We start from the raw sequence: 72,089 nt of genomic DNA, 5'->3' as shown, positions 1-72,089 counted from the left end.
ATGAAACTTCTATGGGGAAATCGCATGGGGAATTCTCTTCTGGGTCCCTCGTTGTTCTGAATGCGATGCTCTATACAGCACCATCCTATCAGCGGGGTAGTTTGTTCTGACCTGAGATCAGATTCTAAAAATGTCTATTACATCCTGACAGTTTCATTATTAACCCATTCTGACCTGAGATCAGATTCTAAAAGTGTCTTCGATTTTTCAAAAATAGCAGACCTACAAGCTCGTATCGCGCCACTCGGTGGCGCGATATGAGCTTGTAGATCTGCTATTTTTCAATAGCTAAAGCATAACATGATGCCAACACCAAAATGGGTGCCCGGTCAGAATGGGTTAACCCATTTTGACCTGAGATCAGATTCTAAAAATGTCTTCTAAATCCTGACAGTTTTCTGAAAAAGCTATGTTTCTATGTCAGTCGCAGTATAGCCTCGGTACCAGGCTTTCATTTTTGTTGGCGCAAAAATTGAAAGCCTGGAGGAACGCATTGGCCGCTCTGGTCTAAAAGTGGGAGTCAACCCTTCCGGGTGGGCGACGCTCCAAATGATGTGACGTAGCGCTGCACTAGGGGGGAGAGGAGGGGCCGGGGGTGACGGACAGATCGATGAGATCCAATCAGGGCGTGCGCAAATCTCAGCCGCGACCCGCCCCTCTAGACCAGAAACCTAACACGTTAGCTCAGGCTAGTCGCAGTATGTATAAAGATAGGCCCAAACGTTGCCGTTTCCCTATTAAAGGTTGGTCACTGCATTTGAAGACAGTTTGCAGGTGTTTGTTCCTTTTTCATTGTCGGGCACCGTGCCCTCTCCTACGCACCTGTCGCCTGTACGTGTGCAAAAGCCTTGCTTTTTAACAAATACATGTACACTTAAAAATATATAAATATTCCTCCTTATATAATAATAATAATAGCTGATGATCATGTTTTAGGGCACATCACTTTATCCGTGTGTTCTGCGTGTCAGGGCTGAAGGAGGTCATCGGCAGTTCACTAAGACAACTTTGCAAGGCAAATCAAATCACCCCGTCGTCCGTCGAGAGAGGAGATTGTTGCGCAAAGAGAGACGGAAGGAGCGGAGCATGGATGAAGAATGGATCATTATTATCCATCTGGTGTGTGTGTGTGTGCCCCCCTGAGAATTATGGTGGGGGAGATCACATAGCAGTGTTTTGTCTTGAGACCAAGGTCAGTTCTCCCTTTTTTTTTTATATAATTTTTATCCCACGATTTTGTAACCCATTTTTCACCCCTGTGTCAATTGTCTAATGTGATCCTGGGCTCTACACACCCTCCGCCAACCTGGGGAGAGCAACGAACTTGAACTCGTGCTTCCTTCATGCCTGAGTGTCCAAGTCGCCCCTTTACACCTGACAGGGGGGAGTTTCCCTGGTTGGACGTAGCGTGTGGAAGGAACACGTTATTCCAACCAGTTCCTTTCCCCTCCATCAGGCGCCCCGGCTGGCCAGGGGGAGGCAGTTTAGAGACCAGGATTACTGCATGTTTTTTGTGAGGGTACCTACCCTAGGGGACACGGGGAGAACATGCAAACTCCACACAGAAAGGCCCTTTCGCCAACCCCGCCTTCGGGTATGGGCACTGATGACGCGGAGGAGGAAACACGCCGCCAGCACCCACAGCGTCCCGAGCGGGAATCGAACCCAGGACCTTCTAGCTGTGAGGCGACAGCACTACCAACTGTGCCACCGTGCCCTTTTGGTGTTAGCATTATGTTACGCTTTAGCTAGTGAAAAATAGCAGATCTACAAGCTCATAGCGCAGGCTTGTAGGTCTGCTATTTTTGAAAAATCGACATTTTTAGAATCTGATCTCAGGTCAAAATGGGTTAAGGAAAAAAGCGATTGTGATTTGACAATAAGATGGTGTAGCTTTTCCATCTGTGTGCATTCCTGCATGGAGGCCTGTGTTTGTTGTGATGCTGCATCAGTCCCAGCCCCTTCATGCGCTGTCAGACAGATGTGTGTTTGTGTTTGTGTGACATGCCTTCTGTAAGTACATGTGTGTGTGTGCGTGCATGCGTGACTGTTAGTTTGTTTGTTTTGAGTCCTTTGAAACCCGCCCAGGCCTACAGTCTCACAGATGGACACTTTACTGTTCCACTTCTTCCTTCCTCTCAACTTCACTCAACCTTCTCTGATCTGATCTCAGATCAGTTGCTTCAGACAGTAATGAGCAGCTGGAAGGGGCCTCAACCTTCTCTGATCTGATCTCAGACGTTGCTTCAGACAGTACTGAGCAGCTCCAAGGGGCCGGGATCATTTATTCCAAGTCTTCTGTAGTACGTTTGGAACTGAAACATTCAGATGACCGTCAACACCCCACGAGGATAATACAGCCCAGTTACCAGTGCTCTTTTCTTTTGTAAAAGTACCAATACTGCAATGTAGAAATACAAGTAAATGGACGGAATTACATTTAAAGTTTTCAAATAATTGTAGTGGAGTAAAAGCACAATATTTGGATCCGAGATGTAGTGGAGTAGACATAACAGTATTGGAAAATTGGAATTACTCAAGTAAAGTACAAATACCTTAAGTAAATGTATTTAGTTACTTTACACCGCTGCTCAGACATTGCTTCAGACACAGACAGTAATGAGCAGCTTGTAGGGAGGATCATCTTTCCAACTCAATTTACAATGTGGGCATTTAGCAGACACTCTTAGAACACATCGTCTCCCAACGTCATCCGTAACAAACATCGTTTCACTAACATTTGAAGAATCACCCGATTGTGAACGTAGCTCCATTTCACAAAAGTCCGCCTTAAAACAGTGCAATCGCTTGAGTCGCTTCGTCATAATGTCAAAAGATATTCCACAGTCGCGATCAACAACAAGAAGGCGAGAAGAGACTTGATTACCCAATAGGATTGCATTGGGACTTGATTACCCAATAGGATTGCATTGGGACTTGATTACCCAATAGGATTGCATTGGGACTTGATTACCCAATAGGATTGCATTGGGACTTGATTACCCAATAGGATTGCATTGGGACTTGATTACCCAATAGGATTGCATTGGGACTTGATTACCCAATAGGATTGCATTGGGACTTGATTACCCAATAGGATTGCATTGGGACTTGATTACCCAATAGGATTGCATTGGGACTTGATTACCCAGCAGCCCTGAGAATACGCAAGTGTCAGTTTTTTCCGGTCACGTGATCCAAACGCGTGACGTATCACGTGGAAAACCTTGTATGTCTTTAAAGTTATCAAAATTGGCCGACAAAACAAATAAAACACAACTCGGGAAAAGTCGGGTTCGGCAGGGAAAGAGTTCTTTATCAATAAACTCGGGGAAGTCGTGTTTGGGAGTCTATGTGTTTTAATCCAGAGCGATTTACAGCAAGCAACTCTTGCTTCTTTGGAAGTGATATTCTGATGATTATCAACCCTCCCAAGAGGACGTCACAGCGGATAGTACAGCCCAGTATACATGCTGGGTTTGGCATGGCAGTGGTTCTTTTTAGCCGAGGATCCAAAACAGAAACTTGATGCCTCCCTGGCCTGGGACCCAAACTAGTGAAAATAGCAGATCTACAAGCTTGTATATCTCACTACTACTTTAAACATTTGTTTTCAAATTTATGGAATTTATTAGATTTTTCACTTCATGAAATTACTGAGAAGAAAAAAATCGTTACATTTTAATTTCAATTCATGAAAATCTTTGCTTTTTAGGAATGTTTTTTTGTTTATGTTTTGAAATAAAAAATAATCCAAAAACAAAATGTAGTAAACCAAAAATAAAGGGACCCATAAAAATGTGTCCGCGACCCACAAATGGGTCCCGACCCACTATTTGGGGAAACAGTGTGGTAAGGTACTAGCCTGGCGTGCTCAGACTTATAGCGAGGATTCAGCGATTCTTCCTCTCCGCAAAGCGTCAGTGAATCCTCACCAGGCTGGTAGGGAACAGGATGATAGGACGTTAGGGCCTCCATAAACGAACACCCTGCTGCGCAGTAGCCCGTGTTAGATGTGTGATGATAGGTAGCAGCAGGAGAGACAGAGGTGTGTTGAATATGTCGTGCAAGCTGCAATGAGCCCTTTGAACCACCTCTTGTTACGCAACACCATCACACCTGTACACCCCCCCCCCCACACACACACACACCCAACCCCCACTGTCTTTTAACCTGTTCCTAGTGACATCTGAGTGTTGTCACATAAACCACTCTATTCTTGGCTCAGTCTAGTTTGGCGAGTTGAGGGTGAGGGATGGTTCTGACAGCTAGGGCATGACTAGCCCCAGTACCCCTCTCTGCCAGTCCTACATCCCTCATGACTAGCCCCTGTACCCATCTCTGCCAGTCCTACATAGCCTGGTTAATAAACCAGACTAATATTGCACGGACCGCGGGATATTAGTCTGGGGAGGCTCAGCTTGGATTTCATTTCCAGGGGAGCGGGTTGAAACATTTTCTCTTTGACGCAATTGGTCAGAGCTACTGTCAGTCAAAGGCCTCAAGCATTGAAAGTCACTGTACCAAAGCCCGCCCATATTGCATACCGTGTCCCGATTGGCCGCCCCATTTCTCTGGTGTAGGAAATGGGCGTACAATTGAGCCTCTCCAGACCGTAATCCGCCGGCAGGCAATTTTTTTTTTTCCAACGGCTGATTCGGTCTGGTTTATTAACCAGGCTAAGTCCTACATCCCTCACTTGTTCAGTGAACTATAGCTCAAAGTCAAAGGCTAAGCTATTCTCTTTTCTCTAATTGAAATTGTTTATTAGCATCTCTGCAAACTCTAGCTAATACCCAGGATTAATTGATTGTCAGGTGTTTCAAATTGTCCGATTAGTTTGATAGTAGCACGCTGTACCTGTACCACAACGCCAGAGAGGATACCATACCATACCACCTATATTTATATAGCACATTTAAAAACAACAACGTTGTACCAAAGTGCTTTACAGTAAAAAACACAACTTCATTGAAAAACCACAAACAACATGCACAGTGTCACATTAAACATCAAAACATTTCATACTGTGCTTGGAAATGCCAAGGAATAAATGTAAGTCTTGAGGCGTGATTTAAACACCTGGAGGGTGGGGGCTTGTCTTATGTGCAGAGGCAGCTCATTCCAGAGCTTGGGAGCTGCCACTGCAAAAAGGATGTCAGCTGAGAGAGAGATTGTTGACTGCCTGTAACTGTACAAAGTTATAAAAGACTTTTCTTTAAACGCTTAGCAAGCGGCAGGCCCGTGCAGCGAGACTGGGCTACACATAGCCTATATTTACTGTAGGCTTAATAAATGAATATGTGCGTGTGTGTGTGTGTGTGTGCATAGTGCATGGTCAATAAATCAGAAGCTTCTATCTATGACAAAACGGTCCCATCAATCTGTCGACAGTAAACTGTGGCCCTCGGCACTACAGTACTACAGTGCAGGAGATTATGGGGATAAATAATGAGGCTTGGAAGAGAACTAGAGAGATGTGCCTGGCTGTTTGTCTTATTCCCATGCTCAAGTCACAGATCTCGTCTACAATCTCTTGATTTCTTGTCGAGGTTGGAATGTAGACATTCCGAATGATTTCCTGAGTGTCTATGTCGATTATCCTCAAGATGATTTTCAACAGCCCTCCTTATTCTTAACCCATATATACCAACTGTGCCACCGTCCCCTTTTGGTGTTAGCATTATGTTATGCTTTAGCTATTGAAAAATAGCAGATCTACCTGTTTGTATTATTGTTAATCTCAACCCCCATTGAAGTTGTTTATTAACCATAACCATGGGATCCCTTTCTTTGTGTCTTAGTATCTTATCTACCCATTGGTTTTATACCTGTATATACTGTATGTTGTGTGTATTGCTTTGTACTCAAATTATTGTTTTTCTTTTTTTATACATGTGTTTGTATGTTGTTTGTATGTCTGGCCTCGTGGGGAAAGATGGGGGGAGGACTGGGAAGGGAGTTGTGGGAGAAAATGTAAAGAAAACGAAGAGTGAAAACTGCACATGATCTAACTCTTTGAATAAAATTTACTTAAAAAAAAAAGAAAAATAGCAGATCTACAACCTTGTAGCGCGCCACTCGGTGGCGCGCTACAAGGTTGTAGGTCTGCTATTTTTGAAAAATCGAAGAACGACTGACATAGAAACATAGCTTTTTCAGAAAACTGTCAGGATGTAGGAGACATTTTTAGAATCTGATCTCAGGTCAAAATGGGTTAACATAGGCCCAACGTGCATCGCAATGTAACATACTTACTAGCGTGTCTTTAGTCCAAACACTAACTACCCATAATGTGGCTCAGATTTCCACAGAGCATCTCTTTAATCTTTGATGTGGATTTCAGGTCGGTCAGTGTCTGCATCCTGAATAGATAAAGAAATCACAAACTTTGGTACTCCTGCCTCGTAAATCCTTGCGAGGCTCTTGATGAATGACTGCACATGCAGCGACCCTGAGGGTTTGGGAGGAGACCTGTGGCCGAGGCCGCTTCACGGCTATATGATATATGAAGTGTGGGAACGTCTGGGAAGTGGACGCACCTGTAGTGGCGACAGCCATCACAGGCCGTGTTGGAAAGTAAGGCCAAGCTAAATTGGGCTGAGTCGGTAGGGAATTTATATTATTATATATATATTTATTTATTTATTCCGAGGAAGGATGGGTCGCAAGGAATTTATTTTATTTTATTTAAAAAATATATATTTTATTTTATATATATATATATATAGCTTATTTTTTAATAACTTCAATATTTGCCCGAGTATACAGTAGCTAGCTAGTGCTACAGGTTAAAAGACAAAAAACATAGCTAACGTTAGCTAGCTAGCTCACACACACACACACTACTAGACTACTCAAAAATAGCTAAAGTAGAACATAATGCTTAGTTAAAACACCTAAAGAGGTTCCCTTCCAGAATGGGTTAATAATATGTTTACTGGGGGCAAGAAAATAAATAGAGTAATAAGTAACTTGTTACTTTTGGCAGAGAGTAATAAGTAAATAATATTACTTTTGTTAAGTAACTGGTAATAGCCTAGGTAATGAATATATTACCGTTTATTATTCCCTATTAATAATTATCTTCCTTTGGGTTTCAGAGTAACTTTTCCAACACTGATATAGTACTGAATAAGTAAATAATATTACTTTTGTTAATAATAATAATACAACTTTATTTGTATAGCACCTTTCATGACATGAAATGCAGCTCAAAGTGCGTTAAGTAACTGGTAATAGGTAATGAATATAATATTACCGTTTATTATTCCCTATTAATAATTCTCTTCCTTTGGGTTTCAGAGTAACTTTTCCAACACTGATCACAGACAGTCCTGACTATATGTGATTTAGTGCATGGGCGCCGGTCGACTCTTACAGCTATCCCGACCTCATAAACAATGTGGACATCTTCAAGCAAACCTTGCGAGGAAATTGTTAGTTTACGAGGCAGTATACCAATTTCTGCCTATTCCAACAGCCACAGCTGTGCTCAACTGCAGTCCACTCTGCTTCCCACCGCCTGACCACCTGAACCTTTAGGTCCCATGTGGTCAAAAAGCTTTACGTCGTTTTTGCACTCTGGGTTGCAATATTGTGAGAAAATGTTACATGTGTCGTTTCTCCAATTCAGCTGCATACACAGACAAATAAATCCTCCCTGTTTTATGTACAAGCCATTCAGAATTCCGCCATTGATTCAAACCAATCATATTTGAGCTGCCCAGTAATGTGATTAAGAAGAATCAGGTTGTGGCCATAGAGCCTTGCAGTCCCGCCCCGAACTTCCCATACATTTCAATAAGTCTTTATTTCAAGACCTGTAAGCCTTGGACAAAGCCAACTGGGATAGTGACAAATCATGACAATAAACCCCAAAAGAATGGTCCGAACAAATCATTAGAAAGAAGAAAAACAACAAAAAAAGTGTTGTATACTGCCCTTTTTTTTCTTCTTTCTAATTATTTGTTCGGCCCCAAAAAAATGGTGTTTATTGTCACGATTTGTCATGATCCGAGTTGGCTTCGTCCGAGGCTTTAAAGGTCTTTAAATAAATACTGAAACGTCTATTATGGGAAAAATGAATTGGAAATTCTCTTCCGGGCCGCTCGTCGCTGGCGGGACTGCGGCGCTCCATACAGGCGGGAAGTTACAACTTAACCCATTCTGACCTGAGATCAGATTCATACGAGGTTTCCACTGGACACACACTGGTCTGATTAACCCATTCTGACCTGAGATCAGATTCTAAAAATGTCAGTCGTTCTTCGATTTTTCAAAAATAGCAGACCTACAAGCTCGTAGCGCGCCACTCGGTGGCGCGCTATGAGCTTGTAGATCTGCTATTTTTCAATAGCTAAAGCATAACATGATGCTGACACCAAAATGGGTGCCCGTTCAGAATGGGTTAATGAAGTTGAAGGTCAAATTAAAACCCTATTCATAATTCTCTTCTTTTGGGTTTGAATCTTCATGTGTTCTGAGGAACACACGATTGGGAAAACATTGAGTATGGCTGAACACGACAGCTTACTAATCACAGTGAGAGGTGGAACAAGTCCAAATCGGCCCCGAAAGGCACGATAATGTAGTTATTATGGTGCTTCAAAGTAACCCCCTAAAGCTTGACGTTACATTGTTGCTGTACAACAAAACAAACACACGAGCCGCAACTGTGGGGCTTTGAACAAGCAATAGACTTCAGCACCACGGACAGCAATCATGACATTTTTGAAACCCACTTCAATAGCTATAGACTTCAATGGCTAGTAGTACCCCCTGCATGGTCAGATGGGTCACATATGCCAAGTCTGTAGCCATTTAGTTGGCCATGGCCAAAGTTATGGCCGGGACAAAGAGTAATTTTGACTCGATTAAGGTACAGCCTTGATAATGTTCTGGAGATCAGCTTTCCTGCCTTAACCCATTCTGAACGGGCACCCATTTTGGTGTCAGCATCATGTTATGCTTTAGCTATTTAAAAATAGCAGATCTACAAGCTCATATCGCGCCACCGAGTGGCGCGATACGAGCTTGTAGGTCTGCTATTTTTGAAAAATCGAAGAGCGACTGACATTTTTAGAATCTGATCTCAGGTCAGAATGGGTTCATCAGACCAGTGTGTGTCCGGCGGAAACCTTGTATGAATCTGATCTCAAGTCAGAATGGGTTAAGAGGATAATCGTTTGCTTGGCAACTGGTGGCTGACTTTATGGAATACTATAAATACCCACCAGAAGCCTTTGTTTGTTGAACTATTTCTGACAAGTCGAAATGCCTGTTGTAAAAAAAGTCTATACCTAGGAAATAAACCTGGGCAAAAGCTGTTCCCTAGCAATGCAGTTCCACTGAACATGCCTTACTGGTTATTTGGTTGTATTCCTATAAATTATGTAATATAATATGTGTGCGCGTGCGTTTGTGTGTGTCACTGTTTGTGTTTGTTCATGCCTGCATGACATGTGTGTGGATTCACTTTAATTAGTGTATTCAACACAGATGAAGATGCATCATGTTTTTGCACCTTCTGCTGTGTTCCTCTGAGTACATTTGTGTAATCTGGATTACAGTAACGGGCGTATAGTAATGGGGATTACAGGCTTGATTACAATCTCCCCTTCCCCTCATCAATTTTAGGGCTACAAATGAGTTACAACACCAAACAAACAATAAAATAATCAAGTCCTAATGGTACATGGCATGGCACATTATCAGTAGGCTGTGCTGTTGCCCATTGTGCGCAGCCGCAGTGAACACACAGGCTCGCGCGGCTCAGCTCCAACAACACGAGCATAACATTGTGGCACCACATCTGATATTAAAACATCTGCACAGAATAGACACGTGGTTTTCAACCAGTGGTCCGGGGACTGGGGACTGGGGACTGGGGACTGGGGACCACCAGTGGTTCTTCAGGGGTTTCCATGCAGCTGGTCCTCAGTTAAAGTTAAAATTGATGGAGAGTTGAGAGCATAAAATTAACCCATTTAGGCCTGACGTCGAAATAATAAAAAAAAAGTCTTCTGAAAGAATATATGTTCAAAGATTAGTGCCGCATTTTCACGATTTTTCAAAAATAGCAGACCTACAAGCTCGTAGCGCGCCACTCGGTGGCGCGCTATGAGCTTGTAGATCTGCTATTTTTCACTAGTTAAAACACCAAAAGGGGTTCCCGTACAGAATGGGTTAAACCAAATTAACCCTTAAGGATCCATTTGGTTTCATTTCACGTTCTCAAGAGTTAAATTATTGTTAAACATCTGCATTACTTCATTTATAAGAAGTCTACACAATTGAAGAATGTAGAATAATAGTTATTTTGATCAACGTGTGCCTGTTATCTCTCCTATGGATGGCACCACATCAATATAATACAGCATTGAATTGTGGACAAAATCTTATCCAACGATAACAAAATAGTCTTTAGTATTGGGTCTAAATCCCATCAAATGGTGGTCTCTGTGGCTTAAAACAAGCAGAATGAATACTGGCCCTTTGACATGAAAAGGATTGAAATCCACTGCAGTGGTGAATCCCTGCTCAGACAGAAAAGCTGATCACGTGTGTATTATTCTCATTCCTCACGTTGTTTTTCTCCTGTCAGAGTCCCGTAATGACTGACCCAGGACCAGCACACTCCTCCCGTCCCGTCCCAGCAGACTCTGTTCTACTTCTGATTACGTGTCAGGGTGTGCTCCAAAACTATGAAACTATGCCGATAACATCCGCCTTCCACAGATGTGTGTGCGAGTGCATGTGTGCGCTTGTGCGTGTTTGTGTCTGTGTGTGTGTGTGTCCACTGCACTGGATCTGTGCTGAATTAGTGTTGTTATGGTATTACTGACTGAGACATACACACACACGTGCGCGCGCACGCACGCACGCACACGTGGCATAGCACAAATAAGACTATAATTATACATTGTTTGTTTAACCATTACAAAACGCAAAACACAGGATGTTTGTCAAATTATTTTTGAAGTTACCCATTAGTACTAAACACTGCAATGCAAATGTGTTTGTTCAAACATCAGCAAATTACACACGCACACACTTGTTTGGCCGTCTATTCCGCCCTTGTAAATACACAGCTACTAACTTCCCATAGCCTGAAGGGATGCAACACTCTGATATGCATATTGATCCTTCAAACTTTCTTGACCAGTGGTCTGGTCAACCAAAGTGCTGTACAAGGCCAGATAAGGCCTTGCATTAGATTGCCAAAGCTTTGGTTTGATTTGTTTTTATCCTGGTCTTTTTTTTGTGGCAAGAGGACAATAACAGCTGACTTAAAGCAGAAGGGATACAGTCCCATGGAAAGAGAGGTTAACCCATTTTGACCTGAGGACGGTTCTTCTAAATCCTGACAATGTTCTGTCTTAAAAACCCATGTTTCTACAGTATGTCAGTGGTTCTCATACATTTTCATGTCAAGGACCCCCAAAAATGTATGTATTTGGCCGCCGTCCCCCATCGTTCGCTGTGATTGAATATATATTCAAAGATTTGCGCCACATTTTCACGATTTGTCAAAAATAGCAGACCTACGAGCTTGTAAATCTGCTATTTTCCAATAGCTAAAGCATAACATAATGCTTAAAACACCAAAAGGGGTTCCCGCCCAGAATGGATTAAATATGTCTTTACACCCGCCGGCCAACTGCTCTGCACACGTTACGTCGTGATGATCCCTCATCCTGGACCTCCATCTGGTCCCGCTGCTTCTCTAAAGGTCGCTGGACAGGTGGTGGGGGGGGGGGGCTCGTTCTGGGGGAGGGTCTACACTATTTACATCAGCTACGGACCACCATTAATTTGATGAGATTTAGCCTCTCGGGGCCAGAAGTTAGAGAATATGTAGTTGTCGATTTTGTCCACAATTCCATGCATTATTGATGTGGTACACCATAGGAGACAACAGGCACACACGGTCACAATTCTTACATTCTCCAATTGTGTAGGCTTCTTGCAAATTAAGAAATACAAACAATAATACATGCTACTCTTGACTTGAGACTGAGAGCGTAAAATGAAACCAAATGGACCACATTATACCACATCATTATCATGGATTCCAGCAGCTCAGCCCCTACATGTGTATGCCCTGTTGTAGGGTGGTCGGTTGTACAGCAGGAATTCCCAAACTAATTTCTCTCTGTGCCTGTGTGTGTGTGTGTGTGTGTGTGTGTGTGTGTGTGTGTGTGTGTGTGTGTGTGTGTGTGTGTGTGTGTGTGTGTGTGTGTGTGTGTGTGTGTGTGTGTGTGTGTGTACGTACGTGCGTGCAGACAGTGATCTTATGAAGCATGCAAGTTGCAGCGTTTTGTTTTTGTATTTTGGAGCGCTGCGCTGCGTTCAGGAGCCTCGCCGTCTGAAACGAGCACCCTGAACTCCTGAACCACACAACCTGGATTAACAGCTGACCTGAGAGCAGCGATCTGCAGGGAAACTATAATTAGGATTGATTAAAGAACAGTCCTGAGGTCTGTTTGTGCATGCTAAGTGTTCCGCGTGGAGGCTTGGAGACTGAGGCAGACGCTAAATGGATTATGGAATGTGTACTTTAATCATACAAAAACGGCATGTAGGAAAAACGTCTTACTGTACACGGATATTTGCTAGCAATTAGATAAGCGTGTGTTTGTGTGTGTGTGTGTCTATGTGTCTCTGTGTGTGTGCGTGCGTGCATGCTGGTGTCTTGCAACAGAATGAACTGTGAGGGGGGGGGGGGGGGGGGAAGCGTGTGAGGATTCCTTAAGAACCCAACCAGTTGTTACTGCAATCATCCTACGGTATAATTAGCTGAGACTGAGGCAGCGTGGAGCCTATAAATACCTGAGACTAAACAGGCATAAACAAAGGGACCGCCAGGGCCAAAAACCTCTCGCACATTATTGGACACATACAATCCTTTCCCCCAAAAACTCTTACAACAACAACAACATCAGCAACAACATACCAAGGGTGCTGGGCAGCACCAGGGGGCCAAACTTTAGCCTTATCCTCCAGGTATTGCCAATGCAATAGAGGGTATGCGCGTGACATCATCATCAAACCCGGAAGTTATGCAGGAACGCCTACTGAGTGGCAAAGAAACTACTTTCTGGCCTTGACAGCCGATACATCCAAAGAGAAAAGTCTTATCTGATTGTATTAAACAATGTTAAACAACGTTAGACTCACTTTACCACTCGATTTGCCATTGACTTTATGCATGCCTATACCCTCTATTGGTGGTGTAAAAAATAATCGATTCAGCAATGCATCGCGATTTGGAATATTCAGCAATGCAATGCAATCGTAATTTCATTCACCCGAAGTCGAGATCCTCTGTGCTTTAGTTATAGGCAGTGAATAAAGCTTGGAAATATTTAATGAGACAAATGCATTCATTTTTCCTGTTTTCATGGAGGCAGACTTTTTCCAATTCCGGTTCATTTCCGGTTTTATCGATCGCCACGCAAACCCAGAGCTATTCATATATGGAGGTGAAGAGAAAAGTAAAAACCCTTAAATGACTAAATATTTCATCAATGGCAGTGAATGTGTTTAACCCATTTTGGGCGGGAACCCCTTTTGGTGTTAGCATCATGTTATGCTTTAGCTATTGAAAAATAGCAGATCTACAAGCTCATAGCGTGCCACCGAGTGGCGCGCTACGAGCTTGTAGGTCTGCTATTTTTGAGAAATCGAAGAACCACTGACATAGAAACATAGCTTTTTCAGAAAACTGTCAGGATGTAGAAGACATTTTTAGAATCTGATCTCAGGTCAAAATGGGTTCAAAATGTATATACGGTAGTTTGAGTTTACTGTCCCCATCACTGCTGTCGTCTCTGTTTCTTCATATTATCCCTCTTTTTCCAGCCCAGTCTGACTTCCCGTCTCCGTGTCCTCCTCCTCCCTAAATCCCCTGATTTTGTTTGGTACGTGCGGCGTGTTAAACACCGATGTAGTAAAACCACCCCTATAGTTCTGAGGCCCTCGGGGGGAAGAGAAGGCTACTGGGAAACAGCAGGCCTGGAAGGAAAGGAAAGGAAGGAAAGGGGAAACTAGGTCACGAACGTGGAGGAGAGGAACCGCTTTTCCCACAGCCGAGCCGAGCGAGGCCCGGCGGGAAATGCCGCGCCGTGTTTCAGAAGTAATGCTTGTTTATTTGAAATTGTAGTTGGAGCGGTAATGTATCTCTCCTGGCGACAAACACACGAGAAAGATAAGGCATTGTGGAAGCCGAGGGATATAAAGTAAATAATAGCATATAGGTTCTTTTTTAGTGGAACCCAGGGTGGAATGAGGCCGGGTAATAATAATAATATTATTATTATCATCACATATTATGGGAGTTGGATTTCAGTACACTCCAGCGGTAGACAGAGGGTGCTGTCCATTAAGTCTGTTGCTTTTCCGGGACATTAATGTATACACACTGTGTACACACACAGTCACAAGCTACTGTCAGTCTGTCTGTCTGTCTGTCCCTTTTTCTGTTTCTTTTTCTCACTTTTGTCTAGAGATACTCCAATATACCATTTAGTTTAGTAGTTTCTGACAGAGTAGGAGTACATACAATTTACAATTTAGGCATTTAGCAGACGATCTTAGTCATACTGTACTTAATTTTGATAATTTTTAATTTTTGTACTTCGTTTTGGTCGCAGCACAATGATCGATTGAATGTTTGGGTATCGGGTCAGAGTATCGGGACTTTTACCGATATATACCGAGTATGAGTGATGCAACTCTACTTTTGTCCTCACACACACACACACACTCAGCATTGCTATCATGTCCTCCTGCTCCCTGGCTCCAGTCATCACTGTCTCCTCTCGCACTCATTAGGCTGTGGGAAGAGTAGGGCCTGTCATCCTCTCTCTCTCTCTCTCCACACACACACGCACACACACGCACGTGGACAGAGCACGAGCTGTCAAGCTACCATCCAGTCATCCCTAAAGCCAATGATCTGGAGATGCGTCTCAGGCCTCAGTGATGGACGACCACTCCCCTGAGACACAGAGAGAGAGAGAGAGAGAGAGAGAGAGAGAGAGAGAGAGAGAGAGAGAGAGATATGAGGGGGAGGGGGAGAGAGAGGGGGAGGGTGAGAGAGAGGTAGGGAGAGAAAAACAGAGACAAGAGAGGAACGGAGCTAGAAGAGAGAAAGAGAGAGGTAGAGAGACAGAGAGAGAGAGACTGTGATACAAAGAGAGAGAAATACAGAGAGAAAGAGTGAGAGAGACGGAGAGAGAGACAGTGAGACAAAGAGAAACACAGAGAGAAAGGCAGAGAGAGAACTGACAGCGAGAGAGACGAACACAGAGACAGAGAGAGAGAGAAGGGGGGGGGGTCTGTCATGAGAAGGCAGCTTGTGACAGCTAGCTGACTAGAAGGAGACATTTGGGGGCTGAGCCTCCACTCCACTCTGCCAGACTGACACAGTCATGGTGTCAACAGGTACAGTAACAGTCATGGTGTCCAGGATCCCTGACTTGTCATTATTATAAAGGCACAATAAAAGTGACGGGAGAAAAAGCAAGAGAACATGAAACTAGCCTTTCACCTTCCAGAGGTTGTGTAACTACCGTAACTAGCTGTCACTGGTATAGGCAGGCTAACTGTCCACAGCCCTCCGGTGAGAGAGTGAGTATAGACAGAAATGGTGGCTATCTTCTTATAATGAGTATTAGTGAAGACGATGGGATGAAATTGGCCAAAGTGGTCCTTTATGTTTTGCTTAGTTGTGAGAGTGAAACAATGCAGTACGAGTCATTTCTGGATCTTAGACTGCCATCTAATGGATACATGGATCACTAAAGCTGTGCAGATTTACAGACACTCTCCTATATATTCCCCTGACAAATTCATAATCACAATATATATTTTTGTATTTATAAACAAACAAAAAAAGCACAAAACTCCTCCTCTTTTTGGCATCTGCCACTTGAATTTAGGAAGGCAACCCTCCACTGCAATGATTTGATTTGTCTACTTTAAATGTATTGATCAAAACTGCTCATGGGGGTCATTGTCAATAAACGTACTGGAGCATAAACATTGTGAGTGAGTAGCTTCTGTTCTCGTCATTCGACAGCAGATATGAGCATATTCTATCAAATGTCAACAAGATCACAGTGATCATTATAAGTTGGCATACACTTTGGAAACACCGTTAGTCCAAAACAAAGCTCTAATGAGGAGAGGTGTCTAATTGCCTAGCAGAGCTGCCAATCAAGATATATTTGGCCAATCACATATCAGTACCTTTATTTGCCATACCCCATTCCTCCATCACATGCAAGGCACCAACCTGCACATCGGGAGCAATTAGGGGTCCAGAGTTGGTACTCGGAAGCTTGCGGTTCCCATCCAGTCAGTCTACCCCTGAGCCACTGTTCCTATCCAGTCACTCTACCCCTGAGCCACTGTTCCCATCCAGTCAGTCTACCCCTGAGCCACTGTTCCCATCCAGTCAGTCTACCCCTGAGTCACTGTTCCCATCCAGTCAGTCTACCCCTGAGCCACTGTTCCCATCCAGTCACTCTACCCCTGAGCCACTGTTCCCATCCAGTCAGTCTACCCCTGAGCCACTGTTCCCATCCAGTCAGTCTACCCCTGAGCCACTGTTCCCATCCAGTCACTCTACCCCTGAGCCACTGTTCCCATCCAGTCACTCTACCCCTGAGCCACTGTTCCCATCCAGTCAGTCTACCCCTGAGCCACTGTTCCCATCCAGTCAGTCTACCCCTGAGCCACTGTTCCCATCCAGTCAGTCTACCCCTGAGCCACTGTTCCTATCCAGTCAGTCTACCCCTGAGCCACTGTTCCCATCCAGTCACTCTACCCCTGAGCCACTGTTCCCATCCAGTCACTCTACCCCTGAGCCACTGTTCCCATCCAGTCAGTCTACCCCTGAGCCACTGTTCCCATCCAGTCAGTCTACCCCTGAGCCACTGTTCCCATCCAGTCACTCTACCCCTGAGCCACTGTTCCCATCCAGTCACTCTACCCCTGAGCCACTGTTCCCATCCAGTCACTCTACCCCAAAACGTGTGAAATGGGGCCATTCTCACTTTCTACTTTTGGCACTTTTTTGTAAATATTTGATACCAATACTTTTGTACTTTTACTCAAGTACAATTTGAATACCAGACTTTTACTTGTAACAGAGTATTTGAACATTGCAGTATTGATACTTTTACTGAAGTAGAAAATGTGAGTACTTTTTTCCAACCCCTGTTTCAGCCTGGTCTGGTCTGTTAACCACAGGTGACTGCAGTTTAATGCATTCCACATGTGGCCTGGCTGGACATGTAGTCAGCTGACCACCCAACTCACAAATAAATGTGCACGCACGAATGCGTGCGCATGTGCGCACACACACACACACACACACACACACACACACACACACACACACACACACACACACACACACACACACACACACACACACACACACACACACACACACACACACACACACACACACACTTGTGCCTCACAAACATCACAGTATTCCTCAGTTCCTCAGTAAGCATCATTCCCAGGTCTAATAAACAACAGACGCATGCATGCACGCACACGCACACACACACACACACACACACACACACACACACACACACACACACACACACACACTTTTACAACGCAGCAACAAAGAAAAGCAAAAAAAAAGCAAAAGAAAATCTTTTGTGCTTTATAGAACAAAACCTGCTGTCATTCTGTAAAACTGTCACATAACACCCTCAAATACAGATATTTGATGAGAGGTCATGCTCCGTTATTTCCACCCTAGAGTGAATTATAGAAACCTCTGGAGGTTTTTCCGCCCGCAGCGTGTCTGGTCTGGCAGCGCAGTCTGACACACAGACATATTTCATGTGCTCCTTTTCTGGATTGAACTTGAACTCACAACCGTGGAATGGGAAGCCAAAGAGGTATTCTGAGAGTGTTGGTTGGAGCTGGCTGAGCATCACACACAGACTATATTGGCCTACAACTCAGAGAGAGAAAGAGAGAGAGAGAGAGAGAGAGAGAGAGAGAGAGAGAGAGGGCGGAGGTAGGGAGGGAGGGAGGGAGGGAGGGAGTGAGACTGAGAGGGAAGTCTGCATCTGTGAAGTGCTTGGAATCATGCTGCCACGTCAACACTTGTCTGATAGGCCGCCAGCATTGAGGTGAAAGGGAAAAAAAACTAACTCTATTCTCTTCACTCTGCTCGTCCAGTCCAGCAGGGTTCCAAAACAGTGTGCCGACTCTGCCGAGGCACGGTAGCCTGCGTGCCGTGAGACAAGTGTGCTTTAAGATGTTATGACAACCAAATGCTCCTTTAAAATGCATTATGAGTACTTAGTTTGTCTATTTTGGACACATAGGCAACATTTTTCTTTTTTTTTTAATGTTGTCGCTTTGTATTTCAGCATTGTTTTAATTTTATTTGTGTAAAGTATAACACATTTTATCTATTTGGGCATTAGTAAATAAACAAACCATACAAAACTCTGGGTTTTGTTCATGATGAAGTGAGGGGAGTACGGCTCAGGAGATCAGCCAGAGAATTGGAGCAGCACGGGCGGTATTACAGAGAGGCAAAGCTCTCGGTCTGCAGAGCAATCTTCGTTCCTACTCTCACCTATGGTCATTGGTCATGAAGTGTGGGTCATGAGACTCATGACCGAAAGACTAGGGCAGAGCTACCAACCTGCACACATTTTGTGTACCAACCACGCAATTCTAGGCGTATAGACACCTAGAATTGCGTGGTTGGTACACAAAATGTGTGCAGGTTGGTAGCTCTGCTAGGGTCGTGGATACAAGCAGCCAAAATGAGTTTTCATAGCGTAATATGACATAAATGTAAGGTGCTATATAGTACCAATGTTATTTATGGGGTGCCGTGGATGGATGGAAAGGTTTTACAGTATTTACAAGGCTGAGACAAAATATTTTGTGATTCTGTAGATCCACAACTGATGGCTGTTGTAGCCCAAAAGCTCTAGCTTGAACTTAAAAGGAAAATAGCCAACTCACACATATGATAAATTTAATTGACCAAGAGCCACTGTAAATGCTAAATGGTGCATTTACATAGCGCCTTTATCCAAGGCTTTAAAGAGATTGGGCATTACAATCACCCATTCACACACCCATTCATACACAGATGGAAAAGGAAACCATGCAAGGCTCTAACTTGCTCATCGGGAGCAATCAGGGGTTCAGAGTCTTGCTCAAGGGCACTTCAACACTAACTCATGAGGAGCACAGGATCGAACCAGTCGACCCTGAGCCACTGCTGCCACTGTTCCCTGTTACAACTCACTACCTTCAATGCCAGAAAACATACATCAGCATTCAATTCAGAGACAGAAACACTCACTGAACATGTTAGCCCCAATGGGTCCCAAAATGACAGCAATAGTACAACAGCTTGCTTCATCCGATTGGTCCGGGCAGCTCAATCAGTAGAGCTCTCGCCTTTGGACCACAAGGTCACGGCTTCGATTGCGGGACACGGCCAACTCAGCATATGAGTAGCACAGCTTGGGTGCAGGAAGTCGTGCGGTAAGTACTGGGAGCTGCTGGTAGGTGGTGGCAATCCATCTACCATTGTAACGAGGACAGACTCCCGCCAGCTGATACCGACAATAAGCCACTCCCGACCTACTTATTATTGATTGAATCACATCAGCATACACACTTCACAAGCAGCAGCAGCAGCAGCACCGGCAAAAACAAACACAAAAAGAGTCCTACCTTGGGCTGACTTCTACTTGACGTCATCAGTTGTGTGATCTTCATCAGTAAGTAGGTCTTCTCCTTGGATGGCTTCTCCCGGGGTCCCAGATGTAGGTCTTCTCCTTGGATGCCTTCTCCCTGGGGTCCCAGATTAGGTCTTCTCCTTGGACACCTTCTCCCGGGGTCCCAGATGTAGCGGAGACAACGTCTGGGTCTTCTCCTTGGACACCTTCTCCCGGGGACCCAGATGTAGGTCTTCTCCTTGGACACCTTCTCCCGGGGTCCCAGATGTAGGTCTTCTCCTTGGACGCCTTCTCCCGGGGTCCCAGATGTAGGTCTTCTCCTTGGACGCCTTCTCCCTCCCGGGGTCCCAGATGTACTCCTGCTTCCAAGAATAGGGTTAGGTTTTGGCACAGTGTACTTCGGTTACTTTAGGAATGCCATAGCAGTTCCGCCGGCGGTTGGTAAAAGGGCAACTGTGTTGGTATTCTCGCTCCTAGGATCCGGAGGAACACCATGAGCCTTGAGTGTCAGAAAAAAGAAAACAAAGAAAGAAAAGTGACCAAAAGACACATGTATAATGTACCCTTATGACCAATAGCCACAACACAACATACACAGCCTAGTACGTACTGTCACAACAAGTCAACAACTCAATAGTAGTGACAACATACACAGCCTAGTATAATAATACATATATGCTGTGTATACTGTAACAATATACACACTACACGGTATATTCCAGATCCAGCAGTCACTGAACATGATTCATTGCCACACAGTCAATGGGGTGTAGTTTATTTTGGATAGACTAGTCAGTCACTATTCAAACACAGACAAATAAATACTATAATATAGTACACGTGTTTCTCTTCCCTACACATATTGATTTATTATGTCCTCACTATCTGGTGTCATTTTTAAACATGCACACATTACTGACTACTATAGGGCCAGCCTAAGCAATTCCCGCTAGGGCAGGTAAAACATATTCAGGCAACCAGTTATGATCCGGAGAGGGTTTTCAACGGCAGTGTTGTCCTTTTCAGCATGTGGGCTTTATGTGGCCCAGCTGGGTCCACAGCATTTGGCTGCAGCCAAGGAGTGAACCCTTGAAGTAAATTGAGAGCTAATAATGGATTGCATTTTATAACGCTTTTCTATACACAGATTGCTTACTCAAAGCGGTGAACAGTCAACACCAGCGTCCTCACTTCCCACCATAGACTCTAAAGCTTCCCACATTCAAACACCAATGGTGGCAAGCTAGCACAGACCGACTCATTGGAGGCAATATGGGGTTCAGTGTCTTGCCCAAGGACACTTCGACATATGGACAGGACAGGAGGAGCCAGGATTCGAACCAACGGCCCACAGTATCTGCTTTACCTCCTCCTGAGCCCCAAATTAGAAATGTATTTTTTTCCTACGCCACCTCATACCTGTCTTGTTATGCATTCATATCCATGTAAACACCATTATTTTTGGGTTAGGGTTTCTTCTTTCAATATACTGTAGCTCGGTTTTCATTTATTATTTAAAAAAAAAATCCACTCATTTCATTTCCTATAATGAAGACAATGGACAAGGATGTTATCTTATCTCCCTCTGAGCAATAGTTGGCTATTAGAAGTCTGTCTAAAAAAGGGTTTAACTGGTCTAAAAATGAAAGTTTAGCGTTCTAATTTAAGCTTAGCTTAGACGTTGATTTCAGTTTTTAAACGTCTATAGCATATAGACATTGAAATGACTATAGCCTTTGTTTATAATCTAAGCCTAGGCATCTTAAAAACTTTCATTATATGTTAATATTATTAAATGTTACAGCCAGGTCAAAATTTACCCATACACAGTAAAGAAGGTAAAGCAATTTATTTGTCAAGAACCCAAACTTGTAGTGTTGCCCGCTCAAATGGTACCTCGTCAGATAATCCCCATAGCCTATTCCGTGAACCGACATCACTGTAGTAGCCTTTTCATAAATTATATTTGTACGTATACCGGTAGTTAGATATTCCAGCTGCGGTCCAGCCTCTCCCACCCCTCACTGACCAGTGAGTGAGTGAGACAGTGATTGACCAAGACTTATTTCATGAAATGCATGTAAGCCCTACAAGTCAGAACCCAATGCTACTGAAGTTTCTGACATTTTTGAGACCCAGACATCCAAATTTCAGAAAAGCTTTACGGAGGGTTCCGAGTTCGGTCTGGTTTATTAACCAGGCTAGGTTCCGAGAGGGGCTAGAAATGCATGTAGCTGCAGAACAGTGTCGGCTGCGGACAACAACAAAAACAAATCTACAAGCACATTGCACACCGTTTGAATTAGGCTTTAGTATGCTGCTACCCTTTCAGATAATTCCAGGAAAAAACCGTTTGCCGGTCAGCCTAACTAACACCAAATAATGTCACTTCAATAAGACAAGATATTATTCCAGAGAATTTGATTTCAACAGTATTTACCGCATGATGGCAGCGCGTGCTCAGCTCAAGTGTGCTCAGTGCCTCGCCCTGGTTGACGTTAGCATTAGCATCAGTGCTAGTCCCAGGCTCCCAGCAGCAGCATCACCTGTCTCGTCTTCATGTGGTGGTTTAAGAAAGCAGTTTGAAATTTAATGGAACCTTTTTCAGTAATTTAGCCGTCTTCGCATCCTTAATCTTTCTTGCTTTCCTCTTGGAAGGACCGCTCGCCGGCATATTGTCTTAATTTGTCTATGTCTCAAATCTCACAAAACAAACGTAATCCAAATTGAAAAACGCCCGCCTCAATGCAGTCACAAATCTGATTGGACAAAACACAGCCGGATGCAGGGGTCACATGAGTGACGGTAGTACTATAGGTAGCAGGCAGGTATATCAAAATAAAATGTGGTTAAAGTTAACCGTCCACAATTTATTTATAATATAAATTATCACCACATCACCTTAGTATGTCAAGCTTAACAGATTGATTTTGAGCTTCTACTGCATTAATGATAACAAATCATTTTAATTTCATTTCACTAAGGCCCAAGGCCAATAAGGGTAAGAAAATACAAATACAAAATATGTAATTTTCTCAACAATGATGACAACATGTATTTAAAGTAATAAGTGATGATAGCCTATAAAGTTTTTGGTGCTGCACAAAAAAAATCACAATATTTAATTATTCATAATATATTTGAGCATTTTGAGGCAACAACATATTAATATTTGCAAATCTGCCTGAAACAAGTAATCAACATAATAATCCATTGGATTTCTAGTCCTTAGCTTCAGGAAGGAGCTTGAACTGTGCTATTATTGTTAGGTTAGGTGGCTCTATTCAGAAATATATATATACCTATAACTCCTGGTGGTCAGGGACGGGGTGGGAGTGACTCCCATTAACTTACAGCCTTCAAGGCCCCCGGCGGCGGGCGGCCTGAGGCCCCTCCTCAATGGGACCTCCAAAGTGGGCCCCACTTTGGACCACTGCTTCACAGTACGGTGGAGCAGTGGTCTGCAAAGGGCCCACTTTGACGCCCAGCCTGTAGGGCCCCAGCCCCCAGGAGCCTGCGCTGCGTTTCAGGCTCAGACCGAGGGAGAATACAGAGCAGAGGAGGGGCCCACACACATTTGAAATTGGTCCTCAAAGGGCCCACTTTAAGGGGTCCCCAGCAGGGGACCTCCAGCCTGGCGGGTGGTAGAGGCCGGGCTCCAGGGGCCCTTGTCAGGGCCTCAAACCCAGTACTGCGCGCCGCGGTCCAGTTTCCCACGAAGGGCCCCTGAGAGCCAAAGGCCCCTGGGCCGCGGCCCCACTGGCCCAATGGCTAATTTGTCCCTGTGCTCAGGTGTGCTGAGTGTGTGTCATACTGAAGCAGCTGTGGACGGTTCGCTGCTGACAGTGCTGTTAGATGGTCATATGGTGCCACCGTGAGGATAAAAATTGACATTGCACCTGATGCAGAGGTCTTTCCAGTGTCACACCAGCCATTCGATTTGAAAGTATCGTAGAGAGCCTTTTACTTTTACATCAGCTATTCAAATTAAAATCAAGTATTTCATCTGGTACAAGCATAGCAAGGCAATCCTGGTAGATTTGCTCTCAGGAAAGTTTGTAAATAGCCAATGAGTTTCGATCATAATGGTTTCGATTGAATGAAATAGAAATAACAGTATGGCAGTAGGCCTACAGGAATAAAATAAACTCTGCTAAAAGGACTCATTGTGTCCATTGTACTCAATTCATCAATTCCCTGTTGGAGTATTCTTTGTTGGCAACACAGACAAATAGAGTGGCGGTATGGGAAAACCGTGAGGTTGCCAGTTTGATCCCGGGCACCCCCAGAGTTAGTGTCAAAGTGTCCTTGAGCAAGACTCCGTCTGAACCCCTATTGCTTCCGATGTGCAGGTTGGTGCCTTGCATGGTTTCCTCTGCCATCAATGTATGAATGGGTGAATGTAATGCCCAATCTATGCAAAGCGCTTTGGATAAAAAGCGCTATATAAATGCAACATTTACCATTCATGATAAATGATAAAATGGAAATGTAAGACTTAGACAAGGAAACAGAGGAGACAGAAGGAGAATAGATGGATACATTTATTTTCACTATCCATTGCAAAGAAGGAGGTGACACAGCTTGAAACAGATAATATAGAATTTATTTTCAACCAGAAGTAGGAAAATACATAGGTAGGTGTAAAGGAAACAAGCAGAACTTGTAGTCAACAGAAACAAAAATAATAAAACCAGGTCCAAAGAGCAGAGTGGACGGCTAAAGAATACAACAGAAAGAGCATTGTTTACCATTCAGATTATTTTTGATTTGAAAACAGCTGCCTTGATTTCTCAATCTGGGTTAATCGACATTCTACGACATTGTGCAAGTGTGTTTTTTTTCTTGTTTTATTATATAGAGATATATTCCTATTTTTGCTGGTATTTCATGAATGGTAAACAATAGTTGGTCCAGTGCATTAACACAGTGACACAGATCAATATTATATGTACTCAGCTGACTACAGAGACAATCCTGATCATTGAACAACTACCACTAGTTCGGCAGGGAGGAGAATGAGTAAATATACAAGATGGATGGAAAAAAGAGAGCAGATGAGGTTGGGAAGAGAAATGGAATGTGGGAACAAAGATGAAAAGGTTAAATAAAGGAAACTCAAGTCAAAATGGGTGAATTGCTGAATTAGCTACCGTGTACTGAGAGAAATATGAGAGAAGAAAAAGGAAAAAAAAGACAACCACCTTTGAATTCGGTTTTGGGTATTATTGCCAAGTTTCTGGGAAAGACTGAGTCTGAAATGTGTTTTTAAGAGTTGAGGGGAAACCCAAGAGTTAATGTGGATTAAGAAGGAAGAATGTAATTCAAGGAAAAGGCAGAGGTACCTTGCTTTCCTTACAGCCCTACATTTCATGGAGACTATGAGCCGACAGTGTGGATGAGGGGGATTGCACTACATGTAAATGGAGAAACAAAACTACAAGCAGCTTTGGTGTGCACCGATACGAAAAGGTTGCAGCCTGGGAAAGAAAAACAAAAAAAAACAAATCACCCCTAATTATGCCTAAAAAACTAATAGACCAATGCAATAGTGACAATACAAAACCTACATGTGATCACTCATTGAAGCTTGTTGGGTGACAATTATCCTGTTCTGTGATTTGCTCATTTTTCTTTCAACCATAAAAAAGCCACATTTTGAGGGTTCACAAAGTTGGCGTGTGGATTCAATTTCAGTGACCACCATAGCAGCTAGCTAGTGTTACAGATTCACTGTGATGCACAACAACACAGAGTGAGATGTGCTGCATACAGGAGCAGCCTAGCAAGCAGCGGCACAGATTTAGCGTAGTTTTGACACAACAGAACTTTTAAACTTCCATCCTGAACTGCAGCTCTGCCGTCTCGATTCCCAACACTCTTCTAGCAAACATGCAACTTCCCAAGTAAAGCTGAAAGTTTTGAATGTCCCTGGCGTGCAAGTTTGACCCAAACCCCCCCGCCCCGTCCCACCCACCCACCCACCCATAGAATTTACACTCGAGTTATATTCCACCAATACATAATCTAGACTTCATCCTAAAGCGACCTCGTCGAAAACATTCAATTTCTCAAGACACAATGTCTCTCCGTCACTTCTTCTACCGAGGATTTGGTACTTTGAAATGGGAGAAAATATGGGGGAAAAAAATAAAAACGAGTCAAAAGTAAAAACAATGTAGCAATCATAACACCATCATAGAACTCATGATTTTTACACAACAACACAATTCAATATTTTGTAGAAAGGAAACATGAGATACATCTTTTATTCACACTTTACAAAAAAAGCTAGTCTTTAAATCTACAATACTAATGCAGTTGAGGAAAAGCTGGACACATTGGTTTCCATTGAAAACTAAATAAAATGGGGCTCAACGGGGCAAATTCAGGGCAAAATTTTGTGTTTATATTTACTCGTATCCCTCGCACTTCGAACAAAAAAATAAAAATTTCAAAACATTTACATTAGAAATTGATGAAGTTTAGTCACCAATATACCATCATTGTATGGGAAAGGGAGTTTGTGGGGGCGGGGGGGGGGGGGTGGTGGGGCACTACTGTAAGTGCCAATTATTCCACTTTTGTTTTGTAAAAGAAAATTGACAATATAGGTTGTATTAACAGAGTCTCACCTTCGTGTGTTGGTCTGAGTGTAAACACAAAAAAAAACGGATTAATAGCAATGTGTTTCATCTGGCCTATCAGAGCAAGAAACGGGTGAGCCCCAAGATGCCCCTCATCCCTTGTTTATCCAAAAAGCAGAATGCTAAACGGGCCTTCCGCCGGTCCCAATAGGGAGGCAGGAGAAACCACAGATGAATATAGTGGACCGTCCACCGGGTCCAATACAGAGGTAAAGAGACCATAGGTGGACCTCTAGCTGCAGTGGGGCCGGGTCGAGAACTATACAGTGGTTCAGCAAAAGGGATTTTATAAAATAAAAAAAACACACACACATGGTTAGAGTAATACAGGTCAACATTGAAGGGGGTGGCCACCCCATATATAATCCGTAGTACAAAGGCGTCGCTTGGCGAAAAGCGACACCATTGTGCGATGGATTTTAGATTAGGGTTTTAGGGGGTAAAGGATGGGGGGGTGAGGTCACTGATGGGACAGAAGGGAGAGATGGATGGGGGAGGGGGGGCAAGGGAAACAGAAGCTGTGCTAAGATAGATACAAGAAGGGTGCAAAAACATTCCAGTAGGAGCATTATTAAAAATGACGACATCAAAGTCATGTTCTACAGAGAGGTAAAACTAGAACTGTGGATATAGCATACCTGATTACTAGAGCTCAATGAAATAGGAAGAATATACACATCATAACATTGTCACAGCTCATAAAAAAAAGGAAACAAACATTAACAAAATAACCCCAAAAAAAGGACAAAAAAAAAAATCTTCACAAATGTCTTGACAGTATTTAAAAATAAAATGAGAAGAGGTTGGTCAGGCGTTCGCTGATTGTAAATAGTGCAAGACAACAACTGCTACAAGTGAGGCACAATGTTCTGTTCTTGTACAACACATGAGATCATATGGGTTGCTGGGGTTGTCGGTCATTGCATCACACGTCTCTAGTGTGTGTGTATGTGTGTGGTGTCGGGGATGGGGGGGTGGGGGGGGGGTGGGGTGGGGTGCAGACATGAGGTCACTCACTGTTGGGGCGTAGAGTCATCCTTGTTATGTAATTTTGTCTGCACTGGTGGCAGCAGTGTGGATCAATGGCTTTGTTAAATGGGCGAGAAGAAGCAACAGGCAAGGGTTTACTCAGTGGCTATTTACAGGTAGAGAGAGAAAACACAAAATACTGATTCATTAATAACAGTTCATCTACTGGGAGTGCAAAAGTAGTGACAGCGAACGCCTAGAACAACCTCTTCTTTACGTCTTTTGTACAAGCTGGTAATATCAATTCATCTCAACATTAAATTGATAAAAATTTAGCCATAGTTTACAATACAATCTTTTTTTTCTTTTTTCTTTTTACTTCTTCAAATCTGATCATAATTTACTCTTAGTACAAAAAACGCCAGAAAACAGGTCTTTTGTGGTTCATATACAATCATGTAAAGACTGAATCTAGATTTCTATTCTGTACAAACACTTGTGAAAAAACCCACTGCTTTTGCGTTATGGAATTTATGGCTGGGGAAAGTCACTACTGGCCTCAGAGACAGTGCTACAGATCTGCCTGCAATTAGTTGTTTGTCTGTTTTTCAGTGTTGTGTGGAGTTGGATGGCAACTCCAGACAGCAAGAGGAATGCTGGTTTTACTCCAATCAGCCACTTCTTACTCTCTGGACAAGAACCTTTTACGTAATTTGCCTCTTTGCTTTGCCCATCAGCCTAAATCCCTGTGGTACATACATGGTCCTTAAGTTATGAGCACAAAAGTATAAGACTAGCCTAGCTTACAACTATACAAGCAGGGTAAAAACAGTCTGCAAATGGGATGGTAGCCAGTCTCAAAATTCTCACAACATCCATTTTCTATATAAGTCACAATGCTCACATTGAAAACAGGCAAAAAAAAAGTAGTTCTTCGCAGCCGTCAAGTTCTCTAGGCATCTGGGTTTGGTTGCCATTGCACCGGGCGGGGTCAGAGCAGGTTGTAGACTAACTTGTAGCACCGCGGGAGGCTGTGACAACACACAAGGCCTCAGCACCACAGAATGACAGCAGGAAATATCACCCTCTTCCTCAAACTGCACTATGCCCGCTTCTCAACTACCAGATACAGTTGCTGAACGCCCGAAAGGAACCCTCCTGCGTCACAGGGAGACTGACCGAGCAGGCTAGAGAGGCCCAGAGAAGCGAGGGGGAAAGCAAACCCAAGACGCTGGCAGGTCTGAGACAGACGCATCTGCTGTCTTTGCTGGTTTGAGATTTGTACAGGACAGACAGACCATCATATTTGTTCGCCCATCGCCCTCTGCGATGTTTCCGTTTTTATCTTTAAGCCACACACTGCCCTAAGTGACAAATATGAGTGAGCTACCATCCTATCCAGTTAAGAGACACATAAGCCGTGTGGATTGGGGGAAGGGGTCGGGGGTCAGTTGGAGGAAGGGGTGTCAAAACATCAAAGATAATATATCATTATACGAACCGGATTGACTCGAGCAGATAAAAAAAAAATGTCAATGAAAAATAAGGGGAAAAAAGAAAAGAAAAATATAGAACATCTATAACATACGAAATCCCTGTCGGCCAGATCTCACTGTACGTTTATTTTACAGGTTGTGTGTTTTTTTCTTCTTTTTGTCTTCCTCCTGCAGTGCGGGGGGAGGGGAAGAGCTGGTAGGGCGGGGGAGGGGGCAGCGCCCCCAGCCCCCCCGCCCCCTTGTGGTGCGGAGGAGGAGGGGCCTCACTACCTGCGTGCGGGCAGGTGGAGCCCGTTGACCTGGGGGGGCGCGTTGGGCAGGAGCAGCTCCAGCTGGGCGAAGAGGGAGAAGTGGTCGGAGGGGATGTGGGGGTGAGGGCAGCCGCTGACATTGTTTTCTATGAGCCAATTGGTGTCCAGGGGCCCCAGGGTACCCAGCACGTTCAGATGAGGCTTGGAGTAGAAAATGTAGTCGATGACACCCTGTGTGGAGAGATGGATGGGGAGATTAAGGAAAGGGTATTGTGAGACGCAGGAAGACTCACGCTGAACGACCAACAGTATAGCTTGGGCAACACACACACAACTGATTTACAACTTATAACAAATTGAAGGGCTGTTCTGATTGAACAGATCACTTTTTTGTATTCCGTCCTCCAACCCATTTAGGCCTGACATCAAAATGTAAAAAAAATCTTCTAAATCCTCCAGTTTTCTGAAATAAATATTTTCACGATTTTTCAAAAATAGCAGACCTACAAGCTCATAGCGCGCCACTTGGTGGGGCGCTATGAGCTTGTAGATCTGCTAAATTATAACAGTTTAAAGCACCAAAAGGGGTTCCCGCCCAAAATGCGTTAATCATGTTCTAAATGTTGTGTCATACATAGGTTCTTCTTGACTCCTATCACTTTCCATTTATTATATTTTGTGTTTTCTTGTATCGTTATACTGAATAACTACTAAATCAAATAGCTATTTAACAGAGTTAATTTCAACACCGACCGTTAAAGTAGCGATGGCCCCGAGTGGACGTACAGTTCATTGTTGTCACCTTTCCACATAGAACCAGTATTCAACTCAAGTCATTCTTTCAGCACAGAGAACAAGGGCTGAACTCCAAATCAATTATTTCCCCAAACTGAACCAGAACTTATCTCAAACCATTCTTTCAAACACAGGCAGAACCATTCGTGAACTCTGAACCCAACCAGACTGAAAAACCAAACCGTTCTCATTGTCGACACAGAAGAAATGGGTTGAGAGTCCACTACTTGTCTTGTTCGGTCTAAGACAGAACCAGTACCGATTTACTGAACCAAACCATTCTTTCATCACAGCATTCAACCTCCATCTATTTGAAGTATTACATCAATGGGGAACAATGTCAACATGCACAAACCCATTGATGCCCGAGGCCGAATCTGGGAATGCCTTTCAGAAACTTCTGATTCATTATTATTTTTTTATTATGTTGCAATATACATACAACATACATATCATTCTAGGGGTCCTTGACATGAAATAGTTTGAAAACCACCGAAATAGAAACCCAGGTTTTTCGGAAAACTGTCAGGATTTAGAAGACATTTTGTAAATTCGGCCTTAAGCTTTGCTACTACAGTATCCGTCTCGTTTGAATGGTCTTAAGTCTTACCCATACCATTAATGACACTGACTTGTAGCACCATTAATGACACTGACTTGTAGCACCATTAATGACACTGACTTGTAGCTTAGTTTGCCCTTTATTAAACTCAACTCTTGAATAGGACATAGCTCCAAATATGATTCAGTATAGTATGTCAGCACTTTACAGCAACGCACCTTTGTCTGATGGATTGAAGTAAACTGGCCGTGACGTTTGGTTCCACCTTTTAGTTTCAATATTACGTTAAAAACAACATTGATTTGACATTTGTGCCTCGATTCACAATCTGCCCCGTCCACATAAGCTAAATTTATCATTATATTATGCATGAGGAAAATAATAGTTCCCACTCCATGTATTTGTTATGGGTTAAGACTTGCTCAGGGGCCTGGCATCTAAACTGCGACTACCAGTGCCTCTGGCTTCCCAGGCGGGCTCACCAACCAATCAGCTATGGCCACCCCAAATGAGTGTCAGTCCTTCAAAACGATGCATCCAAGCATAAGTGGACCTTTCAACAACAATGACCCAAAGAATACAAAGCAATCTACTACAGAACAGGCTTGCAAAACAAAACAGGTTATGGACCACCCCAGATATTAAAATGCAAATGTTGTGGGGGGGGATTTCAGTGAGCCGTAGCATACACATCACAGTTGAAGGAGCCCTGTACCAAATTGTACAGCATTATATGCAAGACTGACAATGATCATGGAGTTGCACACATGAGAAAACAGAAAACCATTTCTCTCAATCTCATTGCATCTCAGTCATTATCAGCTTTAGAAATGCACCAGACAAGCAATACATATCACTCATAGGCCATTCAAGGATTCTACCAAATATGCTACATAAGACACATTTCCACTTAACCGAAATTAATTGGATTTAGTGGAATGAATTGGATTAACTCATATCCTGCCAAGGACCACTTTCTAATTAGTTAAAATTGGCACTTGAGGCTATTATTTATAGTATGCTTTAAAAGTAGAGATGTCCCAATACGGTATCGGGAAAAGTATCAGATCGGCCCGTATTTGTCATATCGGTGGATATATGCCAGTCTAACCACCGATCCTATACAGGAATAAATAAAATGTACTTGGGGCATGTGGAGTTTGCTTTGGAGTTGCCCAAACTGCAAGTGCACATTTGAGTTAGGAGTCTGCTATAAACACAACACGAGATATAGCTAGATCACGACATTGGTATCGGTATACACATAAATTGAGGTATCGGGATCGGATGCATGAATAATTGAGTAAATGTTATCTAAACACAGCCACTATGACTGGGTCGACAGTGACACTAAGGTCTTGGAGGCACTTTGCCCGAAAAGAAAATCCATCATAAAATGATAGGTAAAATTTGAATTCATGTTCAAGTTAACACTCATAGTAAAACTGTGCTCTTATTTTACATTCCACAGACCAGAAGACACAGCCACATTGAGGTGTTTAGACAGATATCATGTTGTGCGTTAAAGACTGTTGCGTCCCCTTTCAAACGAGCACTTGCCCGGTCAGGGCAACCTGAAAGCAAAATACACCTAGTTTTATTTACCTGCCAGGGACAGGTAGGCAACCCTTGGCCTTAGTGTCAACTCCTGACAGTATTTTTTTACAGTATTGAAATGAGGCGATTTCCATTATTGAAGAACTTTGTGGAGAGTTGTTCACAGCTTTGTTTACCCATTTTGGGCAGGAACCCCTTTGTGTTTTAAGCATTATGTCATACTTTAGCTAAAAAAAAAAGCAGATGTACAAGCTCATAGACAGAGTGCCGCACTACGAGTTTGTAGGTCTGCTATTTTTGAAAAACCGTGAAAATGTAGTGCAAATCTTTGAATATATACTTCTGGGGAGGTCCCTGGAGGAACATCATATTTTCAGATGGGTGTCAGCGGCCTACTACATATAATCTTGAAAATGTTTGAGAACCACCAACATAGAAACATGTTTTTTCAGAAAACCGTGAGGATTTAGAAGACATTTGTAGAATCGTCTTAATGCCAACGACACCATCAGTACAGGTACCTTGAAGTCGAAGGTGTAGTTGGTGTAAGGCATCGGGCCGTTCTCGTAGGCGCTCTTCAGCTTGAAGCCGTGTGTGATCCTGCTGCCGTTGGACGTGCTGTTCTTGCCGTTGCAGTTGAAGTTGATCAGGCTTTCGTTGTAGCGCAGCTCCTTGAAGTCCTTGTGGGTGCAGTCCACCCCGCCCGTCGCCAGGTATTCCACCACACCTGGACAGGGAAGAGTTCACCAGACATTACGCCCACGTCACAATACTCACACCACCGTAGTGGAAGAGTTCACCAGACATTACGCCCACGTCACAATACTCTCACCACCGTAGCGGTCATGAAACCCACATTTAAAAAAGAAAACCTTTTACCTAGGTATACTCTATAATGGATTTAATTTATAACGCACTTTATATTCGTGAGAATCTCAAAGTGCTACAGCAAATGAATAAAAGCAAAAGAAAACACCATTAAAAACATCTAAAAGAGCAACATTTAAAACATAAGGGCAAGGCTATAAAAATGCTTTATTAAAAAAAAGGAAAGTTTTTAGTCCCCCAAGTGTCGACCGACTGTGGGGCTCTCAGGTGGGTGGGGAGAGCGTTCCACAGTTCGGGGGCGACCGAGCAGAAGGCCCGGTCACCCATGGTGCGTAGGTTGGTCTTTATGGGTTTGAGGAGGTTGGTGTTTGATGAGCGGAGGGAGCGGGTTGAAGATTGAAAAGTTCCTTGAGGTGGTGGGGGGGACTCTACTAGTTTATAATATCCAATTGATTACGACTTGATTATCAGCAGCATATCAATTCATTTTAGAGGCTTGGGCAGCGTCAAGCTTTTATGGCATTAGGAGCTTGCACACTGGTCAGTTTCCCTAATTAAACCAAATGGACCCGTATTAGTCCATTAAGTAATAATCTTTACTAGGATATTCATCTTCGCTGGTTTCATTTTACGCTCAGTGTTCGATTATTGTTAACCATCTGCATTACGGTACTTAATTTACACAATTAGAGAATGTAGAATAATTATTTTGATTAATATTTGCCCGTTCTCTGCATCGTACAAACAGCATGGAGTTGTGGACAAAATCTTATCCAACAACAAAATATTCTAGGTTGTGGGCCTGATAGACTACATCTCATCATATGGTGGTCCGTGGCTCAGATGCTGAATAAATAATGGCCCTGGATATGAAAAGGGTTGAAAACCACCGCTCTATTCAACAGTCCAGCTCACTCACCAGAGTCCGGCAGGGAGTTGAGGTCAGCACACAGCACCAGAGGGATGCCGTTGGTCTCCCCAGAGACAGACGAGAGCTTTAGGCTGCGCGTGGCCTTGTCCACGATGTTCTTCACCTCCGACAGGAACATCATGGTCTGGACCAGCTTGACGTCGGAGTACTCTGGGTCCCAGTGCATGTGGGCGTTGGCCACCAGTAGCAGTTGCTTCTCCATGCCATGGAGTGACTTCCCCGCTAAACAGGGAACAATGACAAAAAGGCATGAAGCAGAGATGTAGGACAGAACAATACGGGGTTGACAGTACACTTAACGCATTTTGGACGGGAACCCCTTTTGGTGTTTTAAACATTATGTTATAATTTAGCTATTGAAAAATAGCAGATCTACAAGCTCATAGCGCGCCACCGAGTGGCGTGCTACGAGCTTGTAGGTCTGCTATTTTTGAAAAATCATGAACATGATGGTGCAAAGCTTTGAATATATACTCTTTCAGAGCGAACGTTTTTAACTAAAATCTTTGCTTCTGGGAGGTGGTCCCTGAAACAACACATTTTCAGATGGGGGTCAGCAGCCAATTTCATATATTTTTCCTTGACATGCAATATTGAGAAGCACTGAAAAAGACATTTAAAAAAAAAAAGACATTTTTTAAATTGACGTCAGGCCTAAATGGGTTAAGTTGCTGATGTCAATAGTTGTGTAATACATCTATATGGCAGCATATAGTTTTTTACTCGATTGCAGGGCTCCAGCGTGCGACCTATTAGGTCGCATATGCGACTTAATTTCTTATGGTGATACTTAAAATGTAATGAGGTCGCACCGGTGATACTTGGAAATGTGCGAAAAAAAGAAAGAAAAACGATCCGTTTATTTATTTATTTTTACTCCGTCTCAACACTGAGGCACGGGCGGCTATTAGTAGTGCGATAATAAAGTATTACTTTCTTTTGGCTCAATCGATCCCCTCTCTTTCTCTCTCTCTGTGCCTGCCTGCAAAGTCAATGCTAAGACGATAATTGCGCAAACAGGCGCAGCGCGACCTGCCGCGGTACAAACTGGACGAACCGAGGAGAATATATATTCAGGTCTGAACGCAGTTTATCAGACACAAATTAACTAATCTTTCTCAGCTGTACAATTTCACTGGAGCGCAGCGCGCATATCTAACTGCATGATGATCAGTCATGATCTACACAGACAGCAGACTCCCGACCGTAGACTGTAAGCTCCTGACCCAAACAATAAGTGAGGAGGTAAACTTGTTGTTTGATTAAACATAATGTGCCACGAAAAATAGCTTCCAAAGCTTGTTATGTTTGCATCGAGGAGGTAGCCTGTGTCCATACATGATGATCGGCCAACAAAATACATTAATCTCCCTCCCAGTGAGTGAAGAGCACTGATGCCTGATTTATTCTTCGTCGTACAAAGTGTGTGCTGAAAATGGCTGATCTACAAGCTCACAACGCGTCGCGTCCGCGACATGTGAGCTTGTAGATCAGCTATTTTCAGCACGCGGAGATATGCAGGCTCTGAGAGCATTTAGAAACTTTTGCCTTCACAATAAAAGTATGCAGCTTTCACAAGTTGGCCAACTTGGCCCATGAAGACAAGGAAAAGGATTAAGAATTCGGTGGCATTTCACATTGCAAAAGATTCTTTCCAAAATATAAAAATATTATAATAAGGAATTAATTTGGATAATGGTAATGGGATATTGTACAAATTGTCACATTATTAATCCCAAAGGTTTGGACTGCATTTAATTTTCAACACAAAACCTTAAACTGACTTTCTGTGTGGAATATAAATATTGCCTTTATTGACTGAGTGACTTTGTGTTGGGTTCAAACCATCTACAGTGTTTTGAAGTATAACCAGGTAGGTTGCTGTTTTTTACACAGTGACCTTTGTAGGGGGTTTTATGATTCAAACCTTTAATGGTGGAAACCACTACAAAAAATAAATGGCGCCCTATGTGGGGGCATGATAAGATCATGTAATAATACCACGCTATACAAAGAAATAAATTGTGCTACCTAATTTCTGGTGGCGCTACCAAATGAAAAGGTAGGTGGCACCAGTGCTACCTGTGAAAAAGTTAGTCTGGAGCCCTGCTCGATTGTTATAACTTTGATATTTGAAGTCTGTTATTATGCAACACACTGCTCCAGAATGGAGCAGAAAACGGTGTGATCATCATAATCACACATGCCACCAAAGCAAATGTAAACACACATGCCAAAGAAACTGTCAACAGAAATTGCATAACGCAAATTTGGTTTCACGTTATTGTGCAACTGCGCAATAATCATTTGTTGACAAAGCAGCTGGCCTAAACCTACACAAGCAAGCTAGTGTGCAGGAAAATGTTTGCGTTGCCTGGCAACCAACCTCGAATCCCAGTATCGCTTTCTCAGAAAGTGAAAGGTGGCAATAAGAGGGCGGGGCCACTGACATTACAGCAATAACGTTACTGGCAACACGCCACCGCCAAAGCTGCGCCCCTTCTTGCTGGGAGCATCAATCCAGACCATTAACCCATTTTGGGGCATGAACCCCTTTTGGTGTTAGCAGTACGTTATGCTTTAGCCATTTAAAAATAGCAGATCTACAAACTCATAGCGCGCCACCGAGTGGCGCGCTACGAGTTTGTAGGTCTGCTAAAAAAAGATTAAATCGAAGAACGACGGACATAGAAAAATAGCTTTTTCAGAAAACTGTCATTTTTAGAATCTGAACTCTGGTCAGAATGAGTTAAAAACCTATGCCATTTGACCCATTGTAGTTTTGTTTACATAGTCTAATATTGTTATGGTCTCTGCCAGGGAGAGATAGTCAGGATTACACACAGCGCTGCGCAGTCACCTCCTGTGTTGTGTGCGCGCGTTGGGCTGGGGCATGTCTCAACGGGAGAAGTAGAGGATCGATACCATGGAAAAGTCATATTGAACATTTTTCAGCATTTCTTTTTACCGAAAACACTTTTCTACAGTTATGATGTGATCAAAACGATCAGCTGATTTTTTTAATAGTCTATCACGATTGGCCAATATTGGCTTCCAAAGTTTGCAAGTGGACAGTTTTGTACAAAACACTGGCCAAAACAATCTGTCGGGCAAATACATGCCATTCTACTTGCCCAAAAGTCATGCCCACTTGCCCAAAAAGTCAATCCTCCATTATGAAATGTCATTTACATTAATTTGTTCAACATAACAAGTGTATCCATTCGATAACTTCAAAGTGGTGACAATCACTTTGAAAACCAGAACTGCCGAGTGGTGACAGTCACTTAGAAAACCAGAATGAATGGAAATGCTGGTTGTAAAAAGGTAGCATTCTTCTTGAATACTAATACCCAATAATATTTAATGAAGACGGAACGCACTTGCCCGACAGGCAACCTGAAATCAAACTCCACTTGCCCGAAAGTATTATTTACTTGTCACCAGGCCTGGAATTTCATCCTAGGGGCAAGGCCACTTGGCCTTTATTGGCCTTGGCCTACTGTTGTAGCATGTCTGTAAACATGTCTGTAACATGGGGTCCCGGTCCAGAGATGAAAATCATAATGAAATGGCCTAGGAGCCTGTCACCCTAGGCTAATTCATATGCATTTAATTTGGGGGTCCTTGAAATTAAAATGGCTGAGGATTACTGGATTAAACTGAGAGTTAATTCACAGAAAATACTATGTTTCTGTTCTGCCTCGTTTGTTTTTGTTCTGCTATATTAACTGTGTGATATGTTCCTTGTTTAAAATTTTCTTCTATTGTTTATACTGTGCAAATTGTTCAGCACCTTCTAACTTTGTTTCGAAAGGTGCTTTATAAATAACATTTACTTAACTTTTGAATGAGGGCTTGGTTTAGAAAAGCCTATATTTTGTGCTAAAGTAATATATTGAACAACATAAATGTAGATTTTACGGTTAGACTGGCATATGGCATTGAGGGGCTGCAGGATTGAGGACTCTGGAGATAAGTAAAGTGTAAAAAGCATGTTGTACAATTGTGTGCTTATGGACATTTACCACGTTATGTCCACTGGTGTACAGTGAGCGCGCTCTGGTGCTTGCCTACTATCATTTGGCTAGCGATATTAAACAATTTACTCTGTCAACTAACGTAGCAGACGATAGCGTGGTAAATGGTGGAGGAGTCCTGCAGTCTATGCTGTTGCGTGGTGTTGTTTTGCGAGTTTATATCCATGAAGACGAGTCACGTTGGTCTTAACACACAGGCTCTGTGTGATTATAATCTTGAAGCACCGCGCCGAGTGTCAGTGAGTGAGCTGTGTGCGCTATAGGCAGCATGTGGGCTAAATGCCCACCGTTTACTCCGTTAGAGCGTGTATGTGTGCATGGCGCGGAGGAGGAGGGAGGAGGCAAAGTAACGCAAAATAATCAAACCACTTGGCAAATGGCAACACAACTACAATACAGACAATACAAGTCAAATTAAAGTTTCACCAGGCCTCAATTCAGCGAGCGAGACTGGAGGGCTGCCCACACAAGACTACATAATTTGGCAACAGCCCAGTTGCGGAACTATGTAATGACGGAGCCAAATATTAAAATAAATATATGGTCGTTAACAGCTCTGTGTTGAGGTGCAGAACAGCAGCACTCCTTGATGTGCCGATATTGCTTACATAGGTGCAGAGTAACTAAAATTGTTGGACACTAGGTTCCTCCTACTTACAGGATAGCTCCATCATCTCCTTGCGGACCTCGAGTAGACACGCCACTCCGATGTTGTCCTTGGTCATCACTCTGTTCAGCATGGCCTCGGAGCCCTCGGAGTTAGCCATAGCCAGCTGGTTGAACTCCACCGTATGCTTCTGCACCACGCTGAACCTGCGAGGAGGCAGTTGGGAACACATCATGAGCAAACGGGTCGGGAACAACTCAGAAAAAACATGCTCACTTTCACCCTTTTTTTGCAAGCCCGAGGCTAAGGATTGCCCAGGGCTGCCTTAGTCTCCATGTTCAAACATTTGTGCTGGCCCAGTTTAGCACAAGCCCTGGGCTGACGAGAATAAGAATTCTACAGTTAACCCATTGAGACCAGATTCTACAAATGTCTTTTTTTTTCATGATTAAAGTTTCTATATCCGTGATTCTCAAACTATTTAACCCCCTTATGTCCACCCTAATTAACAGTGGATTGTGCCTTCTACCTGCACTATTGACGTTTAATTTGTAATTTTAATGCCAATAGAAAAATCTGTGACATACACTCATTTTAACACGGTAATCCTATAGTATAATACCTAGTCCTGATGGTGTCGGTAACGTCACCATTATGCCTTCAACAAATAGAGCGAATCTGGCGATATCACTTCCGGTTCAACACACCACATCATCCGCTAGCTTTCTTCACCGTTGTGTTGTCAGATGTCTGGGATGCTAAGCGATCGTTTATTTTAATAACCAAGTCAAATTAAGCTCTAATCAAGCCCCAAATATCGCACAGCGATGCACATAAAGACCGTGTGTGCGAGAGCATGCACGCGTGGATTTCGGCCGGTTTTAGGTAGATTACATCGGCCGCTAGCCAAACAAGCTAAAAGTTGCTACATTTAGCCCCCGATTACAGGGAATTAATTAGGTCAACGGTAATAAGGGATTCTTTGATTCATTACGTCAATAGCCATAAGAGGGGCCCAGGCGGTGGCGTAACCGTCTGGGCACCCGACTGGTAATCCAGTCGCAGTGTGCCGCGGGTTCGACTCCCGAGCCCGACACGGCCTTTACTGCATGTCTTCCCCCCCATCTCTCTCCCGTTTCCTGTCAGCCTACTGTCTGTCCCTTCAAAAACCAATAAAAGGTGTAAGAAAATAGCGGGTTTTAATGTCAGTTTTCTGAAAAAATTATGTTTCCATGTCAGTCGTTCTCAAACCATTTCATGTCAAGGACCCAACTTTAGCCTCTTGTCCACTTCCTGCTTTGAGCGACAATGGAGTAAAGAATAAAAAGAAATCCACTGACCGGCAGTTGACCGAGGCCTCCACCTAGTTCAGATGTACAAAATAGTATTTTTAATGCACCACCCATGATAATATTTCCACTAGCACACAAAAGATCTGCTGGTTGGACTGTCATGAAACTGAGAATCTGTTGGTTGGACTGCCATGAAACTAGGGATGTGAACGATTTACTTTTTTGGCTGCACAGCAGTTGAGAACGCAACTATGCATCCCTTAAGCAACACAACTTCTGCACCCATACATTTAGAATTTGCATCAAAGCCCAATAATAAAAAATTGACCATTATGAAGGAGCAGCGCTATGGGCTATGCCCCAACTCTCAACTGTCTGCAGCGTTCGTCAATGGTAAGCGCCCACTTTACCCTATTTGGAAACAAAAAGAAGAGTTCCATAATTAACTGATACGGTACGCACGTTGTTCCGAATGCATTTATTTGACAACTGTCCTGTTCTCAGTCCTCCCAACGAGAGAGCGAACTTGTCTATGCATGGCCGGTGTGCCTGTGAGCAGTGTTGCCAGATTGTGTGAGAGAAATAAGCAACCAGGTCCATGAAAACAAGCCCAAAAGAACCCAGGGTGTGAGAAGCGCTCAGCTGCAGCCCATTCATGACAAGAGCAGTCGAGCACATGACCAATGGGACAGTGCATTCGGTGTTGCTAAGATACCACCCCACACCCTGGGACGATGGGATCTATACTCAAACCATAACAAGCACTTCGAGCGGGACAGACAGTTAGCAGTAGCACTAGCAGCACATAAGTTTCACACAGACACACGTACCTCTTCCATTTGGAAAACATTTGATCATTTTATTACATTTGGAAAACGGCCACCATAAAGTTTTAGAGCAAGCCATTACAAAAATATATATCTCGACGTAAACATTTTGAGTCGTCCCTACATGAAACTGAAGATCGACTGGTTGGACTGCCGTGAAACTTGCAGAGGTGAATCAGACTCCCTGGAATAAGACCCCAATATTCGAGTAACAACTTGACCACCTTGGCAAAAAAGTTGAATGCCGTGTTCAGGACAAAAAAGTGCATAAAAGATTTAACAATAGCGATTTTGTGAATCCATTGCCTTTCCACTAGCACCAGACTTAAGCCAAAATGATTACAGCCAGGTGCCCATTTATTATTAACCACACAATTATGTTTAGCCAACATTGACCATTATTCATATTCAGTTATGATCGGCAACATATGAATATGGAGAAAAGGTCATATACTTTATAATGTACAAAATATATACTACTTCATAATGTACAAATAAAGCACTTAAGATTCAGTGCACTATCCTTGATGTTTTGACACCGTATGATTAATCCTAGCTTGAAAGCAGTTGCATACGAATGCTAGTCCTTTGTGTAAGTGTAAGCACACATCTATCATTTCCAATTATAGCAATGCTTCGCGTGTCCCCGTCAAGCAGTTAACAGTAAGCAATCAATAGTTTCCAAATGTTGATAGGGGCCTCCATGGGAGCTTTGTTCTCCATGCAATTGTTATGGTAGCAATAGTCCGTTGCCTCAGGCAAATAGGTGACTATAAACACCGTCTATTATTTTCTATCTATAGTTATGCTCCTAGCAGAATCATATTTTTATTGCCAGGTATGTTTACACATACAAGGAATTTGTATCGGCTTGCCTGGAACATTGCTCTGTAAACAGTATAGATAGATTTATCATTTGCTCAAAAAAGATAAGCAAAAAGCTAGACACTATGATAGGGGGGCAGGGGTAGCAGCATATACATTCCACAATGCATTATGAATAAAATAGTTACATTATCAGCCAATAGCAAACACCAAGTTGATGAAGTCTTCAGGTGATGAAAAATCTAATGTGAAAACAAGCACAACATCTGAGCCTAGTTTGATTAAGCTCCTCCAGACGTGCACCAATGAATAAAATACAAAATGATCAAAGCCTACAGAGCCTAGAGTTGACAACCAAGTAGTGTCAGCATGGCCATCCCTCCTGATGATGTTAAAATAGTCTATTGAGCCCCATTTTCTATATACAATACAGTAGATCAGGACAAGAAAATATGATCTATAAGGACAGATGCGATCAGCCGGAGAATCGGAGCGGCAGGGGCGGTATTGCAGTACCGCACTGTTGTGACGAAAAGAGAGTTGAGCCAGCAAGGCAAAGCTCTGTCTACCGAGCAATCTTCGTTCCTACTCTCACCTATCTATGGTCATGAAGTGTGGGTCATGACCGAAAGAATAAGGTCACGAATACAAGCGGCCGAAATGAGTTTTCTTCGACGGGTGGCTCCCTTAGAGATAGGGTGAGAAGTTCAATCACACGAGAGAGACTGAGTAGAACCGCTGCTCCTTCACCTGGAAAGGAGTCAGCTGTGTGAGTTTGAAACTTGCCTTGACTCAAACACAAGGTTTCTTTGGAAAACCTTACAGAAGAGATAATTCCCATTACTCAAGCCCACAGCTTGTTTAAAATGCAGCTGCAAGGGTAGTTGAACTGGCAAAGAAAAAAGGAATTTAGGCTCAGCTGAGGCGTTTCAACAGAACGTCAATGTTAGGGGTCATTACTAAATCGGCGGTTACAATATCAACATTTCCGATTACTTTTAAAAATATGATTGCCAGATTAGCTTTAGGCGATTTGGCTTCCGGTTCATTTTGGAGTGTACAAAATAAATAAAAAAAAGAGCCCGCTGTATCGGGCGGCAGATAAATTGCATTGCCGGAGTCAATGGTGGTTCTAAAAAAGCCTCCGGCCATGGGACGACCATCATCCGTGGGGTTCCTTCTCCAGGGAACATGAATGTGCTTAGAAAGTTTCACTGCAATTTGCCATCTTGTGTAAAGAGATTGCACATGGAAATTTGGAACAAATGGTGGCTCAAGGGGGAAAAAGCCTGAGAGTTAATCCTGTCGGGAGCATGAGGGTGCACACAGCAAGTTCAACGGCAATCATTGGGATAACAAGTCATTCATTTCCCAGAGGAGGAGGCCACTCTGAGAGAAGGGACCAGTCCAACGATGTAGAGCCCGTCTACAAACACGAGTCGCTAGTAACTCTAAGAAACGGGGGAGGACACTCACACAACCTGTGAGTCACACCAAAAGGCACCAGATGCCGTTCCTCCCGAGAGTATACAAGCTTTACCAGAAGTAATAGAAACTTTGTTGTGTTTTGATGGTTGATGATTTGTCGTTTCTTAATAGAGCAGTCCTCTCGTCTTGGATTGTAAGCAACATCATAATTCATATTGTTATGCAATGATGTTTTGTTTTCTAATAAACTTGAATCAGGCCAGTAGTTTTCAAGATGTCGTTTTGGCCCAAAGTCGTGGACAGACAAACCAAGCAGCAGCCGAGGCGAGCCAAGCTTCCAGCCCCACCACTAACAGGGGAAATGGATCTCAGTGCTTCTGCCAGGCTTGCCTACTTACCCAAGACTGAAAATGCAAATGTACGGCCGGTCCTTTTATAAGTATCAATGTGAAGTAACTTGTTCTGCTTGCTTCTGCTTGAAAAGGGCACTTTTGCAAGTTATAAGTCAAGTTTGTGTTGTTAGGAGATTGAATTATAGCTACATACTTTTCTGTCTTGTAGAAAACTGCACATCCGTCAACGTGTTTGCGGTCTGACTCAGACATGGTCCTTGCCCGTGACTTTGAGCTGAAGAATCCCTCATAACCCTGCTCCTTTAGCTCAGGCAGGAAGAAGCTGTAGTACTGCTCCGTCTCCACTTCCTGAAATCACAACATTAACCCACCGGATTTCATTTAAAATCAGATTGTTGACATTACCGTAAATGGTGCAATTATATAGCGCTTTTACCCAATCATACACCGATGGCGGAGGAAACCATGCAAGGCACCAACCTCCTCATCAGCAGAAATTAGGGGTTCAGAGTCTTGCTCAAGGACACTTAAGACAATAACTCAGGGGTAGCCCGGGATCGAACTCGGAACCTTGTAGTTCCCATCCAGCTGCTCTACCGGCCACTCTACCCCTGAGCCACTCCCGCCCGATACCGTTATTCAACATGTGGATGTGGTGCTTACCTGCAAGCTGATTATGTCTGCGTTGCAGCCCATGATCTCCTGCATGATGGATTTCTTCCGGTACTCCCAGTTCAGAGCCCATGAGGGGCAGTAGCCATATAGCTGTCGTGTGGCATATTTATCACATAGCACATTGTAGCACATCACAGAAAACAACGCTGTAGGGAGACAAGAACAAGTGGTTCGTCTTAGAGTTAGTTGGTTCGTATTTTCAAAGTGCACAATGATGGATACTTAGGGCTGACACCATTCGATACTTAGATAGTTATCGGCCCGATTTTCAGCACAAAAAAGTCCACTCCAGCACTTCCATTCAAATAAATGTTAATGTAATTATTCTGGGGAAGTACTGCATGTTTCTATGAGTAATATCACTTGATCGTAAAGATAACATTCCAGAGTACAAAATTATTTATAATGTAAAGATAAGTATTCTGCTTGCCCAATTCGATCAGTCAGAATAAAGACATAAATACATTCTGTATGAGATTGACATCGGATAAAACGCACTGCAGCGGCCGATGCAATAACTGTAGTGAAAACGAAGTATGTTTACCCCTAGTAAGCCCCATTTTCAAACATATAGAATGTACAAGCTTACAATTCGTTGTGAGACAGTAGATCTGCCACTGTCCAAAACAATAGATTGTGTGTGTATATATATATGTGTATATATATATATATATATATATATTATTATTTTTAGGGATGTCCCGATAAACTTTTTTCGTTTCCTATCCCACAATTTTCCTCAGCTGATGACCCGTTTAGGCCCACAAAGGTGTTCAGTGAGGTGTCACAGCACACCTGTTCAAAAGGCACTGGAGGAGGTGCGTCAGGCAGCAATGCCCAGCAGGAATACCATCACCTGTATCTGATATGTTAGCCGATACCGATGTGTCAACCACTTAACCCTGTGTCGGATCGGTGGTTAGACTGGCATATTCACCGATAAGACAAATAAGGGCAGATACCAATACTTTTCCGATACAAAATCGGGACATCTCGTGTGTGTGTGTGTCACGTCAGGTTGGCCATTACCTGAGGGTCGTGTTCGGTCAGGTTCCTGGAGTTGGATCCATGACCGAGCAGGCGGCTGCTCTGTAGGTACTAAAGAGGGGGGGAGGAGAGCTATCAACATGGGGACATCAAACGTGGATAATATACGACTGCATTCATGTCAAATGTAAACAGCATTTTAAACTCTGCGACCAGGAATTCTCGCCTAGAGGCCATCATTTTCTGAGCTTAGAGTGTAGGCTATAATTTTCCGAACAGCAATATAATTAAAGTCACCAGTTATTGAGGGCTAATTAAATCAAGACAAATGATAAGACAACTCAATGATTCACAGTCTCCCTTGCCTATGACTATGTCAATTCGAACAGTGGTTCTCAGCCGTTTTAAGTCCCCCCAAACTGGGGACCCCACCCCCACCAGCTTTTGGAATTTAAGAGTTGAGGCATTACATTTATTTTAATCAGCTCCCCAGATAAATATTGTGAAAACATCCAATCTACAAGCTCACAATGCCTTGAGCAATTTTCACAATTCATTGCCTCTCTCTCATATTAGACAATTTCATCAATGTTTGACCCACAGGTTGAGAACCACTGAATTAGAAAACATGCTTAGAAAACATGCTTCATTTCCCATTGACATTCACAGAGGACTCACTGCGCTTAATTGCACCTGCCAGATTGTCCAACAGGTAGTTAAGCAGTCGCCGCGTGCCGTCGGGCTCCTGGTAGAGGCTCAGGATTTCTTGTGCAAGTGGGTTTCCTGAGGAGGAGGAAAGCAACATGCGTTTAATGATCTCCTGCCAAAACAATATAACCAACTAATAATGTAACTGATAAGATGACAAAGCACTCACCTTTCAACCCCAGTGTTTGTAACTGAAACAGTTTCCCCAATTCGAATGGCAGAACCCGCAACTGGTTGTTATTTAAAAGAAGTTCCCTGTTGAAGAAAAGATGTAGGAATCAAAACGTTTCCCTATGCCTAGAGGAGGACGTAACCGCCTCCTCACCTTTCACAGGCATTATCCAGCAACAAACCTCCATGACAACAATGTCAAAGGATCTATGGCATGAGCTCAGGCCATAAACTCCCTGACATTATGGATATCATGTCACATATCACACTAGACATCTGGGTCAACTGCATAAAAGCCAGTCAATTCGCTTCTCCACTGAACAATAAAGCCTCGGCTGATTAGTGTGGTGGGATGAATTCATGATATATGTGCAGTCGACTCACCTGAGAGACACCATGTTGCCGAGCTCTGCCGGCAGGCTCCTGATCTTATTGGACGATAGATCCAGGTACACCAGGTTGTGTAGTTTGGCAATGTCGGGTGGGATGCGTGACAGAGAGTTGTCACTGATGTGCAGGGCAGTGAGGTGTGTGAGAGACCACAGGGCTGTGCTGAGACTCCTTACGCGACCTGCCGAGGAACATGGTAGTACGTCGACAACATGCACAGGAGAATGAGGTCCCTGGGTGACAACTATATGCGAGTCACGTCTAGAATTATTTTTAGGACAGTAAACAGATTGTGAGTCCCATCTTTATTATTAACAATGAAAATAAAACGCTCTCGCTAATTTAACCAGTACACGTGTCTCTTCAGCTATAGTGCTGCACGATTCTTGCTCAAATGTGAACATTGATTTTCCTCCACAAGAATTGAGATCATGATTCTCATTTTTTCCATGAAATTCTCTCTTGTCTTTAGTCTGCAATTGAACATTACTACATTCCAAATGTGGCACCTGGAGCCAACTACTGTGGCTTTTAACAGACATCAAAGTGCTTGTCTTAGACCTCTCAAAGTCTCGCTCTTTAGAGAAAACATAAGAGTAACAATAATAAATTGGACAGCCTTCTAGTGCTGCACGATTCTTCACAAAATGAGACTGTATAGGTGTCTGAATCTAGATCTATCTTTTTTCGACTAATTATGCAGCACTACAACTATTTGTGTGATTCATGTCTAGAAAAACTTTTAGGACAGTAAACAGATTGCTGTTCATTATGCACTTCCTAATGATGGAAAAGCTTGCCTTTAACAATGAAAATAAAAGCAAACAGGCCTTTTTCTCCCTCATTTAACCAGTGCAAGTGTCTCCTCAGCACATCCCATGGACTCACTCACCGCTGATTTCAAGCTCAGCCCAGTATGACTTCTTCCCGTTGGCTGCTTCCTCACTAGACATAATGGTGTACATCCGCCTGGGGTCTGGCGGGTCATATTTTTCCTTGGGCATTCCTGTAACACTGTGGGAGTTAAGTTACATTGGTTTAGTTTTTTTTTTTTAAGATATATTTACACACCAACAATCACACAAACAAGGACATGTGACACATCAAGCATTGTATTTGTTACATCCCATATATCTCTGTCGGGAAGAAACCAAATGTTCCTTTTTCAGGAAATGAAAAATACAGTATAGATTTCAGGAAATGAAAAATATACATTTTTCCAGGAAATGAAGAAAACCTTGCATTTTTAAAACAAAGCAATACTGCCTCAAAGTTGGTATTGTGTCCGGAGTGCTTCTTACTAGTACTTTTCATTGGTTCAACATGTTCAACACACAGATGTAAGTGATTTAAGGGGAAGAAAATAAATACCCTCAAATATTTTGGTTTCCTCCCGACAGCAACGAATACAGAATTATGGGAATACAATTCTTGGTTTTCAACTCTTTAACATCATAACAAATGGCAATACGAAAAGCCAAACAGCCCCAGGTTTAAAATGTGAACACACAATGCCAGGACCACCTGCATGGTGTCATTGTTGTACACAGGTGAGGAAATCCCAGTGCACGCCTTAATTTCAATCACAACAGTCGTCGTTAAGTCACGCAGGCAAAGCAGCATTCAAAGCGAAAAGTATACATAACGTCAAGTTCAAAGATAAACGTCAACTAGGCATTGGTTTTAATGTAAGTCCAATTAACATTTAACCAGCTTTGTTGCTATGAATGGTGTCCGCTTAGTTACATAAGCGTGTGAAGGATAACTGATATCATAACAACAACCACTACATCAAATGTATAAAACAGGGCTGTAAACAAACTGACACCGGGGGGGTGGAGTTTGCCAAGTACAGAAGATATATTTCCAATACATTTTTTTTAATAGTTTGCCATCTCGCTCTAGCTACTAGCTAGCTAGTTAGCATAGCCCAGTGATGTGAACATAACATTAGTTTCACACAGCCACCGAGCAAGGCTAGGCAGCAAACGTCAAAATGACAAAAACGTCAAAAATTACACAAACGCCAGGGGGGTCCGTTGGCTGGCGTTTGAGTCACGAAATGCCACGAATTAAGAGGAAAACACAACGTTTAAAAAACAGTTGTTTATGTAATAGTAGCAACAACACGGACTGACTTGCGCATTAAGAGCTAGGAGGCCAGAGAGCAGCAGCTCGAGCGCATTGACATCACTGTCTGTGTGTGTGTGAATCAAACCAGTGTATGGCTAACGGCTGTTAGCCACATAGCTAACTAGCCTAGCCTACAGCTAGCATAGAGCTAACAAAAATCATATGTAGTCCATGGGCAGAACTGTTAGCTTAGGCTAACTCCCTAGCCACAACAAGCTAACGCGTCTTCCTTGAAACATTTTTCGAAGCTGACCCGACTTTTCATTTACAAATAAAAAAACAAATAACCGTCGCTTCGGGAAAAACAAAACACGTTTTTTTTTTTTAACATCCTAGTTTTAATATCCATCGTTACAACGGAACGGCAGCCAACAACAACAAAAAAAACGCCAATAATGATAACAATAATAAATAAAATAGTTTAAGATGCCCGTTTTTCTTTTACCTGCAAAAGCATAACCACCAGATCGAGGGGGGGACGACGGACGAGACGAGTGCGTGTTCTGTGTTCTCTTTTGTTTTCTAGCTACTTCAGTCTCGTTTCCGCTGCTGTATCATGGCGACTGGTCTCTCTGCCAATGATAGAGCCTCATTTATACATCTGCGGTACCGCGGTGTCGCCGTGGCCAAGAAGAACAGATCTACAAGATATTCGACGCCCAGTGTGTCTATGGCGACGGCCGCGGCGCCGCTTGTTTGCCCAGCTTGTAGCTCCGTCCTTTTTTGGCGAGCAGCAACACCCCAGTAACGCTCCATGCCATTGGTCCGCGGGTGCAACCAGCTGTTGTTTGAAGGTTTGAAGGTTTGAAGCAAAGTAGGGGGGCCTGCAGGCCTGCCCTGGAGTGGACTCACTGACAGGAGCCTAGCCTTAACCCTATAGCCTCTTTCGGGACCCCCTTGGTTACATGTTCCGTCCCAAATACAGAAAAGGTAACCAAGGAAGGGTCTTGAAAAGGTGCCTACCTGGCTCCTACCCTTAACCCTAAACCTGACCCCAAAAGTTCTGAGTGCATAGTAGCCTACACCAGAGCATTGGTTTTCAACCTTTTTCGTATCAAGGTCCATTATTTATTCGGCATTTGAGCCACAGACCACCATATCATGAGATTTAGCCTCTCACTCAAAACTGTATTACACAGAATATATATGAACAGCGGATATATGACGTCCCTATAGCAGATATGGAAATGAGGATAACAAAGCATGCATCTCATATCATTGCGTACAGTACGTCTGTCTCTCTGATAGTGGCTGGTCATCATATCATGGTTATATGCTTACTTAGTAGATGAGTGTTTCGCCACTGACTGAGTCAAGCACATAAGGTCATCATGACAAACATTGGATAAGATTTTGTCCACAATTCCATGCTGTATTGATGTTGGCGCCATAGGAGAGATAACAGGCAAATGTTGATCAAAATTAAGAAACTGATAAAATGAAATGTTAGTTTGACTCTGTTGAAACTGATCAGGTTTTTAATCCTTGCCTTCACCCTAACCTCTCCCTTCATGCCTCTTTGACTTATCTGTACCTAACCTGTAGTAACCGAGTCTGGGAATGAGGAAATGCAGTGATTTACAAAGAGGAAAAGCACAAAGTTGGATATGAAGAATTGAGTGGGATCTCACACCATAATAAAGTTTTAAACATTTTATTTCAAGACCATCCATATGTCACAAGAAGTTAGGGTAAGTAAGACAAAAACATGATTAGATTTCAACAAAACCAGCTTGCATGGTAATCTTAAAAGTGTAAAAGTGTAAAGTAATCTCATCAGTATCTTTCTACAGTATTATGCAATTGTTTTTTTGGAAATACTCAACCAAAAACACTTCTCAGTGCATTATAGGAGTACGTAAGAAGTTTAAGAAACAAGCTTCATAATCTACACATCAGAATTCTAAGACTCAAGTTTGAAATCACTACTGGAACTTTGTGAACATCTGTCAAAACTGACAAAAATAAACCATACATCTACAATCTCTGGTAGGCTATCTCATAGTTTAAGGACTTAAAAAAAAATATATTCACTCTTTGGTATAAATAAACCTTGTAGGCCTATGTTCAAAACCGTAACAGTGAGATGTTGGTTTCTGCTCGACAGACGGGTCGACAGATGGCGACTGGTCAATCCAGGAATGATTCAAAGCTTTGGCAATTCATGTAAAACAACCATACCGACATATTCAACTGTAAAACGGCTTTGGGAGAGAGAAAGTCTAATCTATCATATGAAAATCTGATGACATGACATTTTAACAGTCATAAACCAATCTCATCCCCACACACTGAAAATGTATTACAATTATTTTGTCACGCAAAACGGCGGACTCTCGGCGATAGAGCCTTCTACGTGGCAGCCCCTGCCCTCTGGAACTCTCTCCCCTTGGAGATCCGCCAGACTCCCACATTAAACTCTTTCAAGTCTGCACTGAAAAGACATTTGTTCACTTTGGCTTTTGGCAACTAGTTTTGTTTTTTGTTTTTTGTCTTGTTAAGCGTCCTTGGGTTTCTTGAAAGGCGCTATATAAATCCAAGTTATTATTATTATTATTAATTAAAAACGAAAGTTCAACTGAGAGGTGGAACGGACAGTCATCATCCAACTCGGTTCCCCTAGCCTAATTCAACCCATTCGGCCCTGCTCCAATCAGATCAGTGCATCTCATGTCCGGGCCCCTTAAAAGGACGCCTCCTACTTCCTTGTCTCGCTTGTGCTATCTGTTCAGGTCAACCCGCCACCTCCCCGCCTCCGCCCAGCAGCAGGCACCACCAGGATGGCCCCACGGGGGTGGGCTCCGGAGCCCCTGCCTTCCATCAGGCAGGATCTATGTCGAGGCTCCTGACCAGATCCTCCGATGGGGCCCGCGCCAAAGCATTTAACGTCATGCCAATACGACTGCATTTATACTCGACTTTATCATGTTCAATTCATTCAATGTAATCCCCTTTTCGTAATAAACATCAGTGCATTAATTCATTCAATTCCGTGTAGTGAAATCTCTTAAGTTGAACTAGTATTCTATGTTTTCAAATGTATTTTTTACAGGGGCCAATTTCGAATTGCAGCCGTCCGTATAGGTGCTCTTTGAGAGCGGTTTTGAAGGAAAGGATTCACATTTTGTAATGGCTGTTGGTAGGGTGTTCCACATTTTAGTGGCATAGGAGCAAAATTAATGTAATGGTTTAACAGCCCCACTGTGTAGTACCAAATTCTAGCCAAATGAACTACTTTTAATTATTTAAAAATCAATTATCTTATTTGTGATTATTCTATTATCAATTACTTTTCAATTAATCAAGAAGTGTGTTTTTTATATCAATGAATCGATGTACTTACTGAATCAAAGTACATCACTAATCACACAAAAGGAATCCCACACCTTCCTTGCAGTCCCAAATGAAAGATTTTGTTTCTCCAGAAACCAATGTTAACTAAACAATGATTGTGTTCATATGAGAAGCTTACATTGAATATCACCCAGCTTATGCACTAATTTACTTTAACCAGCAAAAAAGGGAATGAAAAGTAGATCTGTTTTTTTTTTGTTTCTCTCTTTTTCTTCAACGTGGAGCACATAGAGTAATTATGACATAGGCCTGCGACATTCACCTGCATTTCAGTAGGACTTACAGCAAGGTATTGCAAAAAAAAAGAGAAGAAAACAGCTAAATAAAATGTAAATAATAACAATAAATAAGGCAGTCCCTGTTTTCTTGCAAGAGTTGGGTCCATATACATTTGCTAAAAAATAGGTTTTCTTGATGTTTATGTAAGGCATCTCACTTGTCTTCTTTCGTGTATCGTCGTCATATGTCCAGCTCAGTGTCAGAAACCACGCCATTGTCTCTGGTCCCACTTGGAAGAGGCCAGCCTCTGAAGGAGGTCTGTACAGAGGACAGGTGGTAATGATGTGGTCGGCAGTCTGCTCAGGCTTGCCACACTCGCATGCTGCGCTGTCTGCCAGGCCCCACTGCTTCATGGACGATTTGAAGCGACCGACCCTGGTACGGAGGCGGTTTAGCAGGGTCCAGTGCCGGCGTGGTAGGTGTTCTCCTTCGACTCCGTCTCCCGGGTCTCACTTGTCCCAGCCAGGTAAGGCCTAACACTTGTAACACATACTTAAAGGACCATACAGTCAAGTGTTATATGATGCTATTGTATGAATGAATGAATGAATCTAAACTGCGATTATCTACACGGTCGTGCGGAGGCTCAAGCTCAGGGGACCTCCCTAGCTCAGGGGCTTCCTGGCCTGGGCCCAACAGGCCCCTTGGTTGCGTGAATACCGGAAGACTCGACCCGGTGCTTGCCCGTTTTTCCTCCCGGAATTGTCACCAGTGAGGGGGATAACTTTGTAATATGCTATTGGCTGTTTGTATTATTTTTGGAAAAATATAAAAAGATACTCCTGTAGAAAGGCTATATTATTTTACTTATATTGACCCTATAAACAATTTAGTATTATTTAGTATTATGTAAGGTTTTGCACACTCAAATGGTACCTCGTCAGATAATCCCCACATATCCTACAACAACTTCTGTGAACAGACTTCACTGTAGTAGATTTTCATAAATTATATTTGTACTTAGGCTGTCTGCTGTCATGAAAGTTTATAGTTAGAGAAATTCAAAGTCCAGCCGTCTGCTGTCCAGCCTCCCCCACCCCTCACATTGGGGAATATTCTGGGAGGAAAACAGAAACGGGGCGAGTCTTCTTGTTACCGGTTGCGTCCTCCCCTGCTCGGATGCATCCATTCCTCCTGCACTCTCAGGCTCTTCTGCAACTGCACTCTCAGGCTCTTCTGCAACTGCACTCTCAGGCTCGTCTGCAACCACACTTTTTTTAGGACCTCCCGTCTTTCCTGGGGTGGTGTCTTTTTTCAGCTGAGCACCCCATTCTGAACCTGCGCCCTCTGGGTCGTCGGGCCGGGGGGGTTTGTATGGCCTTCCACGTGGCTTCCATACTTTTGGTTTCTTCAGCTTGTCGGCTGGTGGCTTAGGATGCTTCCATGGCCTTCCCACAGGCTTGGGCTTCTTGTTGAGAGAGCCCTTTGGCCGTCCAATCTTACCAGGTGTCCTAGAATGTTCTGTCTTGGGCTTCTTGTTGAGAGAGCCCTTTGGCCGTCCCTTCTTACCAGGTGTCTTAGAACCTTCTGGCTTGGGCTTCTTCGGTTTGTTGAGGGAGCCTTTGGGTCGACCTTGACCTCTCTTCTTAGGAGCACCAGCTTCGTCGGAACCTGCAGTAGCTTTCAGTTTCTTTATTTTGTTGAGGGAGCCTTTGGGTCGACCTTGACCTCTCTTCTTAGGAGCACCAGCTTCTGACACCTCTGCTAACTCAGGAGCTCCAGCTTCTGACACGTCTGTCAACTTAGTAGAACCAGCTTCTGACACGTCTGCCAACTTAGTAGAACCAGCTTCTGACACGTCTGCCAACTTAGTAGAACCAGCTTCTGACACCTCTGCCAAATGAGTAGAACCAGCTTCTGACACGTCTGTCAACTTAGTAGAACCAGCTTCTGACACCTCTGCCAAATTAGTAAAACCAGCTTCTGACACGACTGTCAACTTAGTAGAACCAGCTCCTGACGACACCTCTGCCAACTTAGTAGAACCAGCTTCTGACACGTCTGCCAACTTAGTAGAACCAGCTTCTGACACGTCTGCCAACTTAGTAGAACCAGCTTCTGACACCTCTGCCAACTTAGTAGAACCAGCTTCTGACACGTCTGCCAACTTAGTAGAACCAGCTTCTGACACCTCTGCCAACTTAGTAGAACCAACTTCTGACACGTCTGCCAACTTAGTAGAACCAGCTTCTGACACCTCTGCCATTTTTGGACCTGTCAAATTGTAAAAGATTATAAAGGTTAGTTACAAACGTGGCTTTCAATCAAGTGAGGAATGTAATTCTCAATGATAACATTATGGACTAGAACAGTGATTCTCAACCTTATCAAGAACCCCCAGCCAGGGACCCCCATTATTTAACTCTGGAACTAAATGTCTCTGTATGGGAGCATTTGGTTCCATTTGTACATTCGCATGAGTTCATGCTAATTTGGGCTTCCTGATGTTGTTTAAAACCAGTGGTTCTCAAACATGTTCATGTCAAGGACCCCCAAATTAATTTGTAATTGTCTGCGTAACCCCATCTGAAAACATTGTGTGCCAGTCAGACCCCCTCGTAGTCGTAGTGGGTCTGTTGAGGGGATATACAGGTGAGCGTATTACATTTCCTTTCTACTGTCTAAAAATGCACCAAAATGCACACTGTGTGTACGTCTGTAATCCACATAACTCGAGAACCGTTCGCCCCGACTTTAAATTCGACACGTTCCCCACAGGGAGTGCAGTGCCCGGTGTCGAGTTTGTCGGATAGCCGGTTGTCCAAAACCAGCACAAAAGCCTCTGCCCACGCTCTGGACCTGATCACCCCTATACTGTATCTCCATATATGGAGCTGGCTTGTTCTGACATCACAATGACTGTTCTGACATCTGCATAGACTCATATTTGGGCATGCCTTTCCAACTGGAAACATTGCATGCAGTGGAAGTATTGTACTCAAAGCTTTCTTTAATTATTTTGTTTGTAAAGCACATTTGTGATTCAATTTATTATCATCATCATAATTATAACATTTCATACAGTATGTATGTAAGCAAATGTAAAAATACAGCAAAGTAAAATAAATAAATATTAAACGCAAAAATAAAAAACAATCTCAGCAGCGTACGCACTGGCGTCTGTTAAGACACAGACGCCAGTGTGTACGCTGCTGAGATTGTTTTGTTTTTTTGCGTTTAATATTTATTTATTTTAATTTATTATTTCATACATACACATATGGAAGGGGGGGTTGAGCGGGTTCCATATATATATATATATATATATATGAGACAAAAAAGGGACTCCTGTACAGCGTCTTACAATATTCTCTAAGTTTTGGGTCTGAAGGGGCTAATATTTACTCGTTTGCTCTTTCTTGTCTGAAAGACAAAAAACAAAAAATAAGTTTTACTCTGGCCTGGGCCGTGGCTCAGCGGTCCAGGCACCTTGGCTGGTAATCCAGTCTGGCAGTGTGCTGCGGGTTCGACTCCCGATCCCGAGATTTCTTCTCTGTATCGTTCCAATTTCTTCTCTGTACCCTACTGGTATAAATAAGTAACATACTCATGCTCACTTATACATACATACAGGTACACAATACAGGTACCTACCTACCTAGGTACACGGACATTGCTGGATGTAGGAGTGGTTGCACCACTCAAAAATATAAAATAAAAGGTGAAAGCCACAAAAAAATACATTTAATATTTTACTCTTATGTACCTGAACACAAGATGTAACAATAAATACAACCTTGAACCTTGAATCTGAATTACTTAATTTATAGAAGTCTACACAATAGAGAATGTAGAAGAATTGAAGAATTGACTCTCCTATGGTGACAGTACAAATCCCCCCTCCCCTCCGTGATGCTAATTGGCCCAGTCAAAACGTTTATCCACTCTATGTGCCTTGGGCTCAAATACTGAATAAATAATGGAGCTTGATATGAACAGGGTGTTGAAAACCACTAAACTAGAGACAAGAGGAGATGGCCCTGGTCCCTGGCAGGGTCCAGCAGCTGTTCCCGTGTCATCACCCGAGGGTCAGACTGAAGGCCTATTCATAGAGGTGACCTCGGAAAACTACAATACGACGCCACGGCGGTCACATCTCTGTTTTTACTAACCACCATTTCGGTGGTCACCTCTTCACCAAAAACCTCACTATGAATAGGCCTTAACTCGTGACGTCATGAGCCATATTACATCCCATGTTTTGGTGTTGCATCATGGCAAAATTACAAAATTGAAAAGCTTTGGTCAACACTGACAGAAATCCAGCAGGTAATCCTTGAGGTAGGTGAGGAACTCTTCGACGTGAAGGGGCAGAGCTTGGCCCATGTCAGCCTGAGACCTGGACAGGAAAGCCTCCAGCGCTTCCTGAACTGCAGTCCTGGACACGGCATCGTAGTATGAGCCCTGGAAAGGGGTGCAGGTGTTGCCCATTCGCTCGATGATCGGGCAGCGTAGGTTGCCTGGGGGGTGATAAATAAATGGGCAGAAGTTAGAGCATGTGTGGATACTAGAGCTGATATATATGCAGTATCTACGCCAACGGTCTTCACCTTTCATCACTTGGTTGTAGCTGAGCAGCAACATCCAGAGTAGTTGGACCAGCTCATCCCATCTCTGCCACCTCTCTTCTTCACCCTGGAGATCACAGAAGAAAACACACATACCATATTATATTTGCATAAAAAAAAATCCAATTATATACATGTACATCCATGGGGTTGCACACAAGCGGTGCGCCAGTGCGCATGCGTCGTCAAAACGTTTGGTGCGCGGTAGATCAAAGGCATGGAGGCGCATTTGCGCACCAGCTGAGAGACAGGGATTTAGAGAATGCTGACAGGCATTCAAAAGGAACTCAAATGAGATGTTAACGTCCTGTAAGAAGACTTAGAAATAAAACTAGTGTTGACTAATCATTACAAGTGGCTCTTATTTTGATGAGGCAGTTTCTGCACAGAAAGTCCGTTTCACTTGTAAACAAGCTACGATGGATGAGCTGTCAAAGTGCTAGTCGCTAAACCACGTTAGCGACCATGTTTACAATATGAAAACTGTCACTTAGACAATGTAGGTTACACACGCTGGAATTAAACATGGAACCTGCAGGCAGCATTAGGTGAGTAATTCATTGTATATGTGTTGGACGTTTGTGGTTGTGCTAGAGATAAACGGACAGGTGCTGCCAGTGGGATATACTGCTGCTTAACGACGACACTGTTTGTGACTAGGTGTACTCTAGGTTTACTAGTGTAGCTTTGCATCAGTTGCATCTGCCCGTGTGAAAGCAGCATAACGTTGTGGCAGGATACGAACGACTGTATAGTCAAAATGGCAACCTGGCAAAACAAAAGGATTGTGACAGAATGGCCTCCTACTAAGACCGTGTGTGGTCCCATGATAATATTCACCATAGCTGGAAGAGTGCAGTTCTTCATGAAGTGAAGCAGAAGGCTGAGCGACATAGGCAGACGGGTTTTCACTCGGCAGGAGTAGTCCAGCAGACGTTCCAGCAGCTTACATCTCAGCAGCTTACTCTGTAGGCTCTCCAACAGGAGCATCCTACAGTAGACACAAACAGAGAGAGAGAGCTAGAGTGAAATTCAGGATCTGTAAGGGCAAGTGCACAATTGATGATATGGCATGACTTCTCTTAATTCAATGTTGACGCACGCACGCACACACACAGACACACAGACACACACAGACACACACATACACACACATACACACACACACCTGTGCACTCGAAAAGGGACGATGCTGATGAGATCTTGGAAGAGTTCCTGTGCCACCTTGGCAGAGCAGAGTGTTGGAGAACGGTCCACTTCGAGGGCCAGAGCCAGCATCTTTTGGAAGATGCACACCATCCTGCCAAGTGACAAAGAATAATCATATTGTAATAATCTGGACCTCGATCACAGGTATTCAGCCATGGGAGTAGGAGGGGAGGATGGACAGACTGCTTAGCATAGGCATACTGACTTCAATAGTGAGACCACAGTCAAATATAGCTATGCCGTGTTGCCCAATAGCCAGCTACCACTACTGGACATCAGAAATAAGTCATCAAACAAATAAAAGATTAGTCAAAGAAATTGTTTTAAATATATCACGAGGTAGTTACCTGATATGTTCATCTCTGCTGTCTCCATCTGTTGTTGAATTCTCGATGGCAGCAAAGAGCCATTTAATGACATCTCTGGAGAAGAAACGCACATTATTCCCTACTTGTGTCACAGCAGGTAAAACAAAACCTTCACGTCTCTATATTTTGAATCTTCTGTCCACATTTAACGTTGTTAAACAGTGCATCCTGGTCTCCTCCAAACTCACCTGACATGAGAGAACTTGAAATCACACGACAGCGTGGCCTTAACTATAGACTGGTTGAGACCACAGCGACTAAGTTTGGCTTGAAAGTCGTCCTCCAGAGTTTGTACCACATACTCCAGGAACATGCGCACGATGACACAGCGCTGGCTCTTGGCACCGTTCTGATGGGAGAGCAAAGGAAGGAACAAACGTATCTTTATTATCTCTGGGAACCCAATTTACACTGCCAAAATCCTCAGTCAATTTAACTCTGAGCAGTGTTGATTTTGACAGCAAGTTTTGATTTAGTCTGATTGAGTCTTTTGAATAAAATTAGTCATATTTTTGTCATCTGAAATACCGACTAAGTCGACTAAATACCATAATATTTTAGTCGACTAAATATACAGTTTATTTAGTCGACTAAAATCTGATTTATACAAAAAGGAAAAATAGCAGATCTAAAAATAGATTTAAAAAAATAGCAGATCTACAACCTCTGTACCCAAATGCCTATTATTGCCTGCTGTGCTATAACCCAAAAAACCTGGGTACCTTTTTGTTAAATATTAACTAATTTGTGTTGTTGTAGCCTACTTTCTTTCAGCCAACGTGCCAACTGATAAAATACAGTTCAGTACATTAGATTATTAACAGACAGTGAAACATTTGATTATTATATACGTTGAACGAATACTGATGTCCAAATTGAGCATGCATGCCCATCCCATAGTCATGTCCTAAAACATACATGGGCAACTGGCGGCCCGGGGGCCACATGCGGCCCCCACCATCACATAATGCGGCCCACAGGTTAATAGCAGAATACTGATATACTGTATTTCAGCTGTTGCAATTCCAAACATGCAAACATGAGTTGACAGACACGCATTCATTAGATCAGTCTATATATGTAGCTTAATGACTCCTATTATTAAAATGTTATTGGGTTTTTTTTTGTGTCAAATGTATGTGTTTAGTTCATAGAGTTATCATAACTATAACTAAATGCATTTGAAATGAAATATAAAGGTTACTTATCAGGATTCCAATTTAAAAATAGCAAAGAAATTAGAAATGGCAGAAATAAATTGCTGGTCTACAAGCTCAAAACGCGTCGCGCTGCGACGCGTTTTGAGCTTGTAGATCGGCAATTTTTGCTACTACAGAAATATGCACTGTGGCCCTCTGGAGTGAGTATGGAAATATAGTGGCCCTCTCTATAGTCAAAGTTGCCCACCCCTGTCCTAAAATGTAATGTCACAAGTCGAACCTGAGTTGCCATGACTGAGGTCAGCAGCTCCCAGTCCCACGGAACAGAGGTTGCATTGGCCATGTGGTGTCTGGAATGGGAAAAGCAGAGTTTAGTCTTTGACCTCCGACGTTGTGAACTTTAACCCATTTAGAGCTGAGGACAATTCTACAAATGCCTTCTAAATCCTGACAGTTTTCTGAAAAACCCTATGTTTCTGTGTCAGTGGCCTCCCAGAAGCAAAGATTTGAGTTAAAAATGTTCGCTCTGAAAGAATATATATGCAAAGGTTTGCGCCACATTTTCACAATAAAATAAAAAAGCAGATCTACAAGCTCGTAGCGCGGCACCGCGCTATGAGCTTGTAGATCTGCTTTTTTTCAATAGCTAAAGTATAACACAATGCTTTAAAACAACAAAAGGGGTTCCCGCCCAAAATGGGTAGAATAGACAGAGGAAGGAGATGAGGAGCATGAAAAGGAAAGGAAGCTGTTCATTCATATCTACCCTCTTCACAAAAGGGAGGAAACAATCGATTCTCTTTTTTTAAATCCATAACTGTTGCGAATATCCCATTTAGAAAGCATCCGTGTGGTTTTTTTCAGAAAACTCTTATGCTGCGTTCCGTTCACATGGGCAGATGTAAAGATAGAGTCTACCATTTGTTCTCATTGGAAGCCAGCGACATGAAGATGCAAAGATGCATCTGACGTTTGTAAAGGTGGTTGCACACTGGACGCGTTTTTCGGAAAACCCCGATGGAGAAACGCAGCTAAAAATCAGAAAATCGTGCCCGGTGTGTAGGGACCTTAACTGCTGCAAAAGCTACGAAGCTACAAATTGAAGCTGAGCTGGGTCTTAGAGTATATATGAATAGAGAAGGCACCCAGAGGAAACCCTGAGGCGAAATGGACATAATGGCCGAATTTGTCATTGCAGCTCGAGCCAGCGCTGCTCCGTTGACTATCCTTGCGCACGTTCATGTGATTGAGGCCATGACACGTGAACGAATGTTTCATACGTGAACGTGCACAAACGGCACAATGATAGTCAACGGCAGCGCGTTCATGTGTTTGAGGCAAATCCATCCCAGAATGCAATCTGTTCCTACCAGGAAGGAGGAGTGAAATCGCCTCATGCGCTTTTGAGCAACTTAATGCAAGTGGATGGGAGGAGAACTCTGGTGTCTTCTCTATTCATATATACTCTATGAGCTGGGTTCAACTTCCAGATGCAAAGCTACAAAGCTACAACTGTAGCTACAATGACACGCGCCACTACGGACGCACGCTTGATGACGTCAACGACCGTGTGAGCAACAGATTCTACAAAGCGACACATTATGCTGTGATCTTTGCATCTTGTGCATTTGCTATTTTGATTTTGATTTTTGAAAAATCTTGTCTCTTCTGGGGGGTCCCTGGCAGAAAATAAATAGAATTGTCAGATGGGGGTCCGTGCATATCATTTTGGGTACTTGGCACCGCACTGCCTCACCTCTGTGACCTCATCAACAGACTGTAGGCCTGCACACACAGGTGATGTGGCTGCCGGGGCTCCAGCAGGATCCCCCGGAGCAGGTGCGAGGTGATGTCCCGTGGAGGGTGCACGCCGGGCAGGAGCAGGTCGGACAGGAACTGCAGGGTGCCCAGCGAGAAGTTCTCCTCGATGGTGCTGTAGACCACGCTCAGGCTCTGCCGGCACAACTCCTCGGAAGCGCCCTGCTCCTTCTCCTCCTCAGCAGCCTACAGTTGACAATTTAGGCATTTAGCGGACGCTCTTAATCCAGATCGATTTACAGTAAGCAAGAACAACACATGGCAATACGTCAAATACATAACAAATAGTCATCAAGAATCATAAGGAAGCTAGAAGAACCTAGCATCTGTCTAACAGTAGCAAATCTGTACAGTAAGGCTATATAGAGTATACACTATAGAGTGCTGTGTCTACATAAAATGTTATCTAAATGACATAGGTTGTGCCATTGCATACGCTTGTAAGGTCGTCATGGCTAGTGCAAGTGCTACGGCAAGTGCCTACGCGAATGCAAGTGTATTACAGGGTATTTGGTTATTACCAGTGGTGGAAAGTATTTCTACATTGCAGCATTGATACTTTTACTTAAGAAAAACATTTGAGTACTTTTTCCACCACTGGTTAATAATCAACAATACAATAAAATGTATCCGAGAGAAGGTTTCAGAAAAGGAACATAACCAACTAACCAAGCTTCGAGCACGTCCTCCCATGATCTTCCTGAGAGCGAGTGGGCAAACGAAATGTCTGTCTACAACAAGCTTTCGTTCCACACGTTTTTCTCCTCCATCACGACACCCCTCTTGCATCTCCAAATGTACTGGCCTGGCAGGCCCTAGAGCAGCACCTGGCACCCCAGTCTCACATCCCTCATTCGAGTCCTCCGTCCTGAGCCCTAGATCAGCACCTGGCACCCCAGTCTCACATCCCTCATTCGAGTCCTCCGTCCTGAGCCCTAGATCAGCACCTGGCGCCCCAGTCTCACATCCCTCATTCGAGTCCACCGTCCTGAGCCCTAGATCAGCACCTGGCGCCCCAGTCTCACATCCCTCATTCGAGTCCTCCGTCCTGAGCCCTAGATCAGCACCTGGCGCCCCAGTCTCACATCCCTCATTCGAGTCCTCCGTCCTGAGCCCTAGATCAGCACCTGGCGCCCCCGTCTCACATCCCTCATTCGAGTCCTCCGTCCTGGGCACCGACAAGGGAGGATCACTAAGAGCGATGCTGGTCAGACAGTCTGAGATGTTCTTCACCAGACCCAACTCAGCAGGCTCACTGTCAGGTATATCTGCGGAGTAGGCGACCCTGTTTCTCTTAACCCCGTCACAAGGAAATGATGTACTTGTGCTGGGCTTCGAGTTAGGACCAGGAGGACGCTGGGAAATGGGAAAGTCCAAACCCAGCAAAAGGAGTTGTGGGTCAGAGGGGTTTTGCACCAGGCTTGGTGTAGCTTCTGGTGGCTGGTCCATTCCCACCTGTTGGACTCCAGAATCAATGGCAGGCGTAGAGCGGATGGAGTGGCTGAGATCTCTTTGTCCGGACAACTGTACTTGTTCACACAGAAGGGGTGACATTTCAGATGTCTTTGCTTCTAGAGATGGTAGGGGAGACATTTCAGAGGTCTGTATTTCTTGAGATGGTAGGAGAGATATTTCAGAGGTCTGTACTGCTTGAGACAGACAGGGAGACATCTCAGAAGTCTGTACTTCTTGAGATGGTAGTGGAGACGTTTTAGAAGTCTGTACTTGTTCTTCACACGGTAGGGGAGACATCTCAGAGTTCTGTACTTCTTCTTGAGATAAGCAGGGAGACATCTCAGAGGTCTGTACTTCTTCTTGAGATATGTAGGGAGACATCTCAGAGGTCTGTACTTCTTCTTGAGATATGTAGGCAGACATCTCAGAGGTCTGTACTTCTTGAGATGGCAGAGGAGACATCACAGAGGTATGTGCTTCTTGAGGCAGACAGGGAGACATCTCAGAAGTCTGTACGTCTTGAGATGGTAGTGGAGACGTTTTAGAAGTCTGTACTTGTTCTTCATACGGTAGGGGAGACATTTCAGAGGTCTGTACTTCTTGAGATAGACAGGGAGACATCTCAGAAGTCTGTGCTTCTTGAGATAGACAGGGAGACATTTCGGAGTTCTTTGCTTCTAGAGATAGTAGGGCAGACATCTCAGAGGTCTGTACTTCTTCTTGAGATATGTAGGGAGACATCTCAGAGGTCTGTACTTGTTCTTGAGATGGTAGGGGAGACGTTTCAGAAGTCTGTACTTGTTCTTCACACGGTAGAGTAGACATTTCAGAGGTCTGTACTCCTTGAGATAGACAGGGAGACATCTCAGAAGTCTGTGCTTCTTGAGATAGACAGGGAGACATTTCAGAGTTCTTTGCTTCTAGAGATGGTAGGGCAGACATCTCAAAGGTCTGTACTTCTTCTAGTAATGGTAGGAGAGACATCTCAAAGGTCTGTACTTCTTCTAGAGATGATAGGGGAGACATCTCAAAGGTCTGTACTTCTTGAGATAGACAGGGAGACATTTCGGAGTTCTTTGCTTCTAGAGATGGTAGGGCAGACATCTCAGAGGTATGTGCTTCTTGAGACAGACAGGGAGACATCTCAGAAGTCTGTACTTCTTGAGATGGTAGGGGAGATGTTTCAGAAGTCTGTACTTGTTCTTGAGACAGACAGGGAGACATCTCAAAAGTCTGTACTTGTTCTTCACACGGTAGGGGAGACATCTCAGAGATCTGTACTTCTTCTTGAGATAAGCAGGGAGACATCTCAGAGGTCTGTACTTGTTCTTGAGATGGTAGAGATGGCAGAGAAGACATCTCAGAGGTCTGTGCTTCTTGAGACAGACAGAGAGACATCTCAGAGGTCTGTGCTTCTGGTACGAGAGGTGGTAGAGGAGACATTTTAGAGGTCTGTACTGCTTGAGATGGTAGAGGACACATCCCAGATGTCTGCGCTTGCTCTTGAGACAGACAGGGAGACATCTCAGAGGTCTGTACTTCTTGAGATGGTAGGGGAGACATCTCAGAGGTCTGTACTTCTTGAGATGGTAGGAAAGACATCTCAAAGGTCTGTATTTCTTCTAGTAATGGTAGGAGAGACCTCTCAAAGGTCTGTATTTGTTCTAGTAATGGTAGGAGAGACATCTCAAAGGTCTGTATATCTTCTAGAGATAATAGGGGAGACATCTCAGAAGTGTGTACTTCTTCTTGAGACAGGAAGGGAGACATCTCAGAGGTCTGTAGTTCTTGAGGTGGTAGGGGAGAAATATCAGAAGTATGTGCTTGTTCTTGAAACAGACAGGGAGACATCTCAGATGTCTGTACTTCTAGAGATGGTAGGGGAGATGTCTCAGAGGTCTGTACTTGTTCATGGGACGTAAGGGGAGACATCTCAATGGTCTGTGCTTCTTGAGACAGACAGGGAGACATATCAGAAGTCTGTACTTCTTGAGATGGTAGAGGAGACATTTTAGATGTCTGTAGTTCTTCTTGAGATAAGCAGGGAGACATCTCAGAGGTCTGTACTTCTTCTTGAGATAAGCAGGGAGACATCTCAGGGGTCTGTACTTGTTCTACACACGGTAGAGGAGATATTTCAGAGGTCTGTACTTCTTGAGAAAGACAGGGCGACGTCTCAGAAGTCTGTACTTCTTCTAGCCATGGTAGGAGAGACATCTCAGAAGTCTGTACTTCTTGAGACAGAGAGGGAGACATTTCAGAGGTCTGTATGTATTGAGGTGGTAGGGGAGATATTTCAGAGGTCTGTACTGCCTGAGATGGCAGAGGAGACACTTCTGGTAGGAGAGACATCTCAGAAGTCTGTACTTCTTGAGATGGTAGGAGAGATGTTTCAGAGGTCTGTACTTCTAAAGATGGTAGGAGAGACACCTCAGAGGTCTGTACTTCTTGAGGTGGTAGGGGAGAAATCTCAGAGGTCTGTATTTCTAGAGATGGTAGGGGAGACATCTCAGAGGTCTTTGCGTTTTCTTGAGATGATAGAGGAGATATTTCAGAGGTCTGTACTACTTGAGGGACTTGTATTTCAGAGGGGACGAGTGTGGTCGAACTGAAGCCACTAGCCCCTGCCTCATGGCAACCGTGATCCCTTGAGAATACGGAACAGTGGGGGCTTTGCAAAATGACATCATCTACTGGTGACAGTGTGCTTCCTGACTCCTCAATATTTTTGTGTGCTATTTTCGTTTTTTTCAAATACCGGTACCACCGGTAGTTTATTCTTTTGGTTCTTTTTCTCCTTGATCGACCCATTTGTGATGTTGCCGTCAAGTCAATCACTTTAGCTGGAAGAGGCCCTTTAGGATTTGTGACTTGTATTTCAGAGGGGACGAGTGTGGTCGAACTGAAGCCACTAGCCCCTGCCTCATGGCAACCGTGATCCCTTGAGAATACGGAACAGTGGGGGCGTTGCAAAGTGACATCATCTACTGGTGACAGTGTGCTTCCTGACTCCTCAATATTTTTGTGTGCTATTTTCGTTTTTTTCAAATACCGGTACCACCGGTAGTTTATTCTTTTGGTTCTTTTTCTCCTTGATCGACCCATTTGTGATGTTGCCGTCAAGTCAATCACTTTAGCTGGAAGAGGCGCTTTAGGATCTGTGACTTGTATTTCAGAGGGGACGAGTGTGGTCGAACTGAAGCCACTAGCCCCTGCCTCATGGCAACTGTGATCTCTTGAGAATACGGAACAGTGGGGGCTTTGCAAAGTGACGTCATCTACTGGTGACAGTGTGCTTCCTGGCTCCTCAATATTGTCTACGCGTCTTCTTTTCCGAGGAGTTTCAACCACCTCTATCAACTTATCTTTGTATGCCATTCTCTTTTCATTTCCAATAACTTTGACAGCAACACTGGAATTCCGTGTTTGTTTTGTTATTAGATTTCTGTCTGCTATTCTCTTCTTCCTCTCTTCTCCCCTTCTTCTCTTCTTAGTCTTCCACCGGTGGTTTTTTCGTTTTCTCCATGATTCTTTTCCCATTTGTGATGTTGCCATCAAGTCAATCACTTTAGCTGGAAGAGGCCCTTTAGGATCTGTGACTGGTATTTCAGAGGGGACGAGTGTGGTCAAACTGAAGCTACTAGCCTCCGATTGTTTGACTGATGTTCTTGTTTTCTTTGTCTTGTCATATGTTTTGTTATTGATCTCCTCCTTCCGTTTGTCTTCTTTATCTTCTAATTTAACAATTATACTGTGTAATTGTTCAGGGTACCATGACAGCTCACTTATGCAAATAGGCTTTGATGCTTTCAGTTTTCCAATGTGGGCTTTGGATAAGGCCACCCTCTTCAGTTTTAAAATCGGCGATTGCTTGCATTTCTGTGCAACCTCGTGACCTAACACACAAGTCAAACAATCTAGTAAAAAGACCTTCTTTGCAACACTGTTACTCCTTGTTGCGCGTTCCATTTTAAAACATTTGATTGATCTTCTCCTCCTGTATCCAATAACTCTATCTGCCACAGCAGAAATCTGTGTTTCACATCTTTCGTGTTCCATTTTTGGATATTTGCCTGCTAATCTTTCTGTTAATTGTCTTTCGCGGTCTGACAAGTCAGTCAAACAGTCTAGTAAATGTTCCTGCTTTGGTTCTTCTTTGACTGTAACACTGGAATTCCGTGTTTTGCGTTTCTTCACCGTTAGATCGCTGTCTGCTATTCTATTTGTGTTTTCAATAACTCTATCTGCAACACTGGAATGCAGTCTTTTGCGATCCGACATCTGAGTCAAACAATCTAAATCGTACTGCGTTGGTTCTTCTTTGACTGCAACACTGAAATTCTGTGGTTGGCATTTTGCTATTCTATTCTTTCTTTTACGAATAGTACAACCCCAATGGTGGTTTTGTTTTTTCTTCCTTGATCTCCTTCTCCTGGAAGAGGCCATTTAGGATGTGTGAAGTCAGTCGAAACCTGGGGAAAGGGAGAGACAGTTAGTTAGGCTTTCAGTGCAAACCAAAACATGTTCACTGTTTCCCAAACAGTGGGTCGGGACCCATTTGTTGAGATTGGGACTCAGAAGGCATTCCAATGACTAGAATTCACGACTTAACTAAGCATTATGTTATACTTTAGCTATTGAAAAATAGCAGATCTACAAGCTCATAGCGCACCACCAAGCTTATAGGTCTTCTATTTTTTTTAAATCGTGAAAATGTGGCACAAATCTTTGAATATATATTCTTTCAGAATACGTTTTTTTTATTTCGACGTCAGGTCTAAATGGGTTATATATATATATATATATATATCAAAAAAATTAAAGTAACATAATGGTATACAATTTAAAACAAACAAACAAATCTAAGAAACCCCATGAATAAAAACAATAATAATTAAGAAGTAGTGAAAATAGTGAGATCTACAAGATCGCAACGCAGCACGAAGCGATGCACTACTGCGCTTGTAGATCTACTATTTTCACTAGTTTGGGTCCTCCTGGGGCTTGCTAACCTGACGCTGCCAGAGTCAGGTTAGGGGCTTGCTGTAATGTACATGTAATCACTGAGCAAACTACACACAGTACACAGTGAAACAGAGAACACAAGACACCTGAGCAAAAGCCTTGTTGTCAGTTGCTCCATCATGCCCCCCTTGGCTGATTTTTCAAATCAGCCTGATGGTGAGGCATGTCTTTACCTATAACTGCACTGATGTATGTACGCTCCCTAGAGGTCAAGGAAAAAAACGTCTGGCTGCATTTTTCAAATCTGCCTCTTAGAGCGCCACTACAGGAGGCCAACTTATGTGAAACACATGGTGATGGTACAAAGCATTTTTGCATGGTGATGGTACAAAGCGGCTACTTTTACACACACACACACACACACACACACACACACTTACATTTGAGACTTTTTTACTTTTGTATACTATTTAAATACGGTCGTTTTGAGGGAAAAAAATGCTTTTTGTCCCAAAATGACTTAAAAAGATTGCTGCTATTGGTTTTTTTTTTTTAAAGCTTCATACCCTATACATATAACATGTATCTAACATATGACATAGCTCTGTTTAGTGTTTACACAATGTACCCCCTGTACAATGTACCCCCTCCAAACTGTATATACTTTCCCCATTTTCAACAGTTTTATTATATTTTGACACTTGCTTGGACAATGTAAACTTGTGTTTTCTCATAGATTCCCCCCTAGATTCACGAGGCACCAAGTAAGCTACCCAAATCCAATGGTTACTTGCATAACAGGTTTAACCGGGCTGTGAGGCTTCCACTCCTCCGGAAACAATAGATTGGCTGCCCCATTCGCACCTTTTACCAAGCTACAAAATCTGCTGACTACTCGTACTACATATCAACGGTTAGGTAGGCATAGATAGGCTACTGCCAGATGCCCTGAAGCAGTCAAAAACATGACTTGCAGCACCACTGCACGCGCACGTGTGTGTGTGCGTTCACTTGCTATAAGTGACTAGCCTGGGCACCATTTCATTTCGGTATATCATCCGGGCGGGAGCAGATGATATCGTTACGTCATGTTGTAGTATTGTTTTGTAGTCGACAGACAGGAACAACAGGCGGCGGCAACTTCCCTTTCCCTCACAATGTGCAAACACAGCAGCAAGATTTGTGAGTTGCTGTGATAGGAGAAGGATATCAAATGGAACACAACCACCGTAAAGACTAATCATTGTGTATATTCCTGCACTATACCTGCATCGAGTGATCTTGGTACATAGAAGTTGATCTATTGAAGATTCTGACAAAGTACATAATTTTTGTTTTGATTGTATTGCTGCTGTATTGTTGTATTGTTCTTTCTGCTTTGGCAATGTAAACGTATGTTTTCTCATGCCAATAAAGCCCTTTGAATTGAATTGAAAGCTACAGGCTACGAGAGCTTTTATTGAGAGGGAAAAGGACGTTTCCGCCGCCTGTTGATCCTGTCTGTCGACTACAAAACAATACTACAACATGACGTAACGATATCATCCGCTCCCGCCCGGATCATACAGACTTTTGAAACAGAGACCAGGCTTTCCTCCGAGGTGGTGGAAAGCCTGGTGAGGTTAATAAGTGACAAAGTCACAAATTGACACTGATGACTGAACCAGTAGGCTAGATTATCAACACAGTAATACAACACACAAGTTCCAGCTACTGTAAGTCTTTGCACAGCCACAACAACAAACGTCCCTGACCTGGTGGAGACCTGTGCTCCAAGGAGCACTATTCCTAGATATCATTATGGGTACATCACATAGTATGCAATTCTATCCTAGTAGCCTATTTGGAAAGACAATTTCACTGACAAACTGGCAGCAGCTGCAGTACTTTTTAGTTTTCAGCTTTCCTCTTTAAAAGACGCAACCATGTAATATTGATATTGTAAATACCTAAATAGGACATCAATATTTGTAGCCTATTTATATTAATTTACACAGCAAATTGCATTTCATGGGGCAATGATGCAAAGAAAATGACTTGGTTTCTTCTTATAATCTAGGGGGTTTGAGTAGGCTAGCCTGATTGTGAAAGACATAATATGGGCTGTCGTGACTCGTGACGTCTGTCTGAGACTGCCTAAGAGACACGAGAGACTCTCGTAGTATTTGATCGATTCTGACATGTTCAATCTACCATAGGGGTCTGAACAACATGTACAAAATGCTAAATATAAGTTGCTATAGTTTACCCTGATGTCCCAAATGTTAGAGAGGCCTATGGGGTGCTTGTGCCATGTATTAGTCCGTAATTTAAGTGACCGATTCTGTCGGAAGTTTCCAATGGCGGGGTAGTGAGCAGAGTGCAGACGCTCAAAGTAAACGAGGAACGAGGAATGTTCGGCCACAAACGGGACTAAAACACTACTTTATTGAAAACGACGGACCTATACATTGCACAAGCACCCCGTAGGCCTCTCTAACAATTGGGGAATCAGGGAAAGCACCTTATATTTTGCAATCGGAGCCCTAAAGTTAAGATCTCAGCTAGTGTCCGTCCTCCGCCCCTCTCAGTCAGGATTGAAAAAGTCAGAATCGATAAAATAACATCTACGAGCGTCCGTCTAAATGATTAGTCGTGACGTGTCGTTTAATAGCCCGGCAAACAGAAATAATAAGCAAATGAATAATAATCAGCGAACTTCAGTTAAACATAATAGTTACTGAAAACAAGAGGTTTCAGACGTTAACTTACCAGGCTTCAGGTGAATGTTGTGTAAACTCGAGTACCCCTGCACCTCCTTCACTCCTTGAAAACGAACGGCCTCGTTATTATCTATTAAAAAGCAGTATTATCTTCTCAACCCAAATTACATTCAATTATGCCGTCCATTTCTAAAGCCTGATCATGAGGATGTTTCTTTCTCCGAGGATCAGAAGGTATAACGCAGTCATAAGAACTTAACCGGAGTTATAGTTGCGGTGTAACTAACTTCCGTGGTGTCACAACTGTCGCAAGCACCTCTGGTACAAAGTCTGCTGCTCTGAGTTTCGACTGTTTGGCCAAAAGAAACATCAACATGAGAAAGAAAGAATGCAAGAATGCAAATGACTTCCGGGATTCTGCAGCTTGGTCTTTGTTTGTGCAATTCGCAAACGTCGTCGCTAGAGGTCACTCGTGGTGTTTAGAAGTTGTTCCAGTCGATTGATTGAAAATGGTGTGATCAGTTCGCAGAATGGGTACAGTTCAAGGAAAGTACAGGCCAATACACAATCTGCTATTAAAGAGGATTAAAAAAAACAGAAAAAGTAATAAGACTTGTTTACATAAGGAACCTAATCAAAACATTTAAAGACATAGACTTTCCAAGGGGAAACAAGGTTCATTTGGGGATTCAAAATGTATTACATTTCATGATCATTTAATAGTGAGGATGAAGATAGGTTGAAAAGTGGTGAAGTCGTCCTGTAAGTTGAATGAATTCTATCTGTAGGAGAGCAGTCAGCCAAGACGAAACCAAGTTAGCCTCTTTCAAAACACCAAAACTGCCTCAGTAAAAAGTAGGCAAGCCATGAAAGGACATTAATTAACATACCAGCCTTTCCTGTTCTCTACCAAGTGCAAAGGCAGGCTGGATCGGATGGATGGATGGATGGATGGATGGATGGATGGATGGATGGATGGAGGCAAAAGCTTCCCATTGATCCGAGCTGTGTGGTGAGTCTCGTGACAAGGCTGGGGTGGAAAGTAATTTAGTATATTTACTTAAGTAGGCTACTGTATAGGCCTACTTGAGTACAATTTTGAGGTATTTATTATGTTATTCCAAATTCCAATACTTTTACTCCACTATACATCTCAGAGGCAAATATTTTCTTTTTATTAATTTACTACATTTATTTGAAGACTTTAGTTACTAGCTACTTTTAGAAATGTAGAGTCTGATTATTATATATTTGAAAACAGCCGTTCAACAAGCACACATTGCATCGCATCGCGACACATTGTGAGCTTGTAGATCTGCTTTTTTCCAAAGATTTTTTTATAGGCCTACATTTTAAAACTTGAAATGGGACATTCTGCAAAACGAGTACATTTCAATGCCGATACTTTTGTACTTTTACTTACTTGTAACGGAGTATTTCTACATTACATTATTGATACTTTTACTTAAGTAAAACATGCAAGTACATTTTCCAACACTGGATGTGCGTCAGTGTATGCACCGAAAATAGCAGATCTACACTGACAGACACACAGCTAAGTATAGCCAAGGTTTAACATGTTTGGTAAGGACAGTTAGGACACCACTATAGTAACATCATGGAAAATACTGCAATACAATTGAAGACTATAGCTTAATTATGACACAACCATTCTATTATACTAACATACATTGTTACTTTATGTGCCAAATTGCATGGGCTGTTTTGTCCATAAAATGGACACCTTTGAGGTTTGATGAAACCTGTTGCTTTTTATTAGGACTATGTTTGATCTTCTTGGGGTTAGTGTTGTATTTTTTCTTGTTTTCTTGTTGAACGTTGGTTACACTGCTGAGAGGCTCTAACAAGAATTGCATTGCAGTGCATGTGACAACAATATAACAAAACAAAACACTTTGAACCTTGAACCTGACCTGACCTATTCAGCATTATGACGGGTGGATTAAAGCATTACAAAGAAATTA

The 72,089-nt window shown here is 43.1% G+C and overlaps 2 protein-coding genes and 1 long non-coding RNA gene across 4 annotated transcripts; 1 reads left to right on the top strand and 2 right to left on the bottom strand.

The window, feature by feature from the left end:
- Window positions 1–26,007: 26,007 nt before the first annotated feature.
- Window positions 26,008–48,783, bottom strand: LOC310873464 (CCR4-NOT transcription complex subunit 6). Of its 2 annotated transcripts, none has more exons than XM_083785856.1 (12): window positions 48,672–48,783; window positions 46,986–47,107; window positions 46,088–46,274; window positions 45,702–45,787; window positions 45,503–45,607; window positions 44,867–44,935; window positions 43,826–43,983; window positions 43,356–43,510; window positions 38,489–38,643; window positions 33,779–34,012; window positions 32,553–32,758; window positions 26,008–29,348 (listed from the first exon to the last, which is right to left on the bottom strand). In XM_083785856.1, the coding sequence occupies exons 2-12, from the start codon at window positions 47,095–47,097 to the stop codon at window positions 29,133–29,135; spliced, it is 1,683 nt and encodes a 560-aa protein (XP_083641982.1). In that variant the 5' UTR covers window positions 47,098–47,107; window positions 48,672–48,783; the 3' UTR covers window positions 26,008–29,132. The 2 variants fall into 2 exon arrangements, with proteins under 2 accessions (XP_083641982.1, XP_083641983.1); XM_083785857.1 differs by having other exon boundaries at window positions 45,518–45,607.
- A 3,256-nt stretch (window positions 48,784–52,039) lies between these two features.
- On the bottom strand, window positions 52,040–61,435 carry simc1 (SUMO interacting motifs containing 1; the record flags this gene model as incomplete). The annotated part of the gene is made up of 11 exons (XM_083785641.1): window positions 52,040–52,117; window positions 52,956–54,073; window positions 56,116–56,319; window positions 56,410–56,494; window positions 57,268–57,418; window positions 57,596–57,727; window positions 57,984–58,058; window positions 58,193–58,353; window positions 59,445–59,514; window positions 60,921–61,168; window positions 61,409–61,435. 11 exons carry the CDS (start codon window positions 61,433–61,435, stop codon window positions 52,040–52,042), a joined length of 2,349 nt encoding a protein of 782 aa, XP_083641767.1.
- Window positions 61,436–62,851: 1,416 nt separating this feature from the next.
- LOC310873213 lies at window positions 62,852–66,855 on the top strand. Its single transcript, XR_014570469.1, has 4 exons — window positions 62,852–62,945; window positions 63,711–63,864; window positions 64,405–64,913; window positions 64,995–66,855. It is a non-coding gene; the product is annotated as an uncharacterized lncRNA (long non-coding RNA).
- The last annotated feature ends 5,234 nt before the right edge of the window (window positions 66,856–72,089 follow it).

Source organism: Protomyctophum parallelum, assembly GCF_964188405.1.
Source record: "Protomyctophum parallelum genome assembly, chromosome: 16".
Classification (NCBI taxonomy): domain Eukaryota; kingdom Metazoa; phylum Chordata; class Actinopteri; order Myctophiformes; family Myctophidae; genus Protomyctophum; species Protomyctophum parallelum.
The sequence above is the reverse complement of the archived record's forward strand: the minus strand, read 5'-3'. Positions and strand labels throughout refer to the sequence as shown.

What these genes read in the sequence shown, in the direction of transcription:
- LOC310873464 (XM_083785856.1), bottom strand. Translation starts at nt 47,097, where the DNA reads ATGCCCAAGGAAAAATATGACCCGCCAGACCCCAGGCGGATGTACACC. An exon ending in TGACCGAACACGACCCTCAG is followed by an intron (nt 43,984 to 44,866) that starts GTAATGGCCAAC and finishes GTCTCCCTACAG; the next exon opens with CGTTGTTTTCTGTGATGTGC. An exon ending in CAACTCCCTGCCGGACTCTG is followed by an intron (nt 32,759 to 33,778) that starts GTGAGTGAGCTG and finishes TTCCCTGTCCAG; the next exon opens with GTGTGGTGGAATACCTGGCG.